Source organism: Heterocephalus glaber, unplaced genomic scaffold, assembly GCF_053883595.1.
Source record: "Heterocephalus glaber isolate CG9 unplaced genomic scaffold, H.glaber_assembly_v1.0 deba00001429, whole genome shotgun sequence".
NCBI classification, from domain to species: Eukaryota; Metazoa; Chordata; class Mammalia; order Rodentia; family Bathyergidae; genus Heterocephalus; species Heterocephalus glaber.
In genome coordinates, this window is record NW_028258294.1 from 20739284 (window position 1) to 20801668 (window position 62385).

The following is a 62385-nucleotide window of genomic DNA, read 5'->3' on the forward strand; positions in this document are numbered from 1 at the left end:
GGTACATCAATCTGGGTTGGAGGCTGTTTTCTTCGAGGGCTTGGAATATGTCACTCCAAGCTCTTCTTCTCTTGAAGGTTTGTGTTGAGAAGTCTGCTGTGATTCTGATGGGCTTTCCTTTGTATATGATTTGTTTCTTTTCTCTAACTGCTTGTATAATTTTGTTCTTCTGTTGAGTTTCTGGAATCTTAACAATCATATGCCTATGTGTTGATTTTTTTGATCAAGGCTGTTTGGAGTCCTATATGCCTCACTTATCTGTATGCTACATTCTTTTCCCCTGCTTGAGAAGTTTTCTGCCATTATTTCTGTGAAGAGTTTTTTATGTCATCTGTACTCTCTCCTGTTTCTTCATTGACTCAAATCAGTCTTATGTTGTTCTTCTTGTATTGTCTAGCAGCTGCTGGATTGATTTCTCGTGTTCCCTTATAATTTTGAAAGAATTTTCCTTTTCCTGGTCATTAATTGCAATCTTATCTTCTATACCTGAAATTCTGTCCTCACATTGGCTCCTTCTGCTGTGTAGACTTTCAATGGAGTTTTTCATGTCCTGGAAATCTATTTTCATCTGTTTTATGAATTCCATTTGTTTCCTATGTTGGGATTCCATCATGTTCCTCAGCTCCTCTCTAGATTTATTAATCATGTCTTGCACTGGGAGCCCAATTTCTCCTGTTATCTGAGAAATTATTTCTGATTTCATTTTTTCCAGATCCCCTTTTGTTGCCAGTTCAGTGCGTCCAGGTGGTTGGGTATCAGAGTGTTCCATCTCGTTTCCCTTTGAGGTTGCTGTAGGTGATCTGGAAGTCTGGTTTTGAGACTTATTTACTTGTTTTCTCATTTCGAGTGAGGTGGCAGGTGTGGGGGGGTGCTGTTGGCTCCCACGTGGCTCACTTCCTCTGAGCTGAGAGAGGTGGGCCAGGAGCTGGGTGTGGCGGTAGGGATGGTGGCCTGAAAGCCCCTTCCTCTGGGTTGGGAGTGGTGGGATATTTGCCAGCCTGGAATCCCCTTCCTCTGGAGCAGGAGCAGTGGGACGGTGGCTCAGAAGCCCCTACCTCGGGGCAGGAATTCTTTAAATGCTGAGAACTTGATTAGCTCCATTATAGTGGTCTGGTGGTCCAGTGTCCTCTGTGTCTTTGTAGTGTAAAACCAGGTGGCTGTACAGAGAAGAGGCCAAAGGAGCGGGGTTGGGTCTGCGTGTGTGTGTGGGGGGGGGGGCGGGTCCAGTTGATTGTTGCTGGGGAGGGGGCTGATTCAGTGTTTTCTGTGCGACTGGAGACCTCGGGACTGCGTCCACAGACCTGCCTGTCTGCAGCAGGCTGATTCGGTGTTTTCTGCCTTGCTCACAAGTTCTTTATAATTTCCAAAGTGAAAATTAGCTTTATAACATAATATGATTATAAGATTAAAGAAAAATGCTAAACTCTTCCTGTCCATGTCATTATTTTCCTTAGTATTTAGAGGTTTGTGCCAAATTATCTTGGCCAGATTATCCAATCTTTCTATTCTCGAGTTTTCTTATTTAAAAGATATAATTAACGCAACATTTATTGAGCTATTTTGAACTTCTTTACTATAAACTTCACACAATATCCTGCCTACAGTAAAGACTCAATAAAGATTTAGTAATTATTTTGTTGTTATTGTCTTCAACTAATGACATCATGTTATGAGTTGTAGACCCTGTACAGTACATTCACCGAGGGGCTATGTTTAGAAATATATCTCTTTATTTCAGCAAGTAAGATAGTGTTCATCACAATCAGTGGGTAACAAATAAGTGTTTTTTTACCAAATAAAACTCTGCTGTTAAACTTGAAGATATAACTCAGAGAGCAGGCATTTAAAACCAATAAATTGATAGATCAATGATTGATAGATTAAAGATTTATAGATTAATGAAATTGATAGATTAAAGATTGGAACAAATGAAGTGCTGCTTAACATGTATATCTGCACAGGGAACATTAACTACTGAGCCACTCTGGAAAGTTGAAGGACAAATCCAGGTTCTGCTCTTTTACCTACTTTTAAAGCTTGATTTACTTTTCCTCATAAGTATAGAGTTGAGCTACCCTTGAGGATGGAAGAAATGGAGTTGATAGTGTGAGGACAATGTTCGAGCAGCCTAAGGAGTTCCAAAATAAATGCAGTAAAATGTTCATGACTGGAGATTTGTGAGGTTGTTTTTTCACATCTTTGACCATTTGATCATCTTTTATGCTTAAAGGTAGAGGCTAAACTATGCATTTTCTCATCGCAATGGACAGGAATATGCAAATACTTCTTTTTGGATGAGAAATTGCTACTGTATTTGGAAGAGTCTCCAGACAAATGTATTTTTCCTTTTATGCTACAGGCAATAACTAGGCAAAATCTCCCCTCACTGCATTGAATTTACTGCACTGTACATCTGATACTGGACCATCAGAAGGACTCAAATTGCCTATCAGAAGTTGAACTAAAAGTTTAGCTATTTACTGGCATGTAATATCTGCTTCCCCAAACTTCTAATAATATAATTTTGGAAAAGATATTTTCTGGGCCATCATCTACTCATGTGTAAAATGGAATAATAAAGATCTATCTCAGATGATTATTCAATGATTAAATGAGCCAAACCCTAAAAAAACAAAAAAAGAATAGTAGTTGGCTTCTATCAGCACTCATTAATTAATAGAAAATAGAACTAGCTTTTAAAAAACCTCAGGAAAGAAATATTTCTCAGCGATTTGTATATTAAACATCAAACTATGCCGTTAGATAGTTCTCTTACTTTATTCAAACTTCAGAGATACTAGTCAGTCATTTTATACCAAAGGTCTAATTTACTATCTACTAAAATGTGGTTCCCTGCCTTGATTTTCAGGTAAGTTTGAGAAACTCCCCCTGGAGAAAAGTTTTTTCTCTCCTTTCTGTATTAAAAAATAAAGACTGCATAAGGAAACTTTCCCAGTCAAGATGAAGAGGTCGATTGAGTGCTACAGATAGCTACTAATTGTAATGTACCACAGTTTACTTTGAATAACCCTTGAGATAATCAGAACCATACAAAGTTGAACAGGGCTTTATTTGTGTTCATCTGATTCAAAATTTAAATTTTGCACTTAAAAATATTTTCCTATTTGGGCACCTTAAACCCCTTCTTGACCATTCACTTGGTGGAATGGAGTCTGAAATGTGCACTGTACCCTGTAGCCACTACTCGCTTGCATGTGCTCCCATTTACTTGTCTCAAGAGTATTTTACCAACAATTCAGAATGAGAGCCTTGATGCTTTGCAAAATGCTGAGTGCTCTGTCCAACTGAATCCAGTCACTGTATAATCATCAAGTCCATAAGTATAATTATAACAGCAGAAATTAACATGAAGTTTGTTTCAAAGAACAATACATTTAATATAGATATGATTCTCATATTGACATTGAATCCTCATGAATTTATTGATTTGTCACCTCACCTTAAACTTTTCTGGACTTTACAATATTGTTATCCATATCCATCAATATCTATGTCTGTCTCTCTGTTTACATGATTGTAACTTGTGTTCTGAATATTTGAACAATTTTAATGTTTTTTTGGTTCAGATTTGGTATGACATGATGACAGGAATTAAAGAGGGATTTAAAACATTTAATTTCCAAATAGATGACAAAAATTTAACTAAATATGGAGTAACAGTGCACACCAACATTACCAAAGGCCTCTGGCACACATAAGACAGGGATCTAGCCAGAGGAAATGTGGTATCTTATATAGTGCAAATGATGTCTTTGGCCTGAGGTAAACCAGCAGCATGCTGTTACATATCAGAACTGTGGAATATTTTTCTGAAGTGTACTCATGCTGTTTTAGAATTCTGTGACTTCTCAAAAGGAAAATAGTACATTCTGACACTACTATCTTAGAAAAGATGGAGAAATTATGGCTTTTAATACCTAGATAATAGGAAAAAGGAATATTATTGTTTTAAATATTGAATATAAAGTATTTTTACATTGCCTAAAATAAAATATGCATGTGTATATGCATGCAACAGAACTAATAACAACTATGCCGCTCCTTTGTGTATATTCAAATATTACTTAAAGCTTCCTTTAATCTGCAATAAAAGATAATAGGATCTCAAAGACTAATATACAAGCAATTGAAATGATGCAGCAGAACACACAAATCTCCTTGATAGTGGTTATTCAGAGACATAGGAAACCAAATATTGATTGCGCTTACTTATTTTTTTAGCATATTTGTAAACATTTATTTTCTGGCCAATTCTTCTGGTTTAAATACTGTTAAAATAAATCAATTTGTAGGGCTCAATACTACTATTTGAAGAGCACTATATTAATGAAAGTAATAGTGCAGATGATGCAGAAGAATTATTAACAATCATTTTGAGATGTGTATAGCATTGTACTGCCTTATAATACACACATGCTTGCACTGCATTGTCATAATTACGAATGCATAGTAATGCTTTTATTTTCACAACTGCAAGGGCATATACTCTTTAAAACATGTATTTATTTGTTTCAGTTAGCAAATAAAAGTGCATATGTATATTCATTGTTTTTATTATACTGTTTTGAAATATGTACATTGTGAATTGGCTGAGTTGAGCTAATTGTCATATGCATTACCTCACTCGTTTTGTTGTCAGAACTGTCAAAATCCTGACAATTTTCTCTCTCGATAATTTTCAAGAGAAAATTGTCTTGACTCTTGACAATTTTCAAGAATACAATAGATTACTATTAACTACAGCCATTCCATATACTATATCTTGTGAATGTATTCTTTCTAATTAAAATATTTTTAGTCTTTTGATTAATAGCCCCTTAACTTCCCTCCAGTCCTTTGGGACCAAAATTCTCCTCTTTACTTCTAAGAGTTCAATACTGTTTCATTCTACATTTAAGAAATATAATGTAGTGTTTCATCTTCTATGGCTAGGTTATTTCAATTATTTAAGTTTCTTAATGTTATGACTACAATATCTTTTGAATTATGGGACAGTTTTCCTGGTGTCTGTGCAATGTTGGAAAGGACTGTTATGAATAAACAGGATGTTATGAAATGCTTTATTTGACGTTCTGACCTCTCTAAGTTCTCAAGTTTTTATGAAAAGTAGCTCTCAAACATAGCAGCTAACCTACTAGAATAAACTGGAACAATTGTTTTTAAAATGTGCACAGCCCAACTTCACTTAATTTTTATTTCCTAAATTACTAGAAAGCAATATATAAAAGTGTTAGAAGATCTGAGTTCTAGGTCTCCTTCTATTAACTAATATTTTGGGTAAATCACTTGGTATTTCAACAATCTGTTCATTTGTAAAATTGTTTTCTTTATTCCTAAAATGTTAACTTTTTGTAGGATATAGGTTTATATGAGCATTAAATGAGAAGGAAAATGTGATAAAGCTTCAAAATTGACATGGATGTACAAAACTTTATTGCTGTAATCTATGGTAAGGAAAGTTTAATGGTCACCAAGCCGGTCCTTGTTTTCTTTAAAAACTCTGGGCAATTTACCAACTTTTCTAAATTGAATGCAGACAGGCACTGTGAGTATATAATTAATTTGGAAAAATACTGATATTGAGGGAGCCCAAAAAATACTTCAACAGAAAAACTATGCATTGCCTACATAAAGCACAACTTTTGAAGAGTTACAGTTCTAGTTTTTCACTAACTAAGCTATTTCACAACTGTTTGTAAAAAATGGATTGCAAGTACATTTGCTAATTCTGTCTTTTCTATTCTAGAGGTTCAGTTATCTTCCCTTCCACCGGATAAAACCAGTTTTACCACCATTTACACATTTCTTTCAAGAATCTTGATCTATATATGTGACTGTTTTGATTTTTTAACCAGTCTGTTTATGACACTAAACAGTTTATTAAAGTGTGTTCATTTTTTATTTGTATGTCAATTATGATTTTATCTTCTAAAATTTATCTTTATTCCTTTTTACAGAATATTTATTAAAGTTTGATAGTGTATTCTTTCATTTCTCTTTTGTAGATCTATTACTGTAAAGACAAATCTTTTGTTTAATGACAAACAGCTATGGCAGTTACCATAACCACGTTCTATATTTGAAAAATTCTATATCTTTTTGAGATACAAGTTTACTTCTGTATTTCTTTCTTTTTTTCAGTATTGAGAATTTAAGCTAAGACAGTTCCATGGAACTATATTCCCAGGCCTTTAAATTTTTATTTTGAGAGAAGGTCTTGCTAAGTTGCCCTGCCTTCTCCTCCCAAAGTTCTAGGGCTACAGTTGTGTACTAACATGGCCAGCTTTCTTCTGTATTTCTGATGTAATGTTTTTATCATTTCTGTAGTGTCTAGTGGACCCTGATATATCAGCAAATCTAGTGAATAACTTCTCATAAAATTCTATGAAATTGCATAAGAGTGATATTTTACACTGCCAATTTCAAAACTTATGATTCACTGAGTTTAGAGTTGTCTCTTCTATTAGGAAATCTTATTAATGAAGCACATGACTTGACTGAAAAACCCTGCAAACAGATGTCATCTTGCTTCCTATCAAGAAAACAATCTTTTTTTTTAAAGGTCAAGGCAAGATACAACATGTACTTGTACTAATTCCCCAAGATAAATGTATTCATTATGTATCACAAATATGTACTAATATATTTTTTAAAGGGGGAAAGAAAAGTTAACTAATGAGAGGGCAGTTGGATGATTATTTGGATAACAAAAGAACACAAGGAGGAAAATATATCCTTGAGCCCAAGAGGGGAAGAGAGTTGTGACACAGCTGAGTGATGTGCCACTGCAAGAAAAGGAAACTATAGATAATCAAATCTCATGAATATAGGTGCATAAATCCTTAACAAAATATTAGCAAGTCAAATTTAAGAAGATATAAAGCAATTGTATATTATAACCAAGAATAAAAGGTTGATTCAACATTTGAACATCAATTAATATAACCCATCAGTAGGCCAAAGGAATAACAGTCCATAATTATATCAGTAGATATAAAAAAATTATTTGACAAAATCCATTCATGAAATAAAAAACCCTCAGCTAAGAAGTCAAGCCAGAACAGAGAAAAAAAGAAAAATAGACATTCAACTTAAAAAAATTGAAAAAATCTTTTTGCAGATGACAAGATTTAATATGTAGAAAAACCTAAAGAATCCACAAAATATCTATTAACACTAATAAACAATTTCAGCAATGTTTTGGGAAATCAGCTATAGTCCTACACACTAGTAATGACCAATCAGAAAGAGAAAGTCAGAAAGCAACACATTTGTGGCAACATTAAAAATAATACATTAAGAATAAATCTAACAAAGAATATGAAAAACATGTACACTAGTCTATAAATCTGCACTGCTCAAAATGATCTACAGATTCAAAGCAATTCTTATTAGAATTTCAATATATTCCAAATTCTAATTTCTATTTCTCATATACATAGTAGTCATAAAATTTGTAGAGATCTCAAGAGACCAGGAATAGCCAAAATATTATCAAGAAAGATCAAAGCTGGAGACCTCACATTTCCTGAGTTCCAAACATACTACAAAGCACACGAATCATAGCAGTGTGGTATTGGCATAAAGACAGACATTTAGACAAGTGGAACAGAGTGATTTTACTGTTTGAATATAGTTTTCTCTCTTAAACTCATATTAAAATTAACATTTTGGCTGTGTTGAGAGGCTGGGCCTATTGGGGGCATTTAAATCATGGGGGTGAAGCCTCGTGAATGAATTAATGTGTTTATACCATGAGTGAATTCTTCCTCTTGCAACACCGGATTAGTCAGTGCAAGACAAGCTTCTTACAAAGCCAGGCTACCCTTTTTATCTTGCCCCTTTGCACATGTCAACTTGTCACTTTATTGTCCACAATGTGTTGACGTCCCTTGCTAGAACCATGCTCCTGGATTTACCTGCCTCCAAAACCATGGGCCCAATCAATGTCATTCCTTTAAAAATGACCCTATCTCATTACTATAGCAGCAAACCACATACTAAGACAAATAGCCTAGAAGTAAACCTTTTCATATATGTCCTAATCATTTTGAACAAAGATCCAAGAATAGATGATGGGCAAATGATTGTTCCTTCAACAAATAATGTTGAAAATATTCACATGGAAATGAATGAAGTTAAACTTCTACCATAAACGTGCAAAAATTAACAAAAAGTCAATTCAAGACCTAAATGTAAGATCCAAAATTACAAAACTTTTAAAAGAAAAAAATAGAGGGAAAATTTGAGTACGCTGGATTTTGTAATAACTTCTGGGATGTGACACACAAGGCAAAGATAAGAAAAGCAAAAATAAATTGAACTATGTAAAATTTCTGTTTATTAAAAGAATCAAAAGACAGAAGGCAAACTATGAAAATATTTACCTCACCTAAGAATAAAATTTTGATGCGAAAGAGCAGATTCTATGAATGGATATTAGGGTTTCACAATTACTTAACTTAAGGTTTAATTACAGAAAATAAATGGGGATAATATTACAGCAGAAAATACACACTCAAAGTGGTAAGTTGAAAGTTATTTGAAGTTCATGTAACTTTCAAAGTCTGTCTCAGTCTGAGGAGGATTTCCATTATGTGACTCTTATAATATTATATAAACTATTTTGTGATATAAAAATGAAAATTTGAAAATGACTTTCTAAATTTCTTTGATTTAAAAATGGAAATAGTATCTGTCACTGTTCAGTTACTTTGTGTCCCTGCAGCAGACACAATGTTCCCATATCCATATACTTTTTTCGTTTTTGTAAATTGAATCAAATCAATGTATTTGACTTTTTAGGCCTGCATGTACTCTAACCAGCCATATCTGCTATTAATGTAAAAATAGCCATTATTTTATACAGAGATAGTATATTTTATCTACATATGAACATGCATAATTATAGAACTTCTCCTGCAAAATAATTTTCCCCTTTTCTCAATCAAAAATACCTATGTTCCAGTAAAAACACTCTAAAACAAACTAATCTGAGGGAAAAAAGTGTATCTCCCAAAATGCCTTAACACTGGAACTTTACTAGTTTTTATTCTTCATAATTCTCTTTTGCTCAATTAATCAGGTGACAAACATGACTTATTGACCTTATTTTCTTAGGTTACATTCTGGAGACAGACTTTCAATCTCAACTCAAGAACATTTAGCTATGTGATGTTGAAAAATTATGTAAACCTTGGCTTCCTCATTTGAAACTGATATGAAAAGATCTACTTTGCAATATAGGATAATATATTCTATAAAATAGGATAGGATAATAGGATGTTTTATAAAAAAGGATAATACAAAATTATTAGCATTTTGCCTGGAACACAAGAAGTGAAGAACTCAGAAAATATTATGTAACTATCACATAGTAACTACAGTCACGCCAATACTAAACCTTTAGTAAATATGTGAGGCTTTTTATATGTACATATGCATAAATATGTATGTGTGTATGTATTTATTTTAGCTCAAATCTGACTTGAATGGCTTAGATATTGGATTAGACAGAGAATATTAAAACAATGATTTAAAATATATTTAGAAGATTTAAAAAAAATTAACATTAAGCATTTTTGTTTTGTCTGATTTGAAATATGTCTCTGGAACCTCAATCTATAATGAAATAAAATTAAAATGTTCAATAAGAGTATAAATTTTAAATTATGACATAACTGATTAATATATTCTATTGAGAGCAATGCTGCATAATTTTAGGGAAAAACCATTTGATTAGGCCTAGTTCTCCTGCCTACAGGCCAGCTATGGCATTTTGAGACATAGTTCCATTTTGGTCCCCAGTCACAACTGAGACCTCAATGATCCGGTGATGCTGTGATGCTCCAGGACAAGATTACACCAGCTGAAGACATCCTGGGAGGAACAAAATTTTCATCTACTCAATTCCTCATTGTTCTTGGATTTCCGCCGTCCCCTAGTCATTTGTTACACTTTGTTTATCCCGATGTACTGAACTCTCTGCAAGTTATTTGTTACATTTATTTCTCCCCATGTACTGAATAAAAGGTGCAGCAAGCTCAGGGGCTTTTGTCTTTGCTGCCCAGAGCAGCATTGATCAGGCCCAAAGCTCAGCTTCTTTTCCAAGACTCACTTTTTTTACCTTTCCTGTAAAGTAAGTTAATTTGGCTTGTGCTGCCATGGCTTGCAGGAGACTAGGACTCACTGCAGAGGTTCTAGTAACGTCCCCTTACCCTGTTCCTTACAATATTCCACAATGTGATTTATGATATCTGATTTTTTAAAAAGGGGGCAGAGCCAGGCATGGTACCTGTAATCCAGAATTTTGGGAGGCTGAAGGAGAACTATAAGGTGAAGCTCAGTCTGGGCAACTTAGTGATTTAGAAAAACCCTATATCAAAATTTAAAAGAAAAAGAGGATATATATATGCCTTCTTTTATTGATCTAAGAGTCATACATATATATATATACATATATATTAGCCTTCTTTTATTGATATCTAATATGAAAATAGCAGTTGCCTTTTTTAGTATCGATTTTTGGTCTCTAGTAGATGATGCAAAATCTGTATATTTTGAGTTCACTGTTTGTGTTGTGTTCTTTTTTCCATTAGCCTCATTGTGGGTAATACTGTCAGCTTTCTGTATTTGTGGGTTCCACATCTGGAAATTCAACCAACCATGGATTGAATATAGTCACAAAAGAAAATTGCTTTTGCTTATTAACGTGTATACTTGTTGACATTATTCCTTAAATAATACCATATAAAACTATATAGCCTTTACATTGTATTTCTAGAACTACTTTAAAATGTACAAGAGGATATGAATAGGTTTATGCAATGACTATACCCATTATGTAAGGTATTTGACCCTTTGAAGATTTTGTTCTATGCAGGGAATGATAGAGGTCTTAGAACAAATTCTCTACAGATATTGAGGCACACTGCATTACTTAGTGTTTTCTGGAAGTTTTGTGTATGTTTTCTCTTTCTTATATATAACCATAGTACTTATATTCAGACATTTTCAATGTTGCTACAAAAATATATCACAATTAATTTTTATCAATAATGTGATGCCCTATGGTATTTTCATAATTGTGGACTAACATAGCTGGGGTCACCTGAAAAACATACTCTGATACAGAAATTGAATTGAAGAAGGCTTATAAAGTGATATTCTTTGTAAACTAGAAATGTGGCTGATAAGGAAAATAGGATGGAACTAAGAGAAAAGGTGAGATGCAATGCAGTAAGTTCTAAGGTACTTTCTTTGGTCCTATATGTGGAAAAAACAAATTTAACAATAAAATCTGTTGATTTCAGTCATTCTGGCTCATTATCCCTTCTAAAGTAAAAAGGATTTGATGTCATACATTTCAATAAGTGCTTTGGTGTCCTCTGGGCTTTAACAGTGATCTCTATTCCTGACAGATTGGACATTTGAAAGTGTCAGTGATGGTAGATGTATCAGTCTTTGTGAATATTCTATAAGTGTCTTCTTGTAACCTTTAAATAGGCATGCCCGGAAGCTGACATGGAAACAAATTATTCTATAAGAAAAGGCAGAGAGAATATAAAATGCCCCTAAATAATATCAAACCTAGAAGATGAATTAGTCTGGAAACCACCAGTGATAATGTTTGAAATGAACTACATTGTTTCTTATGAAGTAAACCCCTCTTCAGGGTCAAATAAAAAGTAAAAAAATTGATTAACATCTTTATTCCACAGTAGTATTGATGATGTATATTTTATTTGAAGAATGCTAATAAGGATATGTTCTTGCCTCAGTGCTAGTTTTAAAAACAAAAATGGTGTTATCTTTAATTCACTAATTACATAGAAATATAAATGACAATTTCAAGAGATGATTCTTAATCAGTATTTAATCATTGTTTTTATATTCAGGAAAGGGAGGAATTACCTCTCTCTTTGTTGTTTTACATGCATTGCGTAGCACAATAACTCAGAGACTGAAGGTTTTCAGTTTTGTTCTAAAGAGTTCATTAATATATGTGTGCATTCTATACTAATTGTACACATATTTATATATGTTTATTTCATTCTTTATGAATGAGAGCAATGTATTGTTTGTCAGTAATATATTTGTCATTTGTTGCACCATTGAATTTATATTTTTTTTCTTAGCATTGTCCTAGTAAATAATTCAGAGATAGTCGGGTTTTTTTCTGTTCTTAGTCTAAGGGGAAGATACACCATTAAGCAACTCCTAAAATACACATACAGTATTAAATACTGTAATAGGAGTCACACAGATGCTGGTATTGAAATATGGTACAGGAAAATTAGATCGGATTTTTATGAGGAAATAATAAATTGACACTAAGTTCAAAACTATGGTAAAAAACTATCCAAACTAAAAGGATACAAAGAAGCACATCAAGTGGCCAGATGAAGAGGTAGAGATGAGGTTCATGGAATGGAAAAGAAGGATAAAAGGATGGACGACAGTATGGAGTTTCTAAAACATTAAAAATAGATCTTCTATGAACTAGCAAATGAAATTGGTATCTAGAAAAAAAAAGAAATTGGTATCTGGAAGAAATACCTGCCCTTACATGTTAATCACAGCATTACTCACAATATAGAGTCAAATCAGTTATTCATTGAGAGATGAATGGATAAACAAAATATGATATATATCTGCATCTATGTCTATATATAGATATGGTATACATATGTATCCATATAGATATTGATATCCATAGATGCAGTGTATACCAGTGTCTATATTTATGAGTATGATATATATCCATATCCACATTGATTTAGATTACCATAAAATATTATTCAACCTCTTCAAATAAAGAAATTCAAGACAAGTACAGTGACATATGCTTGTAATCCCAGCTAATTAGGGAGCTGTGGTGAAAAGATCTGTTGGATCCAGGAGTAAAATAGCATCCTGGAGAACATATTTTTTTATTTTTTTGCTTTCCTCTTTTTCTTTTTCTTTTCTTTTCTTTACTTTTTTTGTTAAATTCTGTTATTGGTGCATTTTAGGTATACAACACAATGACATTTCTCATTGGGAACTTGTACCTTTACATGATGCATCTTGGTTCGTATTTTTTCCCCATTCCTAGCCCTCCCTTCACCCCCTCTACCCTTCCCTATTTACAAAGACTTGATTTCCATTTTTTCCATTTCTCATCATTTTTCTTTCCCTTCTTTTCTTTCCCCTGCCCCTCCCACTACTCCTACCCCTATGGACCTTTTCTTCCTATTTTACATTTTCGATTATTCATTCTAATCATTGGTACATTTTAGGTATACAATATAATGACATTCATCATTGGAAATCTGCACCTTTACATAGTCTCTCCTGGTTCTTATTTTTCACCCTTGCCCAGCCCTCCCTTCAACCCCTCCAGTCCTCCCTATTTACAAAGATTTTGTTCCTCTTTTTCCATTTTCTCATATTAATCCCATTCCCTTCTATCCTTTCCTCTAGCCCTCCCACTTCCTTCCCCTTTGCCCCCTTTCTTCCTACTTCACATTACCTATTATACGTTTTAGTCCTTATTTACACTTTCAGTTTCTCACACCAGAGAAACTATTTGGTATTTATACATGTGTGTCCTATTTATTTCACTTAAGAGTATCGCCTCAATGTGCATCCACTTAACTATAAATGCCTCTAATTTCTCATTTTTTATGGCTGAGTAATACTCCATTTTATAAAAAAATCACATTTTCTTTATCCAGTCTAGCCTGGAGAACATATTAAGGCCTTCTCTCTCTCAAAAAAAGAATGAAATTGAATGAATTTGAGACAACATGGAGGAACTTAGAGTACATTGTGCTAAGTAAAATAAGGCAAATAGTACATGATCAAAATCATACATAGAGTTTAAAAAAATTAAAGCCACGGAATCAGAATGCAGAATGGTAGTTTCAGGAGCAGGATTGAGTAGATGTGGATGTGGATGTGGATGCGATCTGGATCAAAAAGAGAAAAGCTGTACTTACATAGGGTGAATTATTCCTCCAAATCTAGTTTGCAGCATGCTAACAGTAGCTAATAACACTGCATTGTATACTTGAGATTTGCTAAGAGATGAATTAGAAATATTTTATCACAAAAATGGTAACTTTGTCTGATGATGAATATAACTAGCTTAATTCTGATAATTTCACATTTTATAATTATATCAGAGCATTATGTTGCATTGCTTAAAAATGTGTGCTTTTTACTTATGAATTATGTCTCAATGAAGATGAACAATTTTTAAAGGAAAATGGAAGTGATAAATTTGGGAGATATGAGCTTTAGGGATTGCTTTGGTATAGAGAGAGATGGGGAAATGACAAAAATGGCTATTTTTGGCTTGAAAACAAGTTGAATGGAGTTACCACTCATTTCAAAAAGAAATAAAAATGCAGACAAAATTAGCTGCACAGGAAGTTGATATCACATTTGAATGTGTTACTTTTGCAATATATCCCACTAGAGGTGTTGAATTAGGGGTTGGATTTATGGGCCTAGAACTTAGGAAATCTAGATTTTATAGTTAATGCCATGTTCCTGGACATTACGTCATAAAAAATAAATAGGATATACTAGTTAAAGTATGTAAAGAAAACTCTATGAGAATGTTAAACATTACGTGATTTGTGGAAGAGTTTGCCTTTGGGGAATCCTTGAAGAAGTACCTCCTAATCCAAAGAATATAGGAGAGAAACATCTGATATTGGTTGAGAGAAATTAAGCTAATTTTAATTTGGTTTGTGAATAATTGGTAATCCTGGAAAGAGCATTTTCTTCAAAATAGTTGTGACAGGAGTCAGACTATAGTAGCTTTAAACATGAATGCATTATTACAAACTGGTAGAAATAAATTGCAGTTAAGCTATTGAATAGTGCTATTTTGCAAGAGTTTCAGTTCCCAAGGAGCAAGAAATGTGACCATTGTTGAAAGATGTTAGCAGAAGAAGTGAAACTGTAGTTATACAAGACAAATATGCCAGAATTATACAAGAGCTATGTGACTCTAAGTAAGTAGAAAATAAGGGAAAGGGGGAAAGATGGTGTGCTATATTCTAAGCTCCATTACTTTCTGCAGTCTCCCTGGACAATTCACATTATATTAATTTTTAATGTTTTATGTTCGTATTGATGATTCTAGGAGTATCACTTCTTTTTTCCTTTTTGTTAAGTAGCCTTCACATTTTATTTAGCTGTGAAATTTCATTTTATTAAACAATGGGAAAAATAAAAATAAAACTAGTTGTTTAGCAACCAAAGTCCACACAATTAATCGCTCCCATCATGTCACTTCATTGATTAAACAAACATGTATTGTGTCTAAATGCAGACACTGAAAATAAAGAAGGAAACCACCCAAAGGACAAAACCCAAATAAACAAAACTGCTTCATGAATCCAACCTATGAATTTCTCTTATAAAATTTTATTTTTACCTTACTTTTTTATAATATCAATAATTTGACTCTCATGAATAACATTTTTCCTAACTTGATTCTCTAGGAACTTATAGAAGGGATAATAATTACAATTTTCTTTTATGGATGCTTTAAGATCAAGCAACCTTGATAATACATGTGGCTGTACAAAATTAAAAATGAAAGTCCTGTGTAAAGCAAATATCTTTTTCCTAATAAAATATTTATTGGGATTTAATTTTAAAAGATATATGTTAAATTTTTGCAACGTTGTTTAGGATAACAAAATTGAGTACCATAGGGATCCTTCATGTGATTTTAGAAAACTGTCATAGAAGAATCATTGAGATGCAAATGCTTTCACTGTTGAACTTGTACCAGCTGTAAAGTATAGCAAGTTTAGTGGTAATATTACATATTGAAGTTTAATTTTAGCTCAGTTTATTTTTCATTCTAAAAATGTAAAGTGTGAAGGAGAAGGGAATAATGACAAAATCATGATGCTCTCAATACTTACTGGAATTTGAAGATTTTACAATTAGCAATGGTTGCAGAATCAGCACTTACTATACATTTGACATGTCTCTTTAAAGAACCTACAACTTATAGTTGTATTCATATAGTTTTCTATATGAATATAGAAAGCAACACTGTCTCAAAAGGAAATAAAACAAAATGTACTTTAAATAGCTGCATTAATTGATGTATTTAGATTGTTTTAACCACTTCTAACTTTAAAAACTCTAGGCTTTACTTTTTTATTACCATCTCCAGAGATGAAAAAGCCATGAGCTTTGCACTCTGTTATCAAAACCATGTTCACTTACTTTGAAGACAGTAATGAGGACTTCATGCCTTATACTATTGAGAAAAGTGTTAACTAAATCCACATAAAACAGCAATAGTCATTAATATAGTCAATGTATTTGTACTGCCATAAAAATTTTTAAGAAGAGACAAAATACTTCTTTATAATTTTGACTGTTGGAAGGTTGCTAAAGTGAAAAATTTTAAATAATATATATTTTTAGTGATTGATATTTTATTATATTTTTCTGAAAAATTTATCAAAGATATACCTGCGAGATCCAATATTTTGCTTTTCACTTAAAAATAATTATAGATATATTGGAAAAATATGTATAGTCAGTGTTACTAAACATGACCAAGTAGGGAAGTCCAAAAGACTGTCTTCCCCAAAGGGCAATGAAAACACATACAAAAATTATCAGAATTAACTTTTTTGGAATTTCCAAAACTATTTAGAAATTTACAGCCACTGGGGGAATACTACATCAATTAAAAAACAGCTTAATTTCAGTAAAAGAGCTTGATACCATTCTTCCTTGCTTCAGTGCCATACTCTGCTTTCTCGCTTGGTGGTGGCCTTCAAAACATAGCATACATTCCTCACAAGCATCTAGTATCAAAATTTGAAGGCCACTTTATTTTTAAAGAACTGAGACTGTATATTTTGACCTGTCTAGTGGCTCACAGAAGGTCTGGATCAAAGGGCTTGTTTTTCTTTTGCCTAACTCAGAGTTGTCCCAGCAATGAAGACATTACCTAATGGCATTTACCAAAAACACTTAAAGGCAAGTGCAATAGCTGTTTCTGCTAGGGGAAGTTATATCAGCAAACAAGAGACAAAAGAAAAATATGCAGCACTTCCACTCCTACATATTTCCAAGAGAATTAACAACATACACAATTTGAAATTGTATGCTCAAGTGACACACTTTTACATGAATGTTTATAGCAATATTTTCCTAATAGACAAAAGTAGAAAAACTCAAATGACCATCAATTGATCCACAAAAAAAACAACTTGTAGTATATTCACTGAATGGAAGTGTAGTTCATCATAAAAAAGGAATGAAATATTGGTACATATCACAAGATGAATGAATCTGAAAAATATTATGCTAGATGAAAGAACCCAGAAACAAAAAGCCACATATCATATGTCTTCATTTATGTGAAATGTCTGAATAGGCAAATCATGGAGATTGAAAGATTAATAGCCAAGTGTTAGGGGCATGAGGACATAGGTTGGAGCTACTTAACAGAGAACTAGTGCATGTTTAGTATGATGAAAATATCCTAAAACTGGGAATAATTCAAACTGATAACAAATACCTTAGTCAACAACTGAGAGTTATTTTTTTTGGTAGATCAGAGTTTGACTAGAAAAAGGCAATCAGTTGGCTTCTGTTGGGACATGTCCCTAGACAAAAAATCAGCATGAGGGCTGGGGATTTAACTCAGTGGCACTGTGCCTGCCTTACAAGTACAAGGTCCTGAGTTTGATCCCCATACCAAAAAAAAAAATGAAGGAAAGGAACAAGGAAGGAAAGAAAGAAAGAAAGAAAGAAAGAAAGAAAGAAAGAAAGAAAAGAAAAGAAAAAAAAATTAGCATCTTCAGAAGTTAAGAAGCTTATGATCCTCTAATTTTTACTCAAATTATTACCCAAGATGTGGCTATGTCAACTTAATTTCCTCTAAATTCTCATTTTGCTATTTAACTAACCTTTGTGCTTTTATTTTTCTGTGACTGCTGATCGCTCAACTTGACATATTCCTCCCTTACAGGATGCAGGGTACAAACACAACAAACAGAACAAAACAAGCCTGGAACTGGCCCAAGCCTAAATAGAGCTATTTTCAAATTATTAGTAACAGAGATGAAAATCAAGTTACTGTAACTATGGGTCATATTGTTTACAAAGGGATAAAAGACTAGTTTTCTTTTCTTAATATCACCTGTAATCAAGAAATCTTGATATACTTTTAAACTTTCTTGTACGTAACCAAACTGCTTGCATCAATTTTTTTGTTTCACATTTTCTTTTAATACTATAAAATTTTAAAAACCTTTAAACGCCATTTAATTAACTTTTCTCTGTGTATAGGGCACAATACCTTTTTTTCTTCTTCTTCTTCTTCATGTAACTTATAATCCTTAAAATTTCAGAAGTTATTTTTTCCCATTGCAGATAGCCATCCATGGATTGAGGGGAAGTGTCATAGATATATCTGTGTGGTCATAGAAGCTTGTGATGGAAAGAGGTGTTTAGACTGTCAACAAATGCATAAGAGGTAGCTAGGAAAAGGGAAGAAAGTTGTTAGTGAGAACTATGGTTTTGATCTTCCTTAATGTCTCTCTTGGTCTACAAAGGAAATATTCATTCCATTAACCAGGGAGGAGCAATACTGGGCAAGGAAATTCTGCCCTTCTTTATATTCAGTTCACCCTTCACAGTGGGGAAATAAAGTAATATATCTAATCTAGGAGACCAGAACATATTGCATATAATTAGTTTAACATTTTCCTCACCTCTTTGTCACTATGGCATGTCCTTAGAAAGTATTCATTCTCTTTTTCCCACTAAAACAAACTTACCCCATCAGAGTCAGTAAATGCAGCCCAGAGGAGAGTGCCATTCTGGGAGGGTAACTCACTTTTAGGGAGAAGGTATTTAAAATCTTATGAAAATGTTGATTTAAATAATAGTAAGACAGCTATTTTTATTTCTATTTTCATTTAAAATGAGTGTGTGAAGTTTTTGGTTGCCTTACAACTCAATGGAAAAAAGACAAATGAAATTATGAGCCACAAATACAAAGAGTAATGATTGTGTCTTACATAAATTTATCTCTTAGATACAGCTATACTCTGATGGTACATAAAGGAAACTAAAAGCCTGGGATATGCATAATATCACTTTTTAGTTTTGAATTTGATAAGAAGTAGTCCTGGCTAAAAAATACAAATAGCATCCATGTTATACACAGAATAGCTCATACACAAAACAGTTTTTGTCTTGTGGCTAATGGTTATGGTTTGGGGTCATGGGATAATTTGCTTTATTTCTAATGTGGGTACAGCATAATAAAATTGAGATATTATAATAGATTCCATTGTATTCTAAGATAAATCAGAACTTGAAAATATTTATTTTTTAGGAGGTTTTATAGCTTCCATGACCACAATGGCAGGTTTTGAACAATCTCAAAGGTAAAAATAGTTTATATAATGGCAGAGTGTATGTCAAGAATCAGAAAATTGTGTGCGTATTATCAATTCCTCTCCAAGCCAGTGGAGGAATCATCTATCTATAAGATCAACTAGTGAAGTGAATGTTTCCAGTTTTGGTATTGATAATCTACTGTGGTTGGTGCAAATTTAAGAAATTTTCTGATGTTCAAATATACCTAAAGAGAAGTAGAATAAATCTCTCAAATCACAACTCTTTTTTTTGGTACCGAGGATCACTAAATCCCCGGCCCTTTAAGGGTGGTTTTTTTTTTTTTTAATTTTAGGTACTGGGGATTGAACTCTGGACCTTGTGCTTGCAAGGCAGGCACCAGAACTACTGAGCTAAATCCTTGGCCCTACAACTCTTTTTATTATTGTAGAAATCCTGATGAATATCTAACTCTCATAAAAACATCATGGAATCCATGCATCAATGATATTCTTCTAGTATTTTAGCATGAAGATAAAATGTTTTGAACTTCAGTCATAAAAGATATTTAAATTCTTATTCATAAATAATTTTATTTCATTTTCATCCAGGTTAGTTGCCAGTATATCTAGTATGGTGGATTCACATACTTTCTTAGAATGTATGCCTTAGTTGAGAATTTTTCCCATTTCATGAATATCTCCAAGTATCAGGTTTTTTTTATATACTCTTGTAGGTACTGTGCAAAAAGGAAGAAAAAATCATAATCTTTATTGTGATGGAACTTATAATTTTAGGGGAGAACAGACTGTAAACTAAATATATGATTACCAATTATGACATGTGCATTGAAAAAGAAAATGTCTCCTTTTTATGTCAGTAAATAATAGGCCATACAAATTAGATTGGGGATCCAAGAAATTATCTGTGAAGTCACTCTTAAGAAGATAGCTGGAAGAAACCTAGAAGTTAAGGAAGATTATTTCAAGCAGAGGGAAGTACACATGAGGATGTGAAAGCCCTGACATGAACAATTGCTTGGATGATTATGGTTAAGAAAAAAATGTCAAAAAATGAAATGAGAGAGGTCAGAATTTCCTATTAAGAATTTGAGATTTGTAGTCTCAGATCACTAGGCTATTGTTTGAAGAATGAATTATTGAATGAAGAATGAATTGGAAAAGCTAGAGGTGAGGGATGTCAAAAGGGACAGAGTTACCTTATTCATTTATCATGCTTATTCCTCTGTCACTTTCTAGCCTGTGAAGTTATCATTTGCTGCCTGATGAAACATCAGAAAAATTGATTTCCTGTTTTCTTATGTTCAGGGAACTTCTTCTATACAGTAGTTGTCATTTAAGATAAGGAAGAAAGTATGTGAAATAATAAGAAATGTACATATTGTTTCAGCCCCCTGATCCCTGGCACAGAGTTCCCAAAACCCTTGTAATTTCCTGATCAATAAAGAACTGGGAATTTTTTAAAAATCATGTTTAGTTTCAGCCTTAGTTTCTGAAAAAGAAGTCATAAATCTTTTTTGTAATTTCTTGGGTGATAGAAGCATCTTTTGTTCTAATAAGGTGACTTTTACTAGTCCCTTATTGTAGGCCTAGTCACCAGGAAAAATCAAGCTTCGGTCTTCATTCATAAGCTCCAAGCTTTCACCTCACTCGTCTTCCAAAGTCTCCAGTGAGAAGAAGGAGGGCTGGAAATGGAGACCATTTTGGATCATAGCTACATAGTGTTGTCTTTATAAAAAAATCTCTGAAATGCAGAGTTTGAGGAGCTTCTGAATGCTAGGAGGATATCCTACCTCAACTCCATGGGGACAGACACTCCTGTGTTCAGGACCCTTCCAGATCTTCCCTTACATACCTCTTCATAGGTAGCTTTCATTATATCCTTCATTGATAAAATAGTAAATGCTACAAAAAAGTGTTTACCTTAGTTCTGTTAGCTACCTTATTAAATTAACTAAAGCCAAGAAGTGAGTAGTGTGGGGAAAAATTTACCCCCAGGTGATCAGAAGTATAGGTGATGATCTACTAGTTGTTACTGGTGTCTGCAGTTAGGGACAGAGTTATAAGACTGAGCACTTAACCTGGGGATTCTGACATCAGCTCCAGTTAGTGTAAAAATTAAATTTAACTATAGGACACTCAGCTGGTGTCTGCTGGAAGAATTGCTTGTGTTTGGGGGAAATAAACCCACAAATATCATGATAGATGTGTTACAGTGAGTGACAGTTATGTCTGTGAGAGTAGAAAATAGAAAATAAGACTTTGGTGTTTCCTATATCTCAGAAAATCAATTTCCTCTTTCTTTTAGTTCTGCAGTGATTAAAAAATAGTGGCATTCTTTTCCTGAGAATTGTCTTATCAGGCCAAAAGAAACACTGAATCCCAGTGGAAAATTAAATAATGCTGAAATTAAAAATCTATGAGGAGCAAGACTCTGTGTGTGTGTGCTCATGTGAGAGATACTAGTTTAGAAATCTCATGTGTTTTGTATGTAAGTTTCAGTTACATGATTTACCTTTATTTAAAATTTAAATTTTTTATTAGTACATGTTTGCTATACATAATGAATACATTGTGGAAGTCAAATCTATTTATCTATCTATCAGATCTTTCCTATTGGCCTTCCTTCAAAAGCTTATATTTCCATAATAATCCCAAGCCCCCTTTTCATACTTGAGTCATTTCAGTCTATTGCCTAGGACTTTGGCCTGATGCCATGAAGGTTTTCTGCTGCCAGGTTTTGCCAACTCTAAGGAAAGCCCAGGGTTCTGTTTCCCTGAGTTGAGGAAGCTTCATTCTCACCACCTGCTGGAAGCACGGAGCTGTAGATGTGCCTTCCTCCCCATCCATTCCGCATGAAACCATCAAAGTGTGATGTTCTGCAGACCTTAGATACTCTCCCGGTTCTGGTTACAGACCAGCCCCTTTCCTCCCCCTGCACTTCCCTTATCTCTACCAATATAAATAAATGTGCTGCAGTTGCCTGGAAGTCCTTTTCTCCCATCAGGAGGAAGGCTCCACCTGGCCTGAGCTTTTGTATTTCTTTGTCTTTTCTTCATCCCCCACCATTCTCCCCCCACGGGCCCTTCAGCTGTGCAGGCTGTGATAACCACGTATAAAAATTAAAGATGAGTTTTGTCACAATCACTTAAGGTCAAACACATCAGTTCCAAGTTTATTACACTTCCTCTAAAGGCCCTCATTAAAGAATAGCTTTATCCTATTAATTTGACTTGGTCTGACTTGAAAAATGATAGTCTTGGATTACTGTGCTGAGAAGCAGCTTGCTTCCTTCTCAAGTCTTCTTTCAAGACAAAAGGCCACTAAACTGGTGGAGAATGTGTCATGTATGAAATTACCTCAGTGCTGCAGAAGCATTAACTGGCAAGCTATCCCAGAGGTCAAGGAACAGAAAGGCTTTCACACTAAAGTTTAAAAGACCAAATCTCATGGCTTATTAAATTGATTAAAATGCTGAGGAAAAACACCATAGAGAATGATTGGGTAAGGTAACATACTTAGAGAGGTGCAACCGATAAGAAAGGTCTGTAAGTTCTCATGTTCATGATCTTCATAAATTATGCATCCATCTTGCTATATCAGCCTTCTCATTTATGGTTTAGTGATGAACAGCAGGAGTGATTTCTGACCAAGGAAAGGCCATAAAGAGATTATCTTGAGCTGAGGATACATACTTGCTCTTTCAGAGAGATACAAAAGAAGTATAGTTGACGTGAGAGTAGCTGTCAATTTACTGGTAGAACAGTAGTGTTTGCATTTCTTAGGAAAATCATATGTGGGATCAGAATGAGACCATACTGGGTGTCAACAAGTCAATTTAGGTGTGATATGATTGTGTGTAGAAGTGGCATCATCCTGCTCTGAGTCTTTCCACTCCTTCCATATCTAAGCAGCATATTTTTGCTCTACCAATTTTTTAATGTACTCTAGCTGCCTAACAGGTTACTAATTTACAATTTATATTTAGCACATTTAGCACATTGTATGAATTCTTCTTATGTCTCACAAGTTACTTTTTACTTATTATATATACTCGGCATGTCTTATGAGTTCTACCTATATTTCACATGCTTACTTTTTAGTAAATTACTGTCTATGCTTAGTACTTTCTAAGATTCCATTTGTTCTGCTGGGTTTCTTGTTTTCTTTGGCAGAAATGAATATTCTTAGCAGTACAGCAAATGCCCATTATAGAATGAAGTTGGCTGTTCCATCTGTACCAGGATCACAAAAGTTATACTTTCTATTCCCTAACAATTTTTTCTTGACAAAAAGGAGAATTTAAGAAATATTTATCATGATACTTTTGAGAGATGATAGTATCTTGGCCCATGCTGACAGAAGATATTTAGATTTGGATGAAACTAAGAGAACCATCAGTTATGAAAGTTGGCAAAATAAAAGAAGAGTAAATTGTGGAGTTAAGATGTGATAAACAGAAGTTAAATTTTGGATTACATTTCTCGGGAGATTTCCAGTTGGAAATTAGTTAAATATTTATATGAGTTTTAGAAGACAAATCTATTGAATAATACAAAGTTTGGAATCTATCAACATACAGATAGCTTTCAATACCATGAAATTGAATAATTTCACCTAGAATGAGAATGTAGACAGATGTGAAAAGTCAATGAATAAATATATAAGACCATATAAACACATATTTATGGCAGTACCATGTGAGCTCTACTTTCATTGTGTCAGCCTAACTGGAACTAGATTCTTGGAATTCACTTCTCTGCGTACCTGTAGGTTGGTTTCACTCACAAGAGATATTTTTTAAGAGCTTTGGAAGATGAAAGTGAAGTGATATTCATGTTATTTTTAAGCATGGAAAGTTGGTGAGGGACATGACTTACTTTGTAGCTTAGGTATGTTGCTGCTGGTCTTGCTAGCCCAGGGAAGCAACCAGACCCACAGCTCCTCCAGATCCAGATTTTCTTTTTCATATTTTTTCTCTTTCTGGGTCAAATGAATATTTAATTTGAAGAATAAGTTTGGTATTGGCTTCCCATGCAAGACACATTCATGTCTAAATTTGGAGGCTTAGAATCAGTAAGAGACTGGTATGAGTTCATTTCCTTCTCTTGGTTTCTAGCTGATCTTTGCAAGTTTTCACTTGTCTTGATTTCTGCACATCAAGTCCATCTTTGTACACCATTTGCTTACCCTGTAACCTTCAAGGTCCAACCAGAGACACAGAAGTTTCAGCCTCACCTAGACCATTTAACATCCAGATGATTCTGCTTTTCTAATCAAATCCTGAATGATGCAGATATGAACAACCTGGTATTTTTGCATGTGTGTATTAATGTACTAAGAAAAGAGGTACAGAATGATTTTGACAAGCTAAACAGGTTACTGTAGTGCACTGTGACAGTTATTAATTCAATATTTTTCAAAATATAATCAGGCCAGGATGTGGCTCAATGGCACTGCACCTACCTGGAAAGCGCAAGGTCCGAGTTTGATTCCTGCTACCGAAAAAAAAAAAAATTAAAAAAATCGAAAATTAGCTTCATTATTGCATAGTACTTTTATAAAATATTGTTTCAATGTAGTATTTGCATATATAAATACAATATATTTTTATAATATCCATATTTTCTGTTACCCCTTTTTACGCTTCCCTTCTACCTTTCAGTTATTATTTATCAATTTAAATTTCACTTCTTAATAACCTGCTGTATGTTATTTGGGCTAGAACTTTAAAAATCATATTTTTCTTAGCCAGCTTCCTATTAGGTTTTTCCAATGACAACCAAAAAAGAGATTAGAAAGCATAAATGAGAGAAATGAACTTATTTACTTCAACACTGGGCCAAAAATGCTGCTCTACTTCAAATTGGTGGTTAATTTTAGATCCTGGCTTATTCCAACACTCTTAGAACAGTCTAATCACTCTTGTTTAAACGACTCACAGTAGATGATGGGTTCTTCTCCTGAGAGTTTTGAAGACTATTTCATGGAGCCCGATGTCCAAGCTTCAAAATATGAATAGCAAGTCAAATGTTCCCATTCCTCACAGAATGAGACCTAATTTTTCAGGGCTGCTCCTCTGCAAATAATTAGGTTCTGATAATCCCAACTACTTCTTTGATTTTTTTCAATTTAGGAATGATAGATGCTTCCTGAAAGTATCTTGGGGTTTTTTCAATATATTGTTTTCAGTATCACAGCACTGGATTAAATGCCAACTATTTATGTACATAGAGTGCTAAGTTTTTCCCCTACTTGATCTCTGATAAATACTGCTTCTCAGAAACATGAAAATATGTTGGAGGGGTATTTCAATAGATGGGAGAAAATTATTAAGAAAATTTCTTTGAAGAGCCAGTATCTGAACTAGATCTCCAATGGTAAAATGATTGTAGAGTCTATTGTGAGCCTCCTAAAATAAATAAAAATGATAGAAATGATTATTTTTTCATGCTCGTGTGCCCACTATCATTGATGCTAATTTTATGTTTATTGTGATGAGAAAGAATCAGAGATTCAATGGTTAGAAGGGTTTTGGGATTAGAGGAGTGGTCATTTCTGACAAGAAGAGCATCATAAAGCTCATGGAGCACACAGAGGTATATAAAATGTGTCTCTAAGCTTCAAAAGAGAAAGGAAAATCAAAGGAAGTATGGTCACATGAAGGTTGTGAACTATGGCAATACGTATTATTTTCTGAGGACAGAGAATTAGAGAACTGATGGAGTGGCATGCTTTTCTATATGGTCTTTCTAGTGGTAGTCTGAATGTTGGAAGGAAAGAGATCTGGATCTAGACTGATCAGCAATCAGTTTATGCACTATTTCTGATGACAGGTAAAAGAGAGCTGACTTAAATGTAAGAATGAGCTTGGAGAGAAAAGAATGGGTCTGAAAACAGAGTTGGCACACTAGGTGATTGGGTAGATGTAGAGGGAGCAAGAAAAGAATTAAGAAATTGGGTAGATGTAGAGGGAGCAAGAAAAGAATTAAGTTGCAAAGCTTACTGGGTATCCAGTAAGTGCAAGAGTGAAGATAGAAATGCTAGCCGTCAACACAATGGATCTGGAAAGGGAAAGAGAGCTGGACTAAAATTCTTTTATTCCCTTTACATTATTTATTCTGGATGTCTGTTTCAAATAGCTCTATTTAAGTAGAATTTGTCTATCTTGTTCATTTTTATATCATTGAAGAGTACTTTTGAATCAATAAAAGAATGTTGTTAAAATGCTATTTTTTAAATGGAATAGTTTTGGCTATGAAAAAAAGATATATTATGAATATCTAATATGAAACAATATATTTCCTAAGAAAAAATTAGGAGAAAATGGAATATATTTGATAAAATAGGATAAAATATCTCAAATAAAACAAGACCTAATTGTGTGTTGCAAAAACATTTGTTAAATATATTACAGTATCAATCTCATAGTTCCACAGTATAACATTTTCTATATATATTAATTTATCTAGTAAAGAATTACTGAGCATCTGTTTTATACCAGTCATGGTTTTAAGCATGGCAAATATGATGACAAAATTCCTGGGTTGGGGAGCTTATTTTCTTATGGGAAGATAAAATAACTATACAGTGTGTCCTATCAGTGCAAGACAAATAAAAGAGAAAAGGATATAGGGAGATCAGAGTAAGAGAGGGTATGTTGTTATAGGAAGGACTTACTTGATAAAGTGTCAATTTCACATAGATGGAAATAAGTTGGGTAATAAGTCATGTGGATCTAGGATGGGAAGGAGGGTTGCTCTAGGTATAGAACTTAGAAAATTCTGATACTGTGTTTGAAAGGGAAGAGGTAAGGCCCCAGATTTAGCCCAGGAGTTAGTTCTTTTTATTATTATTATTATTTTATTGGTACATTTTAGGTATACAATACGTTTACATTTATCATTGGGTGCTTGTACCTGTACATGATGTATCTTAGTTCTTATTTTTTTCCCCATTACCTGTCTGCCCTTCAGCCCCTCCACCCTTCCCTATTTACATAGACATCATTTCCATTTTTTTTTCTTTTTTCATAATTTTTCTTTCCCTTCTTCCCTTTCCTCTTCCCTTCCCACCACCCGTAGACCTTTGGACCTTTTCCTATTTCAAATTATCAATTATTCATTTTATCCATTTTAATCCTTATTTACACTTTCAGTTTCTCACACCAGAGAAACAATTCGATATTTACACGTGTGTCCTATTTATTTCACTTAAGAGTATGGCCTCAATATGGAGTTAGTTCTTATAAGTTTAAGACAACTATGAATAGTGGACAAGAGGAGGCACCACCTAATATTTGACTTGTACACAGTGAACAATAAGTATATGAAAAGATGCTTAGCCATTTCATAGAGCAAAGAAATAAAAATTAAAGTGATTTTATTTTTCACTTGATAATAAAATTGCTTATTTATCACAATGATGAAAATATGGAAATTTATTTCTATTTTAGAAGGGGTTAAAGTAATAAGTTCAGGGATTACCTAAATTAGTAAAATACATTTTACTATGCCAATTACAAGGCAAACTAGGCAGTCATTAAATACAGAAATAATGTAAAACACACACTCAATTGAGGCTTTTCTCTATTTGCTAATAGAATCCTCAAATTTTAGGTAGGCAGTTGGCCAATATGCAATAAACCCTTCATTTTTCAGCTCTATGCCAACCATGTGACTGAATTCTGATTAACTGTTTATGAACATAGTAGACTGCCTGACAGAGATTAGTTATGTGTTTCTTTTGTGTATATCTGTCTTCATTCATGCTGGCTGAAGTGCTAAGGATAGTAATGATTTAGCTCCACTAGGGAAAAAGAGAAAGAAAGGATTACTTGCTTGAACAAACCATGGAGCCCTCATTTTAGCCCTAGACCTTCTCTTTGACTTTCAAATTTATGTTGTTCATATACTGATTTTACACACCTTTGTCACTCACTTTAATCTTAGATGATCATTTTAAGAAAAATTAAAAATTAAAAGAAAAATTAATTTTAAGAAAAATTAAAAAGGAAGTCGGAGAGCATCTTGCACAGTATGTTATATACCTGTGAGTTTCTATATGAGGAGAAAGAGAAAGAAAGTCAGGAAGTTGGAAATGTGAAAAACAAACTCAGCTTGTGGAACACAAGTTATTTTTACTTCCTTCTTTATAACTTTAATTCTAACTGGATACATTTGCATAAATTGGTTATGTTCTCAAAATTGAGATAGTTTTTAATTTTTTATAACTAGGGGTTCAGCTGCTGAAGATTGAAAGTTGAAAGAATGACTATGCACATTCAGTCTGAAACTGGTAATTTATTTAAAATTACATTTTAAACATTTTCAGATAGTCTAGGGTTAATAAAAATAGTTCTCATAGTTCTTTGAGAAATATTAAAATTAAATTTGGCTAAATTAAAAATAAGTCAAAATCCCTAGAAATAAGTATATGTTTATAAATACAAATTTAGGAATTCTCAGTTAAATATTGGCAACATTATTTAAATGAAGAGTAAGTGAAAAATGCTCCATAGCAAATAAACTATCATCCCAAGATTGTAATCACTAGTTGAAATTAGGTCTCTTGGTAATATAACTGTATCAGTACTCAAAATACAATAATTAACATTTTGACTTCTTTTGTTCTACAACAAGACCCAGGGGAATGGGGAAAAAATAAGAACCAAGATGGATTATGTAAAGGTGCAAATTTCCAATGATGAATCTCATTATATTGTATACTTTAAATGTACCAATAAAATTAATTAAAAAATAGCAATGTAAACATATTTTATTATTATGAAGATGAACTTAAACAATAGAACACACTCTAATGTTGAAATACTGAAAGTATTTTTATTTAAATAATAAAGAATGACCAGTCTTATTGTCATACTTGGCTATTATATCTAGAGATGTGATAAATATAAAAATTCACAAAAGGAAATAAACGCTGTGAATACTGGCCAGAAAGAATCAAATCTATAATTTGTTGAACCTTATGCAGACAGGAACAGGATCTAGGGATAGAGGGAGAGGGTAAAGAAAAGAAGAAAAAGAGAAGTAAAAAGGATTAAGAGGTGATACATACATATACCAACTCCCCACAATGAATATATTCATTATGTATCATAAACATGCATTAGTAAAAAAAATAAAAATCTAAGGAAAAATTGTCTAGATCAGTGGATGTTCAGTGAAGCTGGTGAATGCAAGATCTTTTACATTTAAGCATCAAGGGAGGTTGCCATTTCCTTTTCTTCGCAGCAGCTGCAGCAATACTCAGTTGGAAACTATGAAGGAAAAGAAATCTTATTCAAATAGGGGCAAAATTCAATATATTTAGTAATATCTTTAGTCAGAAATTTGAGGAGGTTATTCAAAGAAAAATATAAACTTTAAAAATAAAGACTATGTAACAAAGAATTCTTAAACTGAAGTTCTACATAATCAAATATACACATTTAAATCCCATTAAAACTTTATTTCAGTTGTCAGAATTTTCAAGATTATTCTAAATTTCACCTGGAAGCATATACAATACTAACGTAACTAAGGAGGTTATAAACAAGGTAGGGTTAATAAAGATGATCAAACAATAATAATTCACGTTGTGATATGTAATAAGCCCTGAAAAACAAATTGATGCATGGAATCTGATGATTTCTGCCATAAACAGTTGCCCACTATGTGACAGGCACTGCTTATAGGGAGCACTAATTGCACATAGTACTGCACCTGCTCAATAAGTCAGGTGTCAGTCCACCCACTTAATATCTGGACAATGGTGTCAGAGAAGTCCAATAATTTATTAAAAGTGCCACAATTAATAACTTTTAAATGCAAGACTTAAAAGAACTCATTATGTATTGGTAATTTTATTCAGAGGGAATGGTTATCTCATTTTCTCTTTTCTAGACTAGATTTGAAGATTCTGTACCTGACTTTTTTTTCTTACCTTGGATAAATATGAGATTACCTGTTGCATATATCAAAATCTTTTCTTTTAAAGAAAAGTGGGTTTTTAAGGATTAAAATAGTCCCTAAAGTAAATGCCAAGCCGAGTGTCTTTCTTTTACAGTCCCCCAAAAGAGCTCATAGTAGACTCTAAATTCAAATGACAATGTCAATATTGTAGAAACAAGAAATATGATAAAAAGTGTTATATCTTTAATGATTAGCAATTCATTTAAAGTAAATGTTTTTGTCCCACAATTCATACCAAATAGATTTACTAGAGAACAATCAATTCTTATAGTTTACAGAAAAATAAGATATTTTAAAATATCTTTAATTTAAAAATTAAAGGTGGTAAGGCAATATTTAAGTTTAAAAACAGAAGGACATGTAAATGGATTCCATTACTAAAAACTTTAATATTCTTTATGTTATATAATATCCACAAAATTTAAGATGAAAAACTAAGTAAAATGTTTGCAGAAATATGACTGTGAGCCAATATGATTATTACATATAAAGGACTTATACAAATTTGTAAAAAATACACACAAACCTGGAAATAAAAGAGAACATATGAATTAATAATTCACACAAATTCTAGCTGATAAAAACATTAGAAAGTCTAATGATGTTATTTAAAAAGTTATGCCAATGAATTTTCTTGTTTTAAATCTATTCAATTAGCTTTAAAAAGAAACATGTATCTGCTTATTAGTAATTAGATTGCTTGTTTGCATATAATTTGGCATAAAGATCTGACAAAAAGTTATCCAAAGTTATAAAAGTATTTAGATATGTATCCAATAAGATAATTTTATGGAATGTATTCAAAGAAAATAAACTTATTTCTGGACTGAAGTAAAAAAAAAAATTCATCGTCACATGGGTGTAGGAAATAAATATTGAAAACAGCATCTGCAAATAGTGTGAAGGTAAAATGGTATTATTCTATATGTCTAATATGTATTATAAATAAAAATCAAATTTAGGGACTATTTTATTGCAATTAATAATGGTTTGAAAAAATAAGGAAAAATACACAAAATTGTGACTATAAAAGTAAATGAACTATATAAAAATAAGTTGAGTTCTTCCCAAAGAGATTTTCAGAAAAGGAAAAATTAACTATATAAAAACAATTTGAGTTTTTAACAAGTTTTCAAAAAGGTCAGTTAGCAATGATTATTTCTTCACTAAAAGCTTCCTTTAACGGGTTTAATACCTGAATTTTATATCTAAATTTAGTATGACTTTCTTTCATGGTGAAATGAGGCAGGCGGTGGCACCACTGAACTAAATCTCTGTTGTTTTGTGGTAAAACGAGACAATAAGTTTTTTAAAATGCATGTTATGCATTAATTCAGTGATAGTGTGATAATGACTTTACTCTGGTATTTGTGAAAAGTTATCAGTTGATAAGTTTTGTATAAAATATTCCTGATCAAAATTTGATCTTTAAAATAATTGATTCATAGAGACCCCAATGGCTTCGTTTACCTTGAAAAAATAGAATATGGATATCCAGACTATTACAGTTAAGGTATCAATGGAACTAATTTCTGCAGTTAGAAATTTCTTTACAAAAGAGATGTGGTCCTGCCAATGGCAGGGACTGATGCACCTTGCTTCAGTATAGTGGCAGCAGCTTCTCAGTTCATGCTGTGGTATAGGTCAGCCTCATTATAAACAAGGAAGATGTGACTCAGCAAAACTGACTTTTGGTGAGGAGTCCAAAAACGAACTGCATATAGCACTTCCAATTTTTCCATTTTGTGTATTTCTCAGAACCAACCGTTCTTTACAGTGACTGAGTGGTTCTTCGAAAAAAAAAATTTTTACATGAAGTTTTTTTCAGCTGGTCACTACTAGACTAATCACTTCTCATACAACTATTATAGCACAGTTGAGGGCAAATAAATCCAGGGATTCACCAGAGGCCCTTAAGAAAATGTAAAAATGACCCTCAGTAACAAGTAAATAGTGTTTATTTATTGTTCTTTATTCTTATCCAGTCATTCTGTACAGACTCTGAGCAGGGAGAACCCGAATTCACATCATAGATATGTTTACCTGAGAGGCTTTCACGTGTTTTAATTCCCAGGGAAGAGGTAGAAATATCGTGTCATGGATACTCTTTCAATTGTAGGCATCTGTGTCAGTATAGTTGGGGTCTCAAATGAATGTTGAACCTGAAATAGTGAAAAAAAGTATTTAAAACTTTAAAAAAAGGAAATCCAGTCTTCAATCCTAACAGTGAAAAATACCATAGTGTGTTTTAAAACTTTTGATAGATAACTGGAAAAGAAGATGTGTTTTTTTTTTAATAAAATGGAGTACTACTCAGCCATAAAAAAACTAGAGTCATTTATACCTAAGTGGATGCACATTGAGGCCATACTCTTAAGTGAAATAAACAGGACAAACATGTGTAAATACCAAATAGTTTCTCTGGTGTGAAAAACTAAAAGTGTAAATAAGGATCAAAATGTATAATTGATATTGTGAAATAGGAAAAAGAGACCTAAACGAGTAGGAGGAGTGGGAGGGGTAGGTGAAGGAAAAGAAGGGAAAAGAAAAAATATGAGAAAAGGAAAAAATGGAAACAAAGTTTTTGTAAGTAGGGAAGGGTGGAGGGGATGAAGGGAGGGTAGGGGAATGGGGAAAAAATAAGAACCAAGATACATCATGTAAAGGTACAAGATCTCAATGATGAATGTAAGTGTATTGTATACTTAAAATACACCAATAAACTTGATGAAAAAAAAAACTGTTGATAGGCAGTGTAAAGATATTTTTAGCTTTTCCTTGGATATGGTACAGACACAAATGAACTAGAACCCTTAAAATAATTTTCCTGGGTGAGAAATACTATGACAATCAGATGTTATTAGAAAAATCAAACTGGTTCTATGTGAAATTATTAAACACTTCCTATTTAAGTAAGCATGAAGTAAAGGATGTAGCATCAGGAAGACAATACTTTAGTAGTTTTAAAAATGGTCTGCAAATGATTCTTTAAAATTTTTAAGGTGGACGAAGGAAAAGAAAAGAAAACCCCTACCATTCGAAAAATTTCCTCCAAATGATGACTCCAGCAGTATTCTTTGATGAAGTAGATGAGTTGAGAAATGAAGAGAGAGCCAGTAGTGTCTAGTATCCAAGAAACATTATCTGAAATAAACGTATGAAAACCGTGAGGGAATGTAGCTTTTGTAGAAGCATGGAAGTCTATTGAGACAAAAGCTTTGAGACAAAGTATAATTTGATGCTTTGGAAAAGAGAAAGTGATAAACTTGGTAAAACTATGACCTCAGGTTTCTATAGATAAAACCTTCATGGACCCTCAAACATTAATCTTCTAGGCTTTCTTAGTAGGCAAGGCCAAAGTTATAGCCGGTAGGGTTGTGTATAGTAGAAAAGAGCACTGAGTCCTACCAGCACTAGCTGCATAATAGAAAAAAAAAAAGAATCAAAGTCGCTGTTCCTTGATTCTTGGGCTTCTCTTCATCTTGACTTGTTTCTACTGCATAAAAACCTTTTGAAAGACTATTTCTTCTTACTATTCCAAGGTGTTTAAATTTCTATTATTATTTAAAATAAAAGATAATATTCCCCTAACCACCATTTATCTACAAATATCCCCCTATTTCTCCTTCCCTTTTATACTCGTTTTTCAAATATATCTATACTGTCCATGTGCATTTCCTCCCATTCTGTTCATTTCTGTCTGTCTTCTTCCACCTACTCCACACACCAGCTTTACAAAACAGGCCTTTTCCAAGGTCATCTGTGACCTCCAAATCACTAAATCTCATGGTTGTTCATCAGATCTCACCTTTGCTTGAAATGATATTCACATCAGAATCCAAAGTCCAAAAAAGTCTTTATTGCTGTTTCTGAAAATACATACTCCTAGTTTTCTTTCTTATTCTCTGACCCTACTTGATGAGTTCAACTTTCTAGCTAATTCTTCCATTTCTGATCTTGAGCTCTAGAGTTCTTCAAGTCTCAGGCTAGGATTCATCTTACATTATTCTCAATTCTTAGATAATTTCATCCATTCTTAGTTTATTAAATGTGATTAGCCCACTGTCTCCCAAAATTCAATCTCAAAGTAGATCTCTTTTCTGAGACACACAATTATGAAACACTTTATTCTTTATTTTGGCTTCATACATGCTACAGCCATCTCAAAGCTTTTTGTAAGATTTCTGTTTAAATGAGTATATACAATCGTCTACTTGTAAACTAAGTCATCTCTGTCCTCTCTTTCTATTTACTACCATATCCAATAAACCACCATTATTAATGTTATATATGAATTTCCTTTTATATTTAACAATTTACCTCATTCTCCAACTATTGTTATCATCTCTGACTGGCAATATTACAATAAAATTTAGCCTGTTTTTCTATATCTACTTTTTCTATACTGTAATTCACTTCCACAGATTCTTCCAGAGAGCTCATTTAAAAATGAAAATGATCTTACTATATCATTTCTTAAATCCCACCAAAATTTTCTGTTACTGTTAGTATAAAAAGTCATACAAGGCCTCCAGTTTTCTGGCTCCCATCTCTTTCTCTGGTTTCCCTACTGTTCCTGTTCCTTAGATCTGGGCTCTGACCACCCTGGACCTCTTCTCCAAGATCTTGTATTTCTCAGGTCTTCTATTCACAGTGTTTTTCCTGGTCAGGATATTTCTTTTATCATTAATGCAATTTTTAAAATCTTATAAATCTAGACACAAGTATTTATTGAAAGCACTAATCACAGTTGACAGTCTTTGTTCATTTCTGTTTTGATGTGTCTGTGTTTTTTACCAATTAATTTTTGCCTCTCTAGCCCTATTATAAACTCCATCAGTGTCAGTAATCCTCTCTGTTTTAATTGTGTAGCATGTGCCTTGCACTTAGCCTGTTCCCACCATGTGATTATACACATAGAAAAGAAATACAAGAATTTTTCATATTAGATTTTATTTTCTCAATGAAATTAAATAATTTTTCTGAGTATGCATCAGGCCTCATATGACTTTTCAGCTTAGTTTACCAGCTAAAATCAAAGAACTCTTCCTTTAAATAAAATCTTATTAAAAATACAATATATAAAACAAATAGTAAAAAACAAAACAAATAGTAGTCATACAGTTCTGTGTGTTACTCTTCACATGATCAGGTGGGCACTTTTTGCATGGCCTTTTTCCTATTCCCCCAATTAGACTCAGAGTCCAGTAATCCTTACCCCTTCACATGTGGCCATGCACAACAACGTGGGTTTCACAATGGAGATTTTTAAAAGGCAGAGTCTCAAGACCCACTCCAGACATACTGCATCAGAAATCTACATTTAAAGAGATCCTTAATGGATTATTAAGCTTATAGTTACTGAGTCACAGCACTTAGAACTACAAACTGTGTGTACTTGGTTTTAAAAATTGCCTTATCTAAATTCTTGATAGAACAATATTGTGAAGGGCTGTTAAAAGTTTTTTTTCTGTGAGGTGAACCAGGGATAAGCAAGATTATTCTCTATGTCTATGATCTACCTATACCATCTACTATGACTTTCCTCTCAAAGAAGATTGGACTTTCATTCATTGGGTATATTAACCTGTAGGTAGGTATTTTAATATCATTTTCCTCAGAAGAGTTTCAAACAACAGACCAAGAGGTAGGAGTCTGTGAGGAGCGGGCCTAATAGTTTCACTAGTTGGGTTGTTTAATTGCTATTAGGTAATTGGGTGAGCCAAATCATGGGAAAATGATGCATTTCGGTGTCATTCCTGTATTTGAAGAACAAATCAAAACAGCTTTTACTTTTGAACTCTTTTAAGAGTTTTAACTATTTTTTGAAACTCTTTTAAGTCTAGACTTTCACTGAAGTCCTACTTACATTGAAAGTTTCCTTCTAAATCAAGTTTTATGGTTCTCAGTATTTTAAATCTGTCCTTCAATTAGAATATCTAATTAAGTAGAGTACAAATATTCAATAATAAGACATGATCACAGCCAAGCATGCCATATAGAAACTAGTATATTTGAAGAGTCTCCTCTGTGAAGTCACTTACGCGGAGTGGAAGATTTGAAAGCAATGAAATCCTTTTCGACATGGGTCATTGTGACAGCATCACTCCGTCCATAATATCCGTAATACTGCATAGGAAGACCATGTGTGTCTGCCATGGCTTCACCCCTCTCAGTGGTCACCCAGACGATTCCATCACCACCTGAGAAAGACATCACATCTAATGAAATATGTGATATTATGTGACATTTACATACACACAGTGTAATTCTCATCATTATGCCTTACTTTAGTACATTTTATCATGGTATTTATTAAAATATAAGTATCTTAAGGTCCCAATCCCCGGTACCTACATTATCTGTCTATCTATCTATCTATCTATCTATCTATCTATCTATCTATCTAGATATCTATCTATCTAGATATATATAGATATATGTATACACATATATGTATGTGTATATATATGTATGTATATATATTTAAGTACACCAGTGAGGTACTTTTTCTAGTAGTAAGACACACATATATGTGTAAGACATATATATGTGTATATACATATAGTAGTAAGACATATATATGTGTGTTTGTGTATATATACACATATATGTGTGTGTGTGTCTCACTCCAAAGAAAGTACCTCACTGGTTTGAAATAATCCTAGTCCCAAACGATTGAGACATTTCTTATTATGCTAGGCTACTTATTATTTTTTAACCTGTCTGGGCTGGATTTAAGCAGAATATTAACCTGTTGCTTCGCTCACCCATCTCTGGGAAAATTAATGTTAGAAACCAGTCTTAGATAACTGTAAGGCCACTCCCTGGGGTTCTAACTCAGACTCACTGCCTCGGCAGGCCTGCATGATGATAATTTTGGGTTTGTTTCTCAGATTCTTGCAATTATGGTTGTTGAAAATCGTAAAGATGGTGTCATCACGAAGAATATCTGGCTCTTTATCACTGTGTTTTGTCCCACAAATTCCATCCAGGATGCCATGTGACATAAACACTAGGAATGTGCTATCTGATGACTGGTGGTCTTCATGGTCAGCAAACAGCCTTAGCTCTGTTTCCATTCCCTGAAAAGATCCAGAGTCATTTTGGAGAAACTTTCCATATATAGTTTATATGCACATAGGAGACAGATTTCACAAAAATGAATAAGAACTAAAGAATTAGCTGATTTTGACTGAATGGAATTATAAGAGCAATAGTATTGTGGTACAAATTCAGACAATGTAGGTATACAGGGTATAAAAGTTAGTAGCGTTTTTATATACCATCTACTCCAGAGTTTCTTTAGTAGAACTTCAAGTTTCTGAAGAAACTGAGAGATAGGATATAATGAGGCTAAGTGAGATGACTAGTTTCCTACAGGCTCAATTTATTTTCATTTGTATTACAATGGGATTGCTATAGGTTTTCATAAAAAAAAGGAAAGACAGGCAGACAGAGACTTTTCCATTGACAAAAATTAAAAGTACCAAATTTCTTCATCATGGAATAGCTGAATGTTAGGTTTAAAATTATTTGTCTAAAGCTTCCCAGGGTACTGTGACAGAATCAGAATCACAACTACTTTACATATCTTTACAGTTAGACACATGAATTTGGCATTATTAGGACTCACAAGTCCATTTAGTAAATATCAGCTAGTTTCAAAGCTCACATTTTGTGTCTTATGAAGACCATCAACTAATAGATACCTCGCAGATTGAAATTTCTGAAATACCTAACATTTCTAGTGAAATATTCCTCTACAGAAATTGTCTAAATATTTGCTATGAGATTGTACACTGAAGAAGTCTGAGATCCAGGGGGTCCCATTCTGGAGCAAAAAAATTCCTATACTATGATATATTTTGTTCTTTCCGTTGCCCAGGAAGAGGCTGAAAATTGTGTAAGAAGGAAAGAAGCTTATTCTACTTTTTAGAACTGTTACCTGAGCAGTTAGGTTCTCTTTTACAACCACTGAATATCCAAGGTCTTCAAGGAGGTCTTGCATTCTCAAAAGGTCAACATCAGCACCATGTCGATTAGAAAGAGAGTCAAATTTTTTGTTGCAGATGATGAGGGCTAGGCGGGTTCGGCCTTCCTTCTCCATTACGGGATATATCTGTAATTAGTAGAGAGAGAACGACTTAACCCAGGTCCTTCCATTCTGCCACCAAAGTTCAAACAAAACAAGCCAGTATAATTATAAAATAGATGACAGAAAGATTGGCAATGAAATATACCCTCATGAGAAGAAAAACAAAGCACCAAAGTGAAAACACATGCTAGGTCTGAGTATTCATTCTCTGTAAGAACTTGGTTTGGGTTAGGTGGTAGAGACTAGTAGAGAGTGTGTTTCAGCATGAGATATAAGAAATGGGGAATCCAATGTGAAGACCACTTTACTAGATGTAACCAATGCCCTTTGTCTTGATTTTAAGATGTTTTTACAAGATCTAAAACATTCATTGTCTCCCCAGTGTCTTGCTTGAATTCACAATATTCTGTCTCCCAATTCCAAACCATATCACCTTATCTGACTTTTCTGTCTTCAGCTTATGAAAATGATCACGAGGGCAAAGCTTCAATGTATCATTGGACTGGGCACCATGGGTTTCCGGAAGAACTAAAAGAGAAACAGAAAAAAAAAAAAAAAAAACTCATTAAGTAATAACATATATTGCCTTGTCATCAGGTAAATCTATTCTCATTTGTCAGGAATGCTTACTACAATTCCACTTAAAAGTAAAATAAAATAATAAAATCCTTTCTTATTTAACTAAAACAAAAGTTTTGAGAACTCTCCTCCCCCTTCCTTTCTTTTCTGCTTATTACTGACAACACTATAAATTTCTATGTTTATCTAGTGGTCACAGCATTGACTAGTCTTACTAATCCAATCCTACAGAGTCACATAAATATAGAATCTAAAATTTTAAAAGAAGATTAATGTTCATGTAGCTTAGTCAAATCACTTTTCAAATGTTTGAACTCCATTTCAAATATCTGTTTCCTTATTAACACTCTGAGCTCTATTTACAATATCCCTAGACAGGTAACCTACACTATTCTACACCATTCTTGACAATTCTGTATCATAAAATATGTACCCTCTAGGAAATTATATGCATTAATCACAATGTGACCATTCAGAATACATCAAATCCCTTTCCTAATGACAGCTCAAAAATACTTTCATGTGTTCAATATGTCTTTTTTCTGTTTGCATTTTTTTTTTTTTTTGGTGCTGGGGATCGAACTTGGGTCCTTGCGCTTGCGCAGCAGGCGGCGAAATCACTGAGCTAAATCCCCGGCCCTCTGTTTCCATTCTTAAATGTGAATGTCCCATATAAGTAGTAATTTGCATTGTGTTTTAATTGTGATTAGTGTACTGTAAAGTAATTAGGACAAGATAATGTCTTTCATTTCTGTATTCTCAGTATCTAAAATGATTATCTGGGAAGATTAGAAGTTTGTAGCTCTTCATTACTGAAGAGCTTCAAATACTTGAAAATATCTCTGTTTTGTTATTGTTTTTCTTTAAAGTACCAAACCCTCTGTTCCCTATAATATTTTTGCATGTGTTATTTTATCTTGGTAATCAAAAAAATCTATCTATTTACCTACAAGTTTACCCACTTATTTTATTTTCCATTCTACTGCAAAGATATGTTTTTCCTTCTAAGGTCAACTGCTGTCCTCATGCTGTGAATTTCATCCAGCCTAGCCCACAAGGATTCTGTTCAGATATTTATTCATCCCCTTTCTACATTATCAATTTTGCCCTTTCTTTGCACTGTTATCCCCATTGACATATCAGCATAACTTAACATTAAGCTTCTTTTTAAGAAAATTTCTCTTGGCCTTGTTTCTTCTCCAACTATTTTTACATTTCTCTGCTTCACTTCCCAGCACAATTCCATAAGGCATTATCTATTCTCATCATTTTTTTAATGTTTTCCTTCTGTGCAATTCAATCTGTCTGCTATCCTCATCACTTAAATGAAATACTTTTTAGGAAAGCTACCACCTATCATTTGTTGTTCATTAACCATTTTACATGGGAAAATACATCCCCTTTCTTGATCAGTGTTTTTTAGGTTTCTGTAACGCTGTGATTTTCAGCCATTCTTCCTAAAGCCGTGTTCATTGATGCTTCTTTCTCTTTGCTATAACTCCAAAATTTGGGTTGCTCTACTTTGGGATCTCTGATATTGTCTATCAATGTTTTTTTCCCCTGAGTTGGCATCTTCCATTGTTATAATTTAATACCCTCTGTACACTAATGATTTCAAGATTCATTCCCATCCCTGATTTCTCTGTGAACTCTGCAGTTGAACATCCACCTGCATATTCATTCTCTGCCCTTGGAGATAACACATGTTTCAGCTACACATGTACAAAGGAAGTCACTGATTTTTTCTTCCTTTACAAATCTGTCTTTCCTGTGCACTACGAGTTTTCTCTAACTCAGTAGATTGTACCACTCCCACAGCTGGCAAACCAAAACAAGAATTTGAGTCCTTCCTTTCTTATTCTGTACTCAAACTACTAGTAAATTAAACACTTGCTATGATCTTTATAATTATAACCTCAATCTCAAAGTTGTTATCTCTTAAAATTTATTTTAACTAATATATGAAAACATAACATTTTATTGAATATATATTTTAATACATGTATACATTGTGTAATGCTTAAATCTAAATAAAACAAAACCTTCTAAGATTTTCTATTGCAAATAACATCCCAAATCCTTCGTCATTGGCAAAACAGCCTATACAGAAGGTCTCAGATCTATTTTATAGCTCCACCAATCAAACTTTTCCTAATTTCCTATTTTACACCTAGATTGGCCATCCCTTTTAACCTCCTACAGATAAGGCCCCTTCTGTTCCCCTTTTTACTTAGAGTTTGGCACAACCTCTTCCGCATCACTCAGTACCTCCTGATAAATAGCCACCTGCACCACTTTCTTTCCCCTGAGCCTCCTCACTCTCCACCTGCATACACTATCTCTTTCTCTGGAGTATCTGATCCTCTATTCTTGTACACATACTCTGAAAATACAGTTTTTTACAGTTATTATATATCTACCCTTAATACCAGAAAGATCTTGATTTTCCTTATTTACTGCCATGTAAACCTAGCACTGAGTGTAGCAATTTGAGTTTTTGATTACTGTGTGCTGAATACAGACAACCATGAAAAAATTCCCATGTTTTATTACTTTGTAAATTTCTTCAGAATTTATGAAATAATGGTATTCAGGAAATAATAATATTATAACCCCCTTCTTGATACTAGTATTCTTTAATATACCTCAATAATTAAGCAATTTAGTTTATTACTCTATGTGTCCCTCATAGTGAGCTTTGTAAATGCTTTTTATAATCATATCCCTATCCTATTTTTCACAGTTAATAGTTTCTTGTATCTTTATTTTTTATTTATTTAAAGGTATTACTAATCTCATTAAAATGTGAGTTTCTTCTCACTAATCTACACCATATCTACTGTTCTAGTATATAAACACCAGAGCACATGGCTAGTGGTTGTGTAGATAGCTTTCTTGACTGCTACTCAAGTTCTTTGTGGAGTTTCCATGATTTCATAAAGGCTTTTTAAAATCCGCTTAGCTCACATAATGTCATTATGTGTCTTGGGATACACATTCCCTATCAGCTTTAGAACTGATGCCTGGGCCATATCAGCATTCTCCTCCATTTCTTTACTTTCACTTTTTTTTTTTTCTGGATTCTAAGAAATAAAGAGCAGGGAACTAAATAGTAACCATATTTTTGAGGAACATTCTTAGAGGCAGAAGTGAGGGAAACCTATATTGTCTGAACCTCAATTCAGTGGTCATTTCACCATCATGAAGAGCCCCGTAAAGCTACCTCACCCTAAACTTATGCCCAAGGGTTCCCGTAAAGCATTGGATTTGCTAGTGGTTACCTGTTGGAGAGATAGCCAATGACTCAGCTGATATAGCATTTTCTTCATCTCTACTTTCTTTACTTTCATTTTCAGATGCTGAAATAGAAATGAACAAAACACTAAAAATCAGTGCTATGTAGTACTCTGAAAGTTATTTCCAATGATAAAAATCGATTAAGACAACAAGTTTTCTAGGTTTTACTGAGATACTTTCTCATGAGAATTAAATTCTGAAAGTTTTTGCTTGTTGTCTGGGGTTTGGAGGCAATTAGTTACCTATCAAAGAGGAGGAGGATGTAGAACTTTTTTCAGATTCATCATCACTTTCAGCATGAAATTCTGAAATAATATGAAAAATGGATTTGTCAGCAGTACTAGATTTCTAGAACATATACATGTCAAACTGTCTCCATTGCACTGCTAAGTAAATGAACACGCCTAGCATAGGACTCCTCTGTGAAGCATGAAGATTTGGTCAGTTTTCCAATTCCACATGTTTCAGAGGTTGTTTTCCAGTGGAAAAGGGGGCAGAGTTTCTGTGAAACAAAGAGGAACTCATTTAGCTTCCTGGTTATATAGTTAAAAGAATAATAAAAATTTTTAGTCAAGTCTTGTTGGTGGTAGGATTTACTATTCTCTGAAAGAGATGTATGTCTGTAGAAAAGTTAGGTAATCTTTGAACAACAACAAAATTATTTCTAAAGGAATACTATAAAAATTTAGATATACTCATTTCTATATTATACTTTAGATTGGGGTCCGTGAACAATAACCTGGAAGCCAAAATAAACAATAAAGTTTTATTGAAATGCTTCAACACTCATGGCATATTCTATTGATGCTCTTATGCCACAATAGCAGATCTTGGTCATGAAGGAGACCACTAACAACAAAGCTTAAAATATTTTCTATTTTTTTGGAAAAGTTGTGTCATCCTACATTCTATCTAGAAGCAAACAATAACTTAAATTCTGTGTCTTCTTCTAACTAATAGAAATCCAAATTTCCAGAATTTTCTTCCAGGACCTATGACACAAAAGATGGTGAGTTTTTCTCCACTGAAGCATCTCTGAATTCTAAACAGCCTTTCATTCACTTACCAGTTTTTTCTGAGCACCTATTGTGAGTCAGACGCCATTTATAATGTGTTTAGGATGTATTCATGAAAAATATAAGGCAAAGATCCCTGTATTTTGGAGCTTATATTTTACAAGAAGATAATTATATAATGAATACATAAATTTTATGGTATACTTAAGGGTGATAATTGTTAAAGGGAAAGGGAAATGTGCAACAGTATAAAATATTGGTGTAGGTCAGGGTCCAATGTGCTATTAGAATAAATAATGAAGCAAAAATTTCCTATTGATGGGAACAGTTTATTCTGTGCCTGTAAGTGGGAGAATAAAACCAGAAAGTACACAAGAACAGTAGAGAAAGAAAGAGTTATTAGGCCTTTGACTGAAACTACTTACTTAATCTCAGTTGTTTCTTGGAACTTGTGAAGTGGTTGGCAAATAGTTTGCCTGCCTTTTCAGTTTTTTCTATGATATCCTCAACCAGGTTTTCAGTGTTGTTCACAATGAGGCTTACATCTTTCTTTAGTTTGCGCAATTCCTTTTTGTTTAATACATCTTTTCCAAAGTCATCAAAAATTCCCTCAAACAGGTTCTTGACAACAGATTTTATATTATCGAGTGGTTCTTCATCAAGTGGTCCCTTAGCTGTGAGAATGATAGATATTAGATAGGGACAGAACCTTAGACATTCAATTCCAGGCCAGTGATTCTCAATTTTTTTTTTCATGATTCTTGATGACTTTAATGCCAAACACCATTTAATGTAAAAAAAAAAAAAAAAAAAAATATATATATATATATATATATATATATATATCTCAAACATGCCAAAACTAGCAATTATTTAAAATTATAATCCTTTGAGAAACATCTACTCAGGAGTATCTTTTTTTTTTGGTACTGGGGATCAAATTCAAGACCTTGCACTTGTGAGGCAGGTGGCAGAACCACAGAGCTAAATCCCAGGCAGAAGTATCATTTTTATGTAACTCGTCTGATTCTCAAATTTTAATGTGCATTAATAATCACCTGGAAAACTTGATAAGAAGAGCTTTCTCTATCACATTTCCCCAAATTCTTATTTGATAGATCAGGATAAGTCCCATAAACTTTCAATTCAAACAATTTTCCTTCTCTTTTTTGTTTGTTTGTTTTTGAGATAAGGTCTTGCTTTGCAGGGCAGGCTGGCTTTGGACTCACTATGTAGTCCATGCTGGCCTCAAACTTTAGGTGATCCTCCTGCCTCAGCTTTCAGAGTCCTGGGATTACAGGCATGTGGTGCTATGCCCAGGCTAACCTCCTCTGTTTTCCAAATTGAGAATCTGAGGTTCAGAGAAGGGAATTAAGTTCAAAAAACAACTTAAGGGTAGCTGATGGGTTCATTCTTTTTAGCATCCATGATCCTTTTACTTTCTTTTTTTTCTTAATATAGTAATAAACTTAAGACATAATATCCATCATGTGTAGCCATAAAACATAAAGATATCACATCTGTAAAATAATATTTTCTTTTATTTCTATTGTTATGGCTGACAGACATTCCTGTGCTCAGAGATTAAGAACACAAACTGTAGCTCATTTGCTTGCTGCTGAAAATGAAAGCAAATACAGAGAGTGGAAATAAGGAAGAAATGTAAGTTACTATGTTCAGCTTCATGGCCTCTCACCATAAGAATGGGTGAGAGTTTCAGGACAATATGTGTCAAAAGAAAAGCCTTACATCACAGAAAAATTTAAGGGACTTACATCTGGATTATTTACATTTACCTTTCTTTTAAGAAGCTGTAAAATATAAACTGGAATACTTTGTTCACAAAGCCCCTGATGCGCCCCAAGCTTTCATAACTCTTTTTGTCCCCACTCCCCAGACAAAAACACTTTTCTATGTGGTAAATCTCTCTCTCTGCCTCATTCTTTTTTCTGAGCTGAGGTCTAACTCCCTAAAACACAGCCATAAACGGAGAAAAAGTGAAGCTACTCACCGGCCATGGCTGTCCAAGCTCTCTGGGCAGGAAAAACAATGAAAGCGAAAGCACTCAAAAGCCTTTTTCCTTTCCTGTTAACAAATAGCGTGTTGATGCAACCTAAATGGGAAACTCCAGCTTCTCAAATTCTCTGTTTTCCAGGATAAAATCAGGCATCGTTTTCTATACGTAACTTTCCTAGTGGATATAGCAAAGTTACCAGAACGAACACATACACATTCATACACAGACCACAAGTGCCGGTGTTCGGTGTTCAGTTTGTGTTTTAGTTTACTATTAATAAATTTGACTAAGCCTCTATTTGTCTCAGTGCCACTCCCAGCTTTGACGTAGTCAGGACTCCTCACTTCACTGATGGCTTCTCAACCTAGGTCACATGGATTTTCTAAAGATCAGGGCAAAGAAAGACTGACTCAGCACTGTGAAAAATATTATACTCCTACCACTGTTACTGTTTATTTGTCAATTCTATGGGTCTTGTTTATTTATTAGATTGTGTGCATTTTTGTGTTAAATGTGGAAGAAAATCTTTTACTTAAACGAATTATAGATGTATGCCATTAAAATTAAGTTATGGCAAAGTTTATAAAGTACAGGAAGTTCACTTAGTTTCTTTAATTTTAAAGTACCGAGTAACCACAATTATATGTTTAGTTGGTATCTTTGTGAATTTTTTCTAATCTGTTGTGAAACACTTAATACAATACTGATTTTATTGATGAACATAATCATTGATCTCCTTATATTCATGCCCTTTCCTTTAACTCTGAGCTGGCCTCATGATTTGGTTTTAGCCAATATGACTCCTAAGGGACTTTGTACCATTCTGAGCCCTGCCATATGAAACTTTATATATTTTTTCCTCTTGGACACAGTAAACTCTGTGCAAACAAATCTGGCCCAGTTGGCTGGGAGATAAAAGCTATCACTTGGAAATGAACCCAGTTGTCCCAGCCAAGTTGTCCTAGACCAGTCTTAAGCCCAGTGCTTTCCAAATATGGAAAACCTCAGCCTTTTTAGTAGAAATTCCTAACTGCAGTCGATCCATTCTGCCAGTCTGTTTCTTTTGATTGGTGAATGGAGACCCTTTACTTTGCTAGTTTGATATGTATTGACTTATGCTTGTCACGTTATTTTCCTGTTGTTGGTTCCCTTTCTTTTCCCTCTGTTTAATTACTTGCCTTGTCTGGTGGATTCATTCTGTTGGAGTTCATTGAGTTGTAGTCTTCATTATTTCTTTCTAGAATGTCCTTCAGAACATTTTGGAGTACGGGTTTGATGGTCATGAATTTCTTCAGGTGTTCTTTGTCATGAAAGTATCTCATTTCTCCTTCAATTTTGAAAGATAGTTTTGTAAGATACATTAATCTGGGTTGGAGGTTGTGTTTTTTTAGAGCTTGAAATATTTCACTCCAAGCTTTTCTCTATTTAAGAGTTACTGTTGACACATCTGTGATTCTGATGGGTTTGCCTTTATAGGTGATTTGTTTCTTTTCTCTAAAAGCTTTTAACATCCTGCTCTTGTATTCTATTTCTGGAATCTTGACTATTATATGCCTTGGGGTATATTTTTTTTATCATGGCTAATTGGAGTTCTACATGCCTCACTTATCTGTATCTCAAATTCTTTTTCCATGCTTGGGAAGTGTTCTGCCATTACTCTGTCAACAGGTTTTTTTTTAATGTTATTTCCATTATCTGTTGATTTTTCATTGACTCTGATTTATCTTATGTTAGACTTCCTTGCATCATCTAGCAGTTTTTGGATTGATTTTTCATGATCCCATGCTATTTTTTTTTTCTTCTGGAACTGGGGATCGAATTTAGGACCTTGCACTTGCAAGGCAGGCACGGCACCACTAAGCTAAAACCTCAGCCCTGATCCCATTCTATTTTTAAGAAATCTTTCTTTTCGTGATCAATAACTGCAATCATGTTTTCTAGGTCTGATATTCTGTCCTCACCTTGGTTCATTTTGCTGTGTACACTTCAGTAGAATTTTTAATCTCTTTGATATCTGATTGAATCTGTTTCATGGATTCTATTTCTTTCCCATGTTGGACATTTATAGTTTCTATTATTTTCTCTTCTATTTTCTATCTGCATCTTTTCTAGATTCACTAATCATGTCATTCATTATGGTCAACATCTCTGAAGTTATCTAAGAAATTATTTCTGATTTGATTTTTTTCTAGACCCTTATTCATTTGCTTTATTACTTCTGGTGTTACCACTGCAGAGAGGCCAGATGGGTGGCTTTCAAATTGTACCTCATTACCCCCTAGGTTTGCCTTTAGTGAGCTAGAAGTCTGGGGGTGCATCTTGCTTCTAATCTCATTTTATTGTTTTCTTTGCTTAATTTATTTCTTGCATTGATGCTTGTAAATTGTTTATGATAGGTATCTTTTTTCATTAATATTGAGAATTCCTAAGAAATGATTGCTTCTTAGAGAAGTCTTCCAGGTATAGCTGGCTTTTGGGTTTTGAGTCTGTTGCAATATCCTACCTCTTTAATTTATTGGGGATGAGAAATTGCTGCTTATTTGACCAAGCCATCGGTTTTTTGACAATGGCCTATAATATTGTTTATGACCCTCAGGCAATCTTTTTCTTTGAATACGAGAATGAACAATGGATTAGAACAGTTACATCACCTTGGCTAAAGTAGTACAATCAGTAACAAAAATATCATTAAGGAATGGGGATTTAGCTCAGTGGTTGCACCACCTGCCTCTCAAGCGCAAGGACCTGAGTTCAATCCCTGGTACCACAAAAAAAAAAAGCATTAAACACACCATAGAAAATGTCAAACTGTTTGCCACCTTTAACTGTATGAACAAGATTTGCAGTTATATATGTAAAAAATCTAAAACAAACCAGAAAATTGCGTACAGTAAATATCCTACCAATATGATGATTTTACCCTCAAGGTAGAACATTTAAAGAAAGTTAGAGAAAAAATAGAGAATTAAGAAAAGAGAAAGATATTAGAAGCAAGGTTGGAAGACAAAGCTTTGGGAACTGGTGAAGACAGGAGGGAAAGAAGGAAGGAGGAAACAAAAACAACAAAACTAAAATAATAACTAGCAACAATACTCATACTCATCTTAAAACAAGAACAAATAATCAAGAAAAAGAACAAAATAGAAAAAATTTAAAATAATTTTAAAAATAAAAGAAAGGAAGCAAAGCAAAAAAAAAAAAAAATCAAATGTTCGCTTCAATGTCTCTTAAAAAAATCACATGTCTCTGTTGTCACTGGCAGACAGAGGGGGCAGATAGAGCCCAGATCTATGTTGCTAGATCCCAGCAAGTCAGCACCAGAATCATGGTGGTGGTGGATAATACCAGCAAACCTGGGCCTTTAGTTACACTGAAATTCAGGCTGCTTCTGGTTTCTGGTGATGATGATGGCAATTGTTCAGCCCATAACACTCCAAGTTCCTCCTGCTGGCTTGAAATTGGTACTCTGTGTGCTTGAACTCATCTCCCTGATCTCCTGCCTGTTTGAATTTGGCTCCACCTCACCCTGACACTGAGATTTGCTAGATGCAGCCAGCCCGCAGGTGCTCTGAGTTCTGACTTCAGCAATCTCTTTTCCAAAATGGCACAAGCCAATCACCCTCTCCTAGGGGGTGTGTGAACCTTAATAACACACCAGCCACTGCAGTCTGCTGTATCCACTCTGTTCCACTGATGCATTTCTCCATGGAGGCCTCTGGGATGGCCAGTAGTCACTGTGCCTCTGCAGATTTGAGCTGCCCCTCCCACACTGTGAGGTGGGACTCAGAGAGAAAGCAATACTTTTTTCATTTTCCTCTTCTTAACTGTGGCCCTTCTCTTCCCTCTCCCTGTGTGCTCTAATTCTCAATTTAAATCCTTGGGTCCTGGGGACCCACTTCCTTTCTCTGTCTTTTCCCCATGTTGCTGTATTCCAGCATATGGATTCCAGATATCAAAGTGGCTGTTTGTTGCTCACCATTCCATCATCTTCCTGGAAAGTCGTGGAATTTCCCAACAATTATGTTTAGTTTACTTGCACTGGATAGGGCGTATGATTGTTTACCACTGGTATAAACCATGCATCCTATACCTCTGGAAACATCTTCAGAATGGTTATATTTTCTGTTTGAGAACTCACTACCCTTTCAGCCTACACAATGATGACTTGGAGTTTGTCTCTTAGACTACAGCAGTTGTGACTGTAGAGTACATTAAAGATGGTGTCCTAAAGTACTATATCTGGCATTTTGTCACTATGTACTATAGTTTTGTCACTATATCACTGTAGTTCCACAGATTCCATGCAGGATGTCATGAGAAAAAAAGTACTAAGAATTGCTGCCTGACAAACTGTACTCTGATTGGGCAGCAAATTCCCACAGCACTGATGCCATATCCTGGAAAAGCCCAAAGTCTTACTTCAGTAGGACGTGTTTTAAAACCCATTTGACCTCCCAAATTTACTATGAGCAATGCAGGAAAATGTTCTGAACAAGATAAATAGTGGAACCCAATTAGGTTAGTTTTTTTATTTTTTCCTTCTTAACAAGGCAGTGGATAATATGTTTTTGCTCTTGCTAATATACCATAAACTGAGTACTTAATATGTTCTATATTTTCTGTCAGTGCTATTCTTTTTTCTTTCAGTATTTACCCTTTCTCTACTTTCTTCTCTTTTTTTTTTGCTTAAATTCTTTTATTGGTACATTTTAGGTTTACAGTATGTTTACATTTATCATTGGGTGTTTGTACCTGTACGTGATGTATCTTGGTTCTTATTTTTTCCCCATTACCTGTGCGCCCTTCACCCCTCCACCCCTCCCTATTTACATAGACTTCATTTCCATTTTTTTTCTTTTCTCATAATCTTTCCTTCTCTCCTTTCTTAATGACAACATTGTGTTATAAATTAATTTTTTCTCTAAAATCCCTCCCATGTACTTAGAATAAAATGAAACTTATGGCCTGATTGTTTTCCAATTCCCTGCTATTCTTGTTTCTCCTACAAACTGCAGTTATATTGGTTTTCTCTCTGTGTTCTTCCATGACAGTTTTATTCTCAGCTTAGCCTTCTTACTGGGACCACCCTCAATATATTTTCAGGGCATTTCCATCACATCTTTCCAGAACTATCTCATTCCTAGTAGTCATGTTTCAGCAGCTATATTATCTTCTCACAGAATCTTTCTTGGACTGTCTCAACTATTTCTCTCTCTCTCTCTCTCTCTCTCTCTCTCTCTCTCTCTCTCTTCTTCTCTTATTATCTTCATGCTTTTTATTTATATACCACATATTTAAAACTATGCTCTCTTTATATTTTGATTGTCTTTCTCTAACCTACATCAACGCAATATAGGCATTTCCTGTCTCACACACCATATCGAGTGACAGAAAGAGCCCCTGCCATAAAGTAAGAACTAATATTTGTGTCAGGAATACACTCCTAGTTAACATTCACTACTCTGGAATTCTGGGCCTGAATCCCAACATTTCACTCTGGAGATAAGTAAGAAGTAAGAGATAAGGAAGATGTCTATAACTATCAAAATTAATAAACAAATCAGATATTGTACCAAAGATGCATGGACTATGTAAACTTTAGCCTAGTCATTGAGCCTTACCTGAGGAGAGTGCCAGTGCCACTGCAAGATTGCAATCTTCAAAAATGTAATTGACACAAATTTGGCAGGCCTGGAGCCTTTTTTGAATGAGGGCAACCAAACTTGGGCCTTACCCAGTCTCATGTCTAAGCTTCTCCACTTCTTCCTGGTTCAGCCCTCTTCTCTAGTAATTCACCCAGCAAACCATTTATTGTACCTGGGCCCACTGAATGAAAAAACTGCATCCTCTTTTATTTCAGGATTTTGCTTCTTTGGAGCACAGGGATTTCTTAAGTCATGAAAATAGCCTCCTTTCCTCTTGGTTCATCACCAGGAAAAGGCTACTTTTAGATTTAATTAATAAACTATATTTCTGTTCACTTCAGTAATTACTTCTTCTATTGCTATACCACATATGCACATGGAATGGCTTTAAGACTGAAGTTAATATCCCTCTGTTAGTAATTTAAAAGCAGAGATTATCCTTTCATCACCTGCATTTATTTAATTCTGAATAACGAAATAATGAAAGAAAAAAAAACATTTTCCTTGTGACATAGCTTCTGATACTCATTCTGTTCTGATTCTGCTTTCTCTGTCAGACCTTAGACATTTAAGATTTCAAACTGCAAAATGACATCCAGACCTCAGTAAAACCACAGTGCCATTCTAGCCCTTGCCTTTCCTTTCTGATGCCATTCAGAATTTTCTGAACCCTTTTCTTCCTCTTTCTCCTTCCTCCTCCTCAATTCTGTTTACTTGAACATTCACAGAAAGACCCAGGCCCTTTCAAAATGTATTTCCTCCCCAACACATTTCATAATCAGAAACCAACAACCATGGTTTTTATCTCCTATTGTCACATGTGTTTATGAAATGGAAATATGTTCCACTTCTTTTAAAGCAAAGCCTATACACACATTACAAAATAATCACTGCCTATATATTTCCATGCCTTTATTTTCCTAAAGTAATACAAATTTCTGAAGTTTAGAATGTATCTGGGAGTGCACCCTTCCCTTAGAAAATGTTCTTCACTAGTATTTGGAGCACCTCAGGGTAGGAGTGGGTAGGGCTTGGAGAACAAGAAAGTTAATGAGGAAATATTTATACAGTTAAACTCACTCAATAAAAATCTTTCATTCCTTAAGAACTTTGAATCAGAAAAGTAATTTTTCCTCTGGAGAATTTGAACCACTTTTCCCCTTATCCTAACCTGCTGCTCTGCAGAGTCCAAGAGCTGTATGTCCCTGTGAAACAGTTTTGTTTTTAGGAACGGAAACATTTGTTGTTGAAATCAAATGTTTTCTTATGTAGTGCTCTCCCTTTCCAGAAATCTCTCTTGTAAGGGACACTGTATCATAGATACTAAAAGCTCATACTCTACATTCAAATGTTGAACTTAACATTTTGACCTTTTCTTTCTGATCAAGATTTGAACTTACTTTTCTCTGTTTGTCTATGTGTAAAAGAGTTAATTAATAGCACCTTCATAATTTTGAATATAAACCAATGAAAATAATTTATCCAGTGTTCAAGAAGGTGAGGAGGTAGAAAAGTTGAAAGAGGTTTCAGATATATGAAAGATGATATGAAAATGTGTAATATATATTGACTTAAAATCCCATGAACACAGATGGACATGTACAATGTGTGATGAGCAGGATAAATATAAAAAATAATTGTATTATAACAGCTCTGTGAATTAGGCATTGTTATGGGCTAAATTATGTCTTGTAAAAGTATATTGAAATCCTAAAAATGTATATTTAAATTCATATGTTCATATTAGGGTAAGGTGGATCCTTAAATCAATAAGACCGGTATCATTGTTGAGAGAGAGAGAGAGAAAGAGAGAGAGGAGAGAGAAAGAAAGAGATGAGAGAGAGGGAGAGAGAGAGAGAGAGAGAGAGAGAGAGAGAGAGATGGAGACAGAGACAGAGACAGAAGACTGACAGACACTTGAGACACAGATAGACAGGGAGGACAAAATAAGAAGGCACAAATACCTAGAGAACAATGAATAAAGCAGAGGTTGGAGGAATATAGCTGCAAGCAAGAAACACAAACATTGCTGGGACTACTCAGAAGCAAGGAGAGAAGGAACTGTCCTATTGATACCTTGCTTCAAACTTCTGGCTCAGAGACTATGAAAAAATTAATTACTATTTAAGCTTCCCAGAATGTGGTGCTTTGCTATGGCATCCTTAGGAAATGCATATAGGTGTTAATTCTTCCATTGTGTGGATAAGTAAATGAAGTCTTAGTGAGATTAACCACTTAAGGAAGTGGGTGAGGAGCAATGTTAACCTCATAGGTTTACATTCCACTAGTAGTAAATGAGAGAATGTATGAGACACAATAGAAATAAAAAACTGGTGACCTGTAGACTTGATCATGAGCACATATGCACATTTCCTTGATCTTTACAGATTTAACATTTTGATATTGAATTATCTATAAGAAGTAAAAAAAAAAAATCCTGAGACTTTAAACTCTAATTTTGGATAGCAGGCCTGTTCAAATTTCCACATGGTAATAATTACCTGGAATTAAATCCATGCAACTACCTCATGCATTCCTATGCTCTCCCATTTTTCCCGTTTCCACATCCCATGACTTATTTAATATATATTTTCCTTCAGGCTTATAGTGTGTTTACGTTTGTGGCATTTGCTGGAGAGACAAGGGGCCAGATTTTGGACTCAACCAATCTTATTAAGATTATTATTAGTAATTACTCTTGAATACTATTTTTAATCTCAACATTAGTGTAATGACAGGCATCATAACTGTCTGCCTCAATACTCAATCACTTTATTAGAAACAGTTTGCCTTGGAGAAGTTGTCTGATTAATTTTAATGCCTGAAAAACAAAACAACTGTTGAACAGCAGACAGCCAATAATGTTTTTACCTTAATATAATCATTCAATAATCTGTAAGCTAGCAAAATGACAGAAAATTTTTCATAAGAGTGATAAACTGCACCCATTTCAAGGGTGGAAGGAGAATAGAATGCCATGTGTTGATTAACACAATTTAATAAATTTAAATATATGTGATATTACTTTTCACTATAAATTTAGAAGATCTTCATCACATGCCACACTTCCTTAACTCACTTGGTTTTTAGAGCTGCTGTGGTGATGCACTCTCCTCATGTGGCCAGTGTCCCACCCTAGTCATTGAGTGGCAGGTTCTTTCTGCTCTGCAGTCTGAACATCAGTGTGCTCAGGGCTAGGCTTCTGTGTGCATGGGGCACAGAATCTCGGTGTAGGGGAGCCCCTCCTGCTGGTCCCATTTCAATGAATGGATGGTAGTAATCAGTAAATGGCTACCTGTAGTTCCCCACATTTTCCCATGTTCTAGTAAGATAGGTTCTAAATGATAGCAGAGATCTTCTGCAAAGTTTAATAGCAGATATTCAGAAAAGTAATGAATTCATTAATGCAGTTCTTTGAAGGAATATCTTTCTTTCAGTCCAATAACCTTTCTTTCTGCCTAAGCCTCAGACCCCATCTCCGCTTTCAGTTTTATCCAAATTGAGACATCCTCCTCATCAACATTTTATTGAGTACTTTCTTTGTAGGAAGCTCTGCTATTTCTTTTCTACATACTAAATTCTTACTATATTATGAGATTTTTAATATTAATTCTCCTCACTGATAAAATTCCATAGCTAGCAAAGATCAATTATACATAAAAACATACAAGTAGTAGTAAGTGGCATAGGTGGATTTCAATATGCATTCATATTAGTTTAACTTCCCAAATCTAGTCTGAGTGTTAGATTTATTTATTTTTTAATATCCTACATTTCTCAGTAAAGATTTCTTACTGTAACTTATAAAATCTTGAAAATATGTTCCTCATATGTTTTGTCGGACTCATTACTCATTGTTTCCAACAATATCAGTATACTAATTTTAGGCAAACATATTTATTGAATATTCCCTTAATATTTATCTTGTCATCTTACACAAAAGCTTTTTAAGGTTTCCTTTCTTTTTTTCTTTTTTTTCTTTTGGTACTGAGTATCGAACTCGGGACCTTGCACTTGTGAAACAGGCAGCGGAACCACTGAGCTAAATCCCCGGCCCCTGTTTTATTTTTGACTGATATTCTCTATCATGTCTCCACTATTTGATGAGATCACTAGATTATAACTAACTTGAAAGTTGCAGGGCTAGTGTATGTAGGATTATTTTCTATTGATAAATAGAATATTAAATCAATCAGAAAATGCACTCAAAATAACATACAAAACTCTCTTTGAACCCTAAAATGCTCATTTGATCTATCTAAACTTCCTCACTTGGGTCTGAATATCACATAACTTCCTTCTCCCTCCACTATGTATGTTTTTTGGGAGAAGTAGAAGACTATCAGTGATCAAATAATCATAAAAACTGTCTAGGAAATGGCTTAGTTGGGACTGTAAAGTAGAAAGCAAGAAATGTGTGTGTGTGTTTGTGTGTGTGTAAATGATAAAATTTGGGGCTAGTAAAGAACTGTTCCCAGGCATTCTGATGAGTTCTTCATCCATGCACATTTAACTTTCACAAAAGTTTGTTTAAGGTGCTTAAAGTGACTGACAAGAAGTAAATATTAGTGTACTCACTCTCATATTTTCTTCTTTCAAGTCTTCCTACCTTCTGCTATTTCTCTACCTCTTCTCTCCTGTTTCTCTCTCACATTCACACTCATCCATGGCCTGCTATGCCACACTCCCACCAATAAACAAGGCTGTTTAGCTTTTCCTGAAAAGAATGCTATTTTAGTGCTATACACTTAGAAAACAGATAAAATATAATTGGCACTAGAGGTAAAATATTGGGTTATTTCCATTTTACTCAGTCTGGAGAGCAAGATAAGTGCAGCAAGAATGGAAGATGTTATAAGATACTGGGAGCATTATTTAAACTCCACCAGGTTTCATGCAATAACTATTATTTCCCCAACCGTGATGACCTCTAATCTAATTTCTTTCTCCTATGATTTGACCTATTCTAGATATTTCATATGGCTAGTGTAAGTTTTTTTCTATAGCATCTGACTCTTTTCACATAATAAAATGTTTTCCAAGATTCACTGATATAGCATAAGAAAGAAGTCCATTCATTTTATGGCTAAGTAATGTTCTTTTGTATGTATATAACAGTAATCTATTGTTGAACATTTGAGTTGTTTTTATTTTATGGCTGCTTTGAATATGGCTGCCAAAATGAACATTGGCATATGAATAAATTAGACCCTATTAAAAATTTTGACAGTAAGAAAGTAACCTAGCAATTAATCTTCTGAGTATACTCTCAAAATAATTTAAACAGTTACTTTGTTACTCTAAGTATAGCTTTTATGAGAAATATCAATTTTTTTTCTGCAGTATTTGAACAATTATTTGGTCGCACCTACAATAATAGTTTCCAAGTTCTCCTCCTTCTTGTCAAAATTTATCTTATGTTTGTTTTCATATTGTTTTATTATAAACATTCTGATAAGTGTAAAGTAATATTTCATTGTGATTTGATTTGCCTTTAACTAAGGATGTTGAGTATTTTTCATGCATTTATTGCCAATTTGTGTAATTTCTTTGGAGAAATATTTGTGAAAGTATTATATGCAAAGATTCATCAAAAAGTACAGTAGATGTTTAATTAAACAAAACTACAGTAAAAGACACAGTGCCAAGTTCAATGTAATGAGTGTGTTTGATATGAGGGGAGTAATTTGAGGGGGATTAATGATGATGTGTCTTTTATTTGAATGTTTTTAAAAAACATTAATATTTATAATGTGTGCCAATCACACCTTGCTAATGAACTGTTTATGTCAGTTTCTCTCAATAACATTGCAATGTGAAGTAGAGGTGCCCCAGTGCAGAGGAGTTGAACCTTCTGGGCCACCAGACCACTGCTCCCAGTGCAGAGTAGAGTTTCCCCCAGAAGAAGTGAACCTTCAGGGCCACCATACCACCCCCTCCCAGCTCAGAGGAGTAGGGGTGCCCCCAGCACAGAGGAGGGGAACTTTCTGGACTGCCATACTACTGCCCAAGTGCCCAGGAGCAGAGCTACCTCCAGCACAGAGGTGAACCTTCCAGGGTGCTGTACCACCAACCCAAGCACGGAGGAGCAGAGGTGCCCGCAGCACAGAGGAGGTGAAAATTCCCGGCCAACGAACCACCACCCATAGTACAGAGGAGTAGAGGTACTGCCAGCACAGAGAAGATGAACTTTATGGGCCACCATACCTCTGCCCCCAGTGCCGAGAGGGTGAGCCACATGGGCACAAGCAGCACACATCTCCCTCATTGAAATGACAAGACATGTAAACAAGTCTCAAAACCAGACTTCCAGATCACCTAAAGCAACCTCAAAGGGAAACAAGATGGAACAATCTGATATTCAACAACCTGCCCTCCCTGAACTGACAAAGAAAGAGGATCTGGAAAAAATGAAATCAGAAATAATTTCTCACATATCAGCAGAGATTGTGCCCATAGTGCAAGACATGATGAATAAATCTAGAGTGGACACAGATAAAAAAAATAGAGGAGCTAAGGAACATGATAGAATCCCAACATAGGAAACAAATGGAATCCATAAAACAAATGCAAACAGATTTCCAGGAGATTAAAAACTCCATTGAAAGTTTACACAGCATGAGGAGCCAAAGTGAGGAAAGAATTTCAGATATAGAAGATAAGATTGCAATTAGTGACCAGGAAAACAAAAATTTCTTTAAACTAGTAAGGACCACAAGAAATCAATCCAGCAGCTGCTAGATGATGCAAAGAAAAATAACATAAGACTGATTGAAGTCAATGAAGAAACAGGAGAGAGTGCAGAAGACATAAAAAACTGTTCACAGAAGTGATCACAGAAAACTCCCCAAGCAGGGGAAAAGAACTTGACATACAGATAAGTGAGGCATATAGGACTCTAAATAGCCTTGATCAATAAAAAAGATCTACACATAGGCATGTAATAGTTAAGAGTCCAGAATGCCAACAGAAGAACAAAATTCTACAAGCAGTCAGAGAAAAGCAACAAATCACATACAAAGGAAAGCCCGTCAGAATCACAGCAGACTTCTCAATGCAAACCCACAAGGCAAGAAGATCTTGGAGTGAAGGACTTCAAGCACTAAGAGAAAACAACCTCCAACACAGATTGATGTACCCTCCAAAGCTATCTTTCAAAATTGATGACAAAGAGCACCTTAGGAACTTCATGAATACCAAACCAGCTCCAAAAATAGTAAACAATATCCTAGGAAAAGACAATGAGGATCACAACCCCAGGAAGCCCAGAAGAATGAATCCACTGGGCACAACAAGAAATTAAATGCAAAGGGGGAGAATGCAACGAAAAGAAAAAGTCATGACATGGATAAGTCAATATATATCAGTTATAACTATCAATGTTAATGGTCTCAATTCACCAATCAAAAGAAATAGAGGGCTGGGGATTTAGCTCAGTGGTTCTGGCACCTGCCTTGCAAGTGCAAGGTCCTGAGTTCAATCCCCAGTACCAAAAAAAAAAAAAAAAAAAGAAATAGACTGGGAGAATGGGTCAAGAAGCAGGATATAACAATACACTGGATACAAGAAACACAATTCAAAAACAAACTCATAGACTGTAAGTTAAATGGTGGAAAATGATACTCCATGTGACAAGAACCCCCCAAAAAAGCAGGAACAGCTATCCTCTTTGCAGATCAAGTGGATTTCAAACCAACACTGATTAAGAGAGACAAAGAAGGACACTACAGCCTTGTAAAGGGAACAATCCAAGAGGAAGAGATAACAATCATAAACATATATGCACCAAACACTAGTGTGCCCAACTATATAAAACAAATACTAACAGATATGAAAAATCAAATAAGCACTAATGCAATACTAGGGGGAACCTCAGTACCCCACTGTCACAAATAGACAGATCAACTAGACAAAAAAAGAAAACAATGAAATACCAGAACTCAATCAAACTCTTGAACAAATGAACCTAACAAATGTTTACAGAGTGTTCCATCCCACAAAATCCAAATACTTATTCTTTTCAGCTGCACATAGGTCATTCTCCAAAATAGGCCACATACTTGTTCATAGAATGTGTTAAACTATGTGCAAAGGAATTGAAGTTATCCCCTGTATATTATCAGACCATAGTGAGATGAAATTGAAGATCAAAAGCAAAATAAATGGCAAGAATTTCATAAACACATGGAAATTGAACAACACACTCCTTAATAACCAATGTGTCACAGAGGAAATTAAAGAAGAAGTCAGACAGTTCTTACAATTAAATGACAATGCCAATACAACATATTGGAATCTATGGGACACAATGAAAGCTGTCCTATGAAGGAAATTCATAGCAGTGAATACTCATATTAGGAAAACAGTGTTGGGCCTTGTGGTCAGGTGTACGTAGCTGCTCCCTGCTCCCTCTGGCTTGCCCCACTCACTTGCATCCAGGAGACTGTGAGGACAGCCCCCAACACACAGGCCCACTGGCCACCAGCTTGGCCGTACAGGTGCCTATAACAACAGCCATTGAAACCCGCCCCTCCCCCCGCCTCTGGCCTCTTGGTTGAGCAGCTACCTGGTTCCACACTACAGAGTCAGAGGGGAACATAAAGGCCATTTTCCTGAATTGCAGAGGTTAACAGCAGAGAGAGGGCCTCTCTCAGTCTCCCTGAAGAAAACTGAAACCCATTGGAAAAGTGAAGACAATCTCTGCAATATAGGCACACCAGACCACTGTACTTGGTAAGTTGGAGGGATTATCACCTCCCATTTGATCCTAGGGTATTTTCAGGGGAAAGACAGCTGGAACTTGTAGTAGAGCCTTGCGAATTTCAGCCCTGTGGGAGGGCGGGGAGCTCAATTTGGGACTTGTAGCTGGAAGTCTGAATCTCATGGGTCTTTGACTGGCTTACTGGGACTCACTGACTTATAAATGACAGTACCAAAAACAAAAATGAGAAGACATTTAAGCAAGTCACAAACTCAGGTTTCCACCCCACAAAGGGGAATTTCTGGGGAAAACGAGGTAGAAAAGTCTGATAATCAACCACTTGGACACCTGAATTGATAGCACAGGAAGTAACAAAACAGATGAATGAGCTGTAGAAAAATTCAAAGCAGAAATAATCTCCTAGATGTCTACAGAGATGGTGAGCAGAGTGAAAGATAATTAGAGACTCTAGAACAGAAACAGATAAAAAAATAGATGAGCTCAGAAATATGCTGGAAGCCTTGAATGTCCAGCATAGAGAGAAATAGAAACCATGGTAGCCTAACATAAGAAAGAAATGGAATCCATGAAATAGATTCAAACAGATATTCAGGAGATTAAAAACTCCATTGAAAGCATTCATAGCAGATTGAGGGAATTTGAAGATAGAATATCAGATATAGAAGACAGGCTTGCAGTGAAGGACCATGAAAACAGATTTATCAAAAATAGTAAGGGACCACAAGAAATAAATCCAACAGCTGCTAGATGATGCAAGGAAGAATAACATAAGACTGATAGGAGTCCACGAAAAAACAGGCAAAAATACAATTGAGATAAAAAACTGTTCACAAAAGTAATAGTAGAAAACTTCCTGGGCTGGGGATTTAGCTCAGTAGTTCCGGTGCCTGCCTTGCAATCACAAGGTCCTGAGTTTGATCCCTGGTACCAAAAAAAAAAAAAAAGAAAGAAAACTTCCCAGACAGAGGTGGAGAATTGGACATACAGATAAGTGAGGCATACAGAACTCCAATTAGCCATGATCAAAAAAATCTACACCTAGACACATAATAATCAAGATTCCAGAAACCCAACAGAAGAACAAAATCAGAACAAAAACAGAAGAACAGGCAGTTAGAGAAAAGAAACAAATGACCTATAAAAGAAAGCCTATCAGAATCACAGTAGATTGTTCAACACAAACCCACAAGTCAAAGAGAGCCTGGACTCAAGTATATCAAGCCCTAAAAGAAAATAACTTCCAATCCATCCTGCCATGCCCAGCCCAGAGGAAGGGCCTTCTGAGCCTCCATCCCACCACTCCTGACCCAGAAGGGGTGAGCCACATGGGTGCCAACAGCACCCACCCCCCATGTCGAAATGAGAAGACATGTAAACAAGTTTCAAAGCCAGACTTCCAGATCACCTACAGCAACCCCAAAGGGAAATAACATGGAACACTCTGACACTGAATCACCTGGACTCCCTGAACTGGCAACAAAAGAGGATCTGGAAAAAATGAAATCAGAAATAATTTCTCAGATAACAACAGAGATTGTGCTCATAGTGCAAGACATGATTAATAAATCTACAGAGGAGTTGAGGAACATGATGTAATACCAACATAGGAAACAAATGGAATCCATAAAACAGATGCAAATAGATTTCCAGGAGATGAAAAACTCCATAGAAAGTCTACACAGCAGAATGAGCCAATGTGAGGACAGAATTTCAGATGTAGAAGGTAAGATTGCAATTAGTGACCAGGAAAAGAAAAATTGCTTCAAAATTATAAGGGAACATGAGAAATCAATCCAGCAGCTGCTAGACGATGCAAAGAAGAATAACATAAGACTGATTGGAGTCAAAGAAGAAACAGAAGAGAGTGCAGATGATATAAATAAACTGTTTGCAGAAGTAATGGCAGAAAACTTCCCAAGCAGGGGAAAAAAACTTGACATACAGATAAGTGAGGCACATAGGACTCTAAATACCCTTGATCAAAAAAAATCTACACATAGGCATATAATTGTTAAGATTCCAGAAACTCAACAGAAGAACAAAGTTCTACAAACAATTAGAGAAAAGAAACAAATCGTATACAAGGGAAAGCCCATCAGAAATACAGCAGACTTCTCAATGAAACCAATCAAGGCAAGAAGAGCTTGGAGTGACATATTCCAAGCCCTAAAGGAAAACAGCCTCCAACCCAGATTGATGTATGCTGCAAAACTGTCTTTCAAAATTGATGGAGAAATAAGATACTTTTATGATAAAGAGAACCTTAGGAACTTCATGAATACCAAACCAGCACTCCAAAAACTTTTAGAAAATATCCTAGGAACAGATAATGAGGATCACATCCCCAGGAAGCATAGGAAATGAATCCATCAGGTGCAACAAAAAATTAAATGTATTGTTTGTTTGTTTTTGGTACTGGGGATTGAACTCGGGTCCTTGAACTTGCACAGGAGGTGGTGAAACCACTGAGCTAAATCCCTGGCCCTACAAAAAAAAATTAAATGTAAAGGGGGAGAATGCAACAAAAAGAAAATGTCATGACAATTATGTCAATATGTATCAGTTATAACCATCAATGTTAATGGTCTCAATTCACCAGTCAAAATAAATAGAC

General features: G+C 34.4%; 1 protein-coding gene across 1 annotated transcript; it reads right to left on the minus strand.

Moving 5' to 3' along the window:
• Positions 1-29246: 29246 nt before the first annotated feature.
• Caspase-12 (caspase-12) lies at positions 29247-45676 on the minus strand. The gene is made up of 11 exons (XM_004874015.4): positions 45399-45676; positions 43813-44061; positions 42614-42676; positions 42356-42433; positions 38929-39023; positions 38346-38519; positions 37248-37482; positions 36442-36600; positions 33432-33541; positions 32441-32559; positions 29247-29703 (listed from the first exon to the last, which is right to left on the minus strand). Exons 1-10 carry the CDS (start codon positions 45403-45405, stop codon positions 32461-32463), a joined length of 1269 nt encoding a protein of 422 aa, XP_004874072.1. The 5' UTR covers positions 45406-45676; the 3' UTR covers positions 29247-29703; positions 32441-32460.
• Positions 45677-62385: the final 16709 nt, after the last annotated feature.

What these genes read in the sequence shown, in the direction of transcription:
- Caspase-12 (XM_004874015.4), bottom strand. An exon ending in AAGAGAACCTAACTGCTCAG is followed by an intron (nt 37,483 to 38,345) that starts GTAACAGTTCTA and finishes GGATCTTTTCAG; the next exon opens with GGAATGGAAACAGAGCTAAG. An exon ending in TTTCAAATCTTCCACTCCGC is followed by an intron (nt 33,542 to 36,441) that starts GTAAGTGACTTC and finishes CGTTTATTTCAG; the next exon opens with ATAATGTTTCTTGGATACTA.